This window comes from Rutilus rutilus (genome assembly GCF_951802725.1).
Source record: "Rutilus rutilus genome assembly, chromosome: 4".
In the NCBI taxonomy this organism is placed as follows: domain Eukaryota; kingdom Metazoa; phylum Chordata; class Actinopteri; order Cypriniformes; family Leuciscidae; genus Rutilus; species Rutilus rutilus.
This window is the reverse complement of record NC_140212.1, coordinates 41321590-41392741: the sequence shown is the minus strand read 5'-3', so window position 1 is coordinate 41392741 and position 71152 is coordinate 41321590. Positions and strand designations below refer to the sequence as shown.

Genomic DNA, 71152 nt, shown 5'->3' with positions numbered 1-71152 from the left:
AGCGACAGGAAGAAGCGGGTTTCTCTCTCGAACGGTTGAACTGCAAAGTTTAGAGAGCCGGGCGCGTGTTTTTGAAGGGACCACAACCACGCCTCCCTCCCGTTCCGGAGCCAATCATCTGGAAGGGCGTGTTGCGGCTGCCTCCTAAAAGTTCGCGCCTCTTCCGTCTTGCGCTGAAGGAATAAACTTATCTGGAAACATTTATAGCCTGATATTAATAAAAGACTGCATCCTCCATGATTTTGGATTAAAGATTCAACACCGTTGGGCTGTGTGGCACAAAATGATACCGCGAACGGTGATTCTGTGATCCAATAACAAAGATACACGATGTCTCTGGATTTTACAGGCATATTACATTGGTTATAAAACAATACAGCTTATAGATATAGTAATTTGGGTATTGAGACCCTGAAACACAACCAGAAATACAATTTATATAGTTTATAGGGTATTTGTAAACCACGTGGTCAGGGTTAGTATAGTTTCTTTGTGTTCGTGCGTGTGGAGTCACACAAAGTTCACACCACGCGAACTTTTGGCGGTCCGAGCCGGGAGGGTGAGGGTGTAAATGTGTGTACGTGCGTTTTCCAGTCACATGGCTGGTGGTCGGACACTTGTCTTATTGTTCTAAGGTGTAAATCAGTGTCTGTGTGTTAATCAGTGTCTTAAGAAGTCCCCTAGGGGATTCGTGAAATTGCCGACATTGCGGCGCCTTGTCCTCGTGACTTCCTGTTGAGGAGTAAGCAAAATGATTCAGGGGAAAAAGATGTGTTTTTACATGACAGTCACTTGAGTTACTGAGGTGATAGGCGCCATCTGTTTTTCTGTAGGCAGTCCAGGACGAACAGAGGCTGTTTGTTGATTGGGAAGTCAGTGAGTTAATCATGTAAATTCTTGCTGTCAAGGAGAACAGGGTTTTTGTGTTCTGTGAAGATCCGAGTAAGTTAATTAGATCAAGGAGAGCTGGCATTCTGACCCGTCTTTACGTTACAGGCATATTGCTTCAAAAACAAAACTCAGCCACTGCTTCTTCAACGGCTCGGATTTAGGAACATCCAAATGACTGCTGTGTTCCTTATTACATCTAAGAACAGAACACCACAATCGCGTAGACGCCATTCTACTCCAGCATATCAACAATGGCGGACTACTATGACGACGGCTGTCACAGCTTGCTCAGGGCGGGTCTTGTGTTGAAACACGGCTGTCAAATCACAATAGCGGGAGGGGCGTACGATCTTATGACGTCACAATATCGAACGGCTTGATTTCAGAGATGGTCAAACATATAAGGAGATTAAAACAAAACCACTGGATGGATTTTTATCATGATAGGATGGTTGTGTACAGGCACTGCCAACAGACATTTCAGTGCAATCAACTTGTAAAAGTGCATGTACCATTATATGACCCCTTTAAGATGACTGAAAGGAGGAAAAATCAAAGTGAAGTATGGACTTACTTCACTCAGTTTAGCCACAATGTTTGATTTAACCTGGTTGTCACAGCACCATAGCATAACTAGATGGATATACAGTACATGTGTGTAGGTGCACTACTTTAAGTAGCTAGACAACACCTAATATATTTCATAAAATATTTTTTCTTATAATGTCAGCTAATCATGACATACAGTATGTCCTCCTGTTATACTGTAGGTTAGAGGAGCAGGAGAAGAACAGAGCAGAAATTGAGGCAGAGAATAAAGAACTACGTTCTCTAAACATGCAATTGCAGCAACAATTGCTGAAGACTGTGAAATCCTCATCAACGGCAAAGTGCAGTGGCGAGGACAGCTTTTCCCACCTCATTTCCCCTAACCTCTGAGAATGTCATTAAAACAAAAATGCAATTTGTCATGTTTAATTTCTGACAGGGGCTGATTCTCATGAATTATTATAGCACATACAATATATCTTCTTACTGCCACAACTTTTAATTTTGTAATTTATTGACACTTTTTCTATTTCATAGTTTCACGACTAATGGACAATGTTATAGTTTGTACAAGCTTTGCCCCAAAATATGATTTCATAGGCACAACTATTTTCCTATATATAGTGCAGTGTACTGAATTGTACAGTACCAGTGAAAATTTTGGACACACTTTCCCATTCTCTTGGATGGGATATCATGTGACTTGGATACAATTTTCTGTGCTCATTTTGTCAGTTTGCTAAAACAACTGCTAATATTAATTGTGAATATTGTCTTAAGATGTTGAAAAAGAAAATTAAGTCATATGTTACTCATGCTGTTTTTTTTTTTTAAGTATGTATCTTCCAGGACATGTTGTACTATTAGGGTATATAAAAAAAGGATTATCCACAGTATTGACAATGAGTGGTGTCTCAAGGTAAACTGGGCCCTCTTTACTGGTACCGGGGTGACAGCTGTGGGGTGGGTTGTGGGGGGTCCAGTAGAAATCTCGTTCCAGGACCGGGGCCCATAGGGAAGACCCTAATAGGCCCTCCTGGCCTCTGGGCATACTCCCCCATTCTCAGTCTGTGTACAAATGTACAAGTATTCACATGTAAAACTGATATTATTACGTTTAGTTGACGACATCTTTGCATTTTTAACTAGATATTTTCTTGCAGAGTTTCACACAGCTCATACTATAGTAGTTATATTTAAAATAATATAGGAATACTACAAACATCTAGATACATACTATTACTATTGCAATATTATAGGGCTACTTTACAGTACCAGCCAAAAGTTTGGACACACATACTTTTGACAGGTAGGCCTACTGTAGCTAAAATAGCACTACAATACAAACTATAGTACTACATATATAGTACAGGACTACAATTCTTATTGTATACTATATAGTAATGCTGAATTTTTTATTCTCTGCCGTTTTTCTCTAGCATAATTTATGTTAGAATATTCTAACAAGCAGCAAATGCAAGGTCTCAGCTATAAATAAATATGCTTATGTAGTCACGTTGTGCATTTGTGCTCGCAATTACAAAAATGTTTGCAGATAATGTCTGAATATATAACATAATTAATGAAAACCAACTTATATCCCAGCTATATAGGGCCCCACATTAGCTCACCACCAGATGCTTATGGCCACCCCTGCCAGACAGGACCCCTGGTTCGGGCATCTGATCAGGATGCCTCTTAAGCACCATCTACGGGGTAGATCCAGATCGCGCTAAAGGGATTATAAATCTCATCTGGTCTGGGAATGCCTGGGTATCCCATTTAAACCAGCTAATAAACAAGATTAAAATTAAAGGAATAGCAGCTATGCATATAGCAAATTCAAATATCAGCACACTGCTTTGGGATTGGGGAAGAAAGACTATGGGCCCTATCTTGCACCCAGTGCAATTGACTTTGTACACCGACGCATGTTTCATTCCTATTTTGCACCCGCGCAAAGCGGACTATTCCCTCCACAGATGCACGTCGGTTAACTAAGAAATACACTTGCACTCACGGGGGCGGTTCAGCGCAAAGAGGAGGCGTGTTCTGGCGCAAACGTTCCCTCATGCTATTTTACAGGTTTAGAAAACAATTGCGCCACTGACCGAAAAAAACTAGTTTAAAGTCAGTGGCGCGTTGCGCAACGCATGTTATTCATATGCTATTTTAAGGGCGCATGCTTGGCCTTAATCAATGTAGCGTGTGCACAACGCGCATACACTTTGATTCTCTCATCTACACAGAAGCAGCAGTTCTCATTTTTGCAAATCATACATTATTACGATAGATAGATAGATAGATAGATAGATAGATAGATAGATAGTTTATTATAAAAGCATACATCTAGCTTACACATTTACCCAAATTATCATACGCCTGTTTAATGTTTAACCAAAGTTAATTTGGGTGAGTTTCTCCATCCCCAACGTCCCTGACGAGAACGCCGGTCTCCTCGGCTGTGAACCGCTCCTGGTGTGCGCCTGGCAAATCCGCCATTATAATAGGAATTTAGATGTCGCTCTGATTGGTTTATTTCACGTTACGCCCAAACCACACCTATGAATAATGACGCTACTTCAGACCAACCCATTTTTGATTTGCGCCGGGCGCAAGAGTCATTTATCCCGCCGGGAAAATAGCAACAGCGCCCAAGACCCGCCCACAAAGTTACTTGCGCTTTGCGCTTGACACTTGCGTTTCAGATCGTTAAAATAGGGCCCTATAAGTCTTATTGGAGTGCTTCAGCTGTTATCTTTGAGGGTTAACAAAGTATATTCTTTATTGTCATGTTTTCCATAATCTATCATATTTGTGAAATGTTTGTTCTCTTTCAAACTGTCAAAGATCCTGGACCACCTAGCCCAAAGGAGACCTTACAAAGTAAGTGCAAAAAATATATTACTCACAGATATCTGAAATCTATCATGGTCCATATTTACCAAAGTATAGGCCCTGATGCAAGTGGGTAAATATGTCTATTGAGTATATTTACATTATTTTGTATATAGTTGCAGAGTCTGGCTGTTTGATTGAGGTGGAACCATCTGTATCTTCAAAAGGAGATGAGGTACAGCATTGCCCTCGTCATCTGTGTGCATGGATTAATATAAGAACCAGTACACTTTAAAGTATTTATGAATTTTGTATGCATATGTACAATCTAGTACCTTGATTATTTTTGTTTTTAATGTTGTCAGATTCACTTGGAGGTAGACGTTCGAGTGCGTAGAGAGGCCTGGTCAAGGATCCAAAACAGCACACGGGATTCCTTATTTGTGAAGGAGTTGGCAGTGGCAATCTGGGGTACTAAGACTCTGGCAGAAAGAAGTCTCACAGGGAAGGAATGCCCCACAACCAAAACCACCAGGCAGCCCTTAACCCCCCAGAAACTTAAAGTAACAACATGTAGTTTTTCAACCTTCATAATATATTTCCAAGACCCTTGTGATGGTACATCGACTTACAATAGGTTGAATGAGACGTCTGCCAGAGCCTGACGGGGTCTGTATCGCTTTTACTGGCACTATGTAACTTCGGGGTGCGGGTAGTAACCAGAGCTCAAAAAGAACTACAAAATTCGACTGCTTTACGGCATACGTCACTTCGCCAATCACTTCCTCAAATTCGGCCGTGACAGGCCAACCAGCGCGTTTGTTTTCGTGCGTCTGTTTTCGTCATGGCTGAAGCAGCAGCGAAACGTAAGAAGTCCAAGGTTTTGTCGGAGTAGAGTCGGAAGAGGAAAAGGGAGAGTGATAAACTGAAAGGCAGGACGAGGATCAATATTGGTCGAGCGTTTGCTCGCTGGCGTGAGCTTATCGTCAGACCGATGCTGACTTGGCCGTCGTGCTGTTGAACTAGTAAGTAAATTGCTTGCATACTATCTTTAGTTTTTCTAATCTGTTGTCTGCCTGGCTACGTTACGGAAACTATCTGGTCCTCCATTTATCTTCATGAATCAGTTAGTAGATGAGCGAATTATCAATCTGGTAGCTAGTAAACACTAACATGCTAGTTTTAGATGGTTAGGATGCTATCGCTATCATTCTCGTTCAGATTTGAGCATTGCAATCGACATGCAAATCGCAAATGTTTGAGTTAAAATGTTTAGTCTACTAAACATGTATAAATTATGAAAGGAGGAAGATTAATAATATTATCATTGCCCATATGAAAAAAAACCTGCATGCTTCATATAGCCTACAGTAACAGCCCGTTCTCATCCCAAGTCGTCATATACTGACGCTTTCAAAATTTCTTCAATATCTGACGCACAAAGCACTTTAGCGTCCATATGAGACGCATAACCCTACCACAGACCTAAACCTACCCATAACCGAAGCGTCTCATATTGACGCTAAGGGTGCTTTGTGCGTCGGATATTGAAGAATGTTTGAAAGTGACGATTTGGGGATGAGAATGCGTTGACAGTAACCGTAAATCATTTTACGACAGCGGTAATGGACAATTCCGCTTCCAACCTGTAGGGCAACCGCAGAGGAAAAGTTCCATGTTGTTGCTTTAAGACATTAAAAGGTAGCAGTAGCCACAAGGTCTTTGTGGGATGCCAAGTACTGGGTTATGGAACAATACATTTTTATTTGTTCTTGTGCGACAGAAGCATCACTGTTTATCTGTACATTTCTTTTCAGTCTGCTTCAAGGAGTGGCTTGACAGAAAGAATGTGGAGGAGACAGAGTTGCAGGCCAGATGGGTAAAGGCTGGACGGTTCATCACAGAAAAAAATAATGGGCAAAAAAAAAAAACTTAAATATTTGAGCACTTAATTAAGATAAATTGTTGTTAATTAATGTGTTTTATTGTAATTTGCTTGTTGAGCCAGATGAGTGTTGTTTTTTGTTAAAGGGGGGGGGGGGTGAAATGCTATTTCATGCATACTGAGTTTTTTACACTGTCCATGTTTAGCATGGGAATCCAACTCTTTAACAAAGTTTCAAAAATTAAATTGTACGTTTGAAGGAGTATTTCTGTGCCAAAAATGCTCCTTCCGGTTTGTCACAAGTTTCGAAATGTTTTTTTTTTCGAGTATGGGCCTGTGTGACGTCAGATGGGGCGGAATTTCCTTATATGGGTCCTAAGGGCATTTCTCCCGGAAGGTCGCGGGCGCACCCGTAGACCAGAGAGAGAAGAGAGCCAAAGCAGTTTGCCCATCAAAGCGCTGTGCTCGGCTTTAGGGAAGTCAATGTCACCAAAGAAGTGTGTTTTTGGTTGCCAGGGCAAGACAACCCTGCACAGATTCCCAAAGAACCCGGCGTTAAGGGACCAGTGGATGGACTTTGTTTTTCCAGAGCATCATCAACGGAGTTGTGCAAGACTGTTTGTTCCCTGCATTTCGACGATGATTGTTTTATAAACAAAGCCCAGTTCGACGCCGGATTTGCAGATCGTCTAATGCTTAAGGATGGAGCAGTCGCAACGATAAAGGTTCACGGTCGGTCGTGCGTTGGAACCGCAGGCGGTGAGTAAAACGGCTTGTCTGCTTCAAATGTCTGAGTGTTGTTAGCTATCGGCGCGTAAGCACAGCTTTAGCACCGCCCGCACGGCACGCCTCCAGCTGCTCGGTTTTTTCCGGAAAGACTCGGTACAGCCTATCTTTCTTTTATAAATATAATAAAACTAAAGACTTTTTGGAGATTTGAAGGATGCAATACTACTCTATAGGTACTCAAGACTAACATGAGATTGACTGAAACTGAGTGTTTCACCCCCCCTTTAAATAATTGTTATTATTGTGTTAATGTTTACTTGTTGTTATTGAATAAACTTGTTACCTATATTAATGTAATCTTGTATTTTCATGATTTTCATCATACCAAAATTCAATGTAGTTGTCCCGCATTCCACCCCGGTGAACAGGCTAGCATCCTTAACATCTATTAGACCAGCATAGTTTCCAATGTTTGTAACCAGCATCCAATGCTGGTGCTGGTGCTGGTCTGCTGGTCATCAGCATATCAGCACCAAAACACAACATATGCTGGTCTTGCTGGTATGACCAGCTATGCTGGTCTATGCTGTTTTTTCCAGCAGGGTAGCCTATCTGTATATAATTGAATGATATAATGCTAGTTTAACAAACTATTTGAGCTTTTAAATCTGTTTGCTACTGGAAAAAATGTACTGACATAACAATATAAGGCCACATAATGACTTTGGATTTTGCAACTGATGTGATCAATGATAACATGTAAACACATGTTACTCAAAATAACGCCAGTTTAACACATATGGAACTAAAATAATTATAAACATACTGAATAACATAAACTGCAACATAATAACTGCAATGGGCATAACTGTGAAAACAGAAGAGGCTAAGTGAGCCTTAAATCAAATATAAACAAATGTCATGATTCGCATGGAATTCTGGGAATTACCCTGGTTATTCATACTTTTCAGTAAAAAGCATATTTTCAGTAATATTTTACCATTATAGATGGCGTATTGTCTTGGTAAATGTAGATTTTTATATTTTATCATTCAACTTGTAAAATATTTCTTTGTAAAATTATGTCTTGATTACCATATAGCCTATATGCTAATTTAACTTACCAGTTAACAGGTTTTATTGTAGGTTTTTCACAATATTTACAGTAAAATAACATGTATTGTTTTGCTATGGTAGGATAACGTATAGTTTAATGGAGCATTTTTATTTTTCAAAATGACATTTTTACAATGTACTCTAGATTCGTTAAACTTTATGATTGATGCTAGAAAACAGGAAATAAAATAAATAATTTAGGTCTCTAAAATCAGTTCTCTAATTCTTTAAAATCACGTCTTAATACTTGTTTAATTTTTTTTTTTTTTTACTTTGTTTTATCCAGTAAAGAAATGTTTTATTGACAGTTCCTTCTGTATAATGTTTAAAAAATAATTGAAGAGTTCAGATGCAAAAGCCTCTAAGTGCCGCCTGAAATTTTCTTCTAGAATGATACTTTTTATAAAGCTTGTATATTTAAGTTAAGTAATTTCATTTAAATGACAATAAATAGGTAATTTTCATTGCCATTTAAGTGAAATTATTGAACTTAAATATACAAGCTTGATAAAAACGATCATTCTAGAAGAAAATTTCAGATGGCACTTAGAGGCTTTTGCATCTGAACTCTTCAATTAATAAATACATCTAAGCATGGTTGCTTATTCATAGACACCCTTACCATTTCATAATTTGTCATTGAAAGGCTTTTTTTCAAAAATGTTTCATGAAAAATAAATCAACTTTAAAGCAAAATTATTTATTTTCCCTTTTTCTCTAAAGTGCAACTAACAGTCAAATGTGTGCAATTTTTATTATATTTATTATAAGTTTCTACAATTTACAGTTTGGTCTGTAGACTACATTATAAGGCACGGAAAGTAATAATAATTAAAGCTGCAAGCAGCGATGAAAAGGGCCCTCGCACCCCTGCCGCCGCCACCGGGCGCCTTTAGGAAAGGCCTTAAGATTACACTCACCAAATTTGAAGAGGATCAGATCAAAACTGTAACAGTTTAAGAAGAAGAATATTACTGGGATGTTAAACATTTAAATGTAGGAACTAAGACAGCAACTTACTATTAAAAATGTGGGTATTGATTATATGGTGCTGTACAGTATGAATCAATGTTGTTGATTGCATAAAAAAAAAAAAAAAAACTTGCATGTGATAAAACTAAAGGCATTGTCATAATGAATTTTTATTTATATGCAGATGTGACCGAGGCTGCAACTTAAACAGAGTGTAACGAGATGGAGACCTCTGTGGACAGTAGTGTGGAAATTTCTGATTTGATTTAGTGAAAAAATAAATATTTTAACTGGTATTTTTCTTGTGGTTTCTGAAAGATTGTTAGGTAATTAGTTTATGGGTATGTGTGTAGTTTAGAAAAAAATGGGAGAAACAGAAGGGTTACATTTTTATTGCACAAGTAGTGTAAATAAGAGATAAGCCTACATTTCTTTGCAAAGGAAAAATCATAGACTAATTATTTTTCTTTGTAATACTATTAACAATAATTAATAAATGTAATTGCAACAACTATTATCATAAAGAGTGTCAAAATATTGAGATAAAATAAGAACTGAAGAAACAGTTCATAAGATGAACTTGAAATATGGGTCAAAGGTCAGATTTACCTTACTTGCTTTAGACTAAACATTTGGGTTTTAAATCATTAATGGTTGTTTTAATAATATAATTGTCTTCATGCGTGATTACATAAACGAACTAGTGAATCGTTGAAGCAATTCCTATAAAAACCAGTTAGTGAAAAAAAAAAAAAAAAGGGACTTTCCATTACTTATAGCCTACCACATTAATATGTATGCATATTTAGATAAAGGGCATGTTGTAAGGTGATGTACACAACAGTCTTATTCAGGCGATTAATTGTTTAGTTGTTGTTTTTATGTGTTGTTTTTATGTTTAGTGTTATCACTGTAAAGCTGTTTTGAAACAATCTGTAGCCTATTGAAAAAACGCTATATAAACAAACTTAATTGCATGAAAATTACACTTTTGAAATGTAGTAAATTCGTGGGTTTTCTATCTTTGAAATCGTCCAGTGTTCGCGAACGATCCGGATCCTTTAAGTGAACGGTGAGGATCGGTTCCCATTTGAGAGCCGTTTTGTATTTAAATATTAGACAGAATAATATGATTATCATTTCGGTATACTACAATGTTCTATACATCAATTAGCCTAGCAAGCTGATAATATTTTGATGTGTAAGCACATTATGCTACACATAACATTTATGTACTTTATGCATAGCTGTCAACCCTCCCGTTTTTTCCGGGTTTCTCACGTATTTTAGCTCTTTTCCCGCTGTCTTCCCGTTTTAGTATTTTCCCGTAAAATATCCCGTATTTTTACGTTCTGATTGTGTTAAAGGGATACTCCACTTTTTTCGGAAATATGCTCATTTTACAACTCCCCCAGAGTTAAACAGTTGAGTTTTACAGTTTTAGAATCCATTCAGCCGAACTCTGGGTCTGACGGTACCACTTTTAGCATAGCTTAGCATAGATCATTGACGCAGCGCCTGATAATAGTCCCCAGCTCGGTAGCCTATTATCAGGCGGCAGGCGCTGCGTCATATCATTACGCCTGCTGTACCCATGGTACGGCAGCACAGTTCCTTGATTATTACGCCGGAATCAGAGTATAGTTCCTAGCCATATAGGCTTAGAAAATCGCAACTTTTCATTTTCCGTCGATCTTAGTACACGGTTTAACTACAGAAGAGTCAAGTTTTAAATAGGAAAAATATTGAAACTCGTTGGTCATTTTGAAAGAAATGCTACTGGACTCATCAGAATCAATGATCTATGCTAAGCTATGCTAAAAGTGGTACCGTCAGACCCGGAGTTCGGCTGAATGGATTCTAAAACGGTAAAACTCAACTGTTTAACTCTGGGGGAGATGTAAAATGAGCATATTTCCAAAAAAAGTGGAGTATCCCTTTAACTCAGAACACGCAACTATCTGTGTCTGTGAAGTGGCTTGCACTTGGGTTGCTAGACCTCCAGTAAAGCAGGTGGCAGTATACAGACAGTAGCTTAGGCTATCATCGAAGAAGAAGAAGAAGACAGTTGCAGCAGCTCGCGGGAGGAAGAGGGAAAAAGTAGCGGCCGGGAAGTGAACTTCAAGGAGAGTAGAGTAGATGAGTGTGATTTGCGATAATGGATCAGGACGCCGACAGCCAAAATCACCAAATTAACCACTAACCAAAATCGAGGACATTATGCCGATATTTGAGTAAATGGGAGACACAGGAAGGGTGACAAGGTTGTCTTTACTGTCTCTATCCATTTGTTCAACTGCCTCTTACACACATTCTTTCTGTCTGTCTGTCTGTCTCTTTCTCTCTGTTTCTTTCTCACTCTGTCCCCCAACATTAAGCTAAAACACGTTGTAGCAAATGAAAATGTGTAAGTAATGTTTACTTTGTTCATAAATAAAGCACTTTAAACATATCCATTGGTCTGTCATTCTTTAATTGTGTAGTTATAAACTCTTTAGACCAGGGGTGGGGAACGTTGGTCCTGGAGGGCCACTCTCCTGCAGAGTTTAGTTCCAACCCTAATCAAACACACCTGAACAAGCTAATCAATGTCTTCAGGATCACTAAGGCTACAATCAGGTGAGTTTTTTTCAGGGTTGGAGCTAAACTCTGCAGGACAATGGCCCTCCTGGACCAACGTTCCCCACCCCTGCTTTAGACTGTTAATGATAAATGTTTTTTTTTTTTTTTTTTTTGTGGGTAAGAATCGTGTAAAAAAAAAATCCCTTATTTTGGGAATGGATTCCGGGAAATCTCCCTTATTTTCAATGTTCAATGTTGACAGCTGCTTTATGGAGAGCTTGTGTGGTCGAGCACTGTGGCGAAAAGATCATCCATTACCGGGTCAGAAAACAAGATGAGGAACATGCAAACGATGTAGCATTTGGGTGCATTTTAATAAAATAAACAACAAAGGCCGAACGTAAGGTAAAAAAAAAAAATCACATCGAGCAGGGACGACCTTCAACGTTAAGGGCCTTATTTTAACGATCTAAGCGAGCGCATGGTCTAAAGCGCAGAGCGCGCCCTATTCTCTTAATGAGTAATGTTTTTTGGGGGGGATTTACGTGCGTTAAACCAATTAGAGTCTCATCTCCCATTCCCCTAAATGCCAGTTGTGCTCACCAGGATTCGCTATTTACATGACGGAATTTGATAGCGGAAAGACCGAACGCGTCTCCAGAGCGCAAATATTTGTTATTTCAAGTGTGATTGGCTAAGACATACAGAAAATCGTTTTATAATTTTCAAATTTAAACCGGTATACAACCGCGCTGGAGACGCTTTCGGTCTTTCCACTGTAGGCCTAAATGGCGACTCCACCATGGCGCGAGCGCAACTGGCATTTAAAGGGAATGAGAGATAATACTCTTATCTTTGCAAAGAAATTAATATCTTATTATTATTATTATTATTATGCAATCAACAACATTGATTACTGTAGGCTATAGCACCATGTACAATCATTGCCCACATTTTTAATAGTCAGTTGTTTCTCTGGTGTGACCCAATAGCGTAATTTGTAATTTTAAATATAATTACTTTTAAAATATTTGTTTTTTTAAGTGTGATTGGCTGAGACATACAGAAAATCGTTAGGCCCCCCTATATAAGTTTCAAATTTAAACCTACTTGTCAGATCGGAGATTACATTATCGAGGTAAGCTGTGTTTTTAATTTCGCTAAGATAAGTATTATTTTTGTACATTTATAGATTAAGTATAAGCGTGAATAGTTGACTCGTTTGTATTACATTGATCAAATGTTCTTGCAGAAAAAACTGCAGCACTAAAAAGTCCATCTAAAATGACTTGGGTGAAAGGAGAGGAGTACGTGAAAATTAGAGACCAGTTTCGCTTACTAGCGGTAAGTAGTAACGTTATATGTACTTTGCATGTTGGTAAACAAATCGGTTTAGTTTTTAATGGTGGTGCAAGATTATGTATTTGTAATTTTAAAATAAATGCTGGTTTTGTTTTGTGCAGTATTCAATGTTGGATGAGGCAACGGCAAAGTGTACCACGAGCTGACCGAGTTGGGTGACAAGGTGATGGTGAAACTTGCTGGAATGGATGCAGAAAAAAAACTAAACTAAAAAAAGAGCTGGCAAAAGCTCAGGGAACAATAAAAAAGATGGAAGGGGAGTTGGAAGGGACAAAGGCTGCTCTCGATTTTATAAAAGATGGTACGTACGTAAAGACAGTTTTGTTTATGATGTATAAAACTAAACTTTTTTCTTGTTGGAATATTGAAATGTACAGTTTGGTTTTGCACTGTATATAAGTTTGTCAAATTAACTATTTAAATTACAGATAATTTGGAACTTGGAGCTGCAGAGATCATCGTGATAGGAGAGGAAATGGACATTGTGATGCCAGTGGAAAAGGAGACAGCATATTATTTTTTTATATAAAATATATTGTACAAAAATGTTAAGATGTTGTATGTGTTTTGTGATTTGTAGTATATTCATATATGAATCTAAGTTATTGTGATGAGTCTAGAAATACAAAGCAGGTACAAAAATAGAATAGAATGTGATTTCGCTAATGTTACAGATGGCAGACAGAATTACAAAATAAAAAGCAATCCAACAGCACATTATACAATGTAAACAAAGACACGTTTTCTTGCAGCGGCCATTACAAAATGAGCAGTGGTGAGAGTCTAGTTATGTTATGAACGGAAGTGAAATTGACTGAAGGCTTTTCCGTTTTTGGTTAATCGGCACATATCAGCCTGTAATATGAAGTAGCATGTGCATATAGGTGTTAAGTCATTTACGAATGGATTCTTTGGACGCACTTTTTTTTTTACACTGTTCCAGGGAAGACAGGAGTAAAGATGTGGTCTCGAAGTGTTTACTGCTCAAAATTCAGTCAATTCAGCATCAAAGATTTCTTATAAATAGTGTTAAAATCTCATCTTGTGAGCCGAGTTTCCAGCCACACCCCTATTTATTAAACATGGCTAGGAAAACTAGACTATGGCCATGTATGATGAGACGCTCCAGTTCACGTGCAATGCAAGTGACCGCGCGGGCGCCTCTTTGTCTGCTATATTTGCTTCTTATTTATGGAGAGTTTAAATAAAGTAAATTTATTTAAAACTTAACGAAGTGGTCAAAATACGTCCCCGTTTGCTTTCAGCAAATACAGAGAGACACACCTGGAGATACTTTTGCAAGTATTTAACCCTCTGGGCTTCTTCGTAAAATAGTCACACTTAGCTTCCTCCCGCCCGAAAACGGGCGAAGCCTTAAAATTTTACTTTCCTTTTTCCCAGGATAACCAATCAAATATATTTTTGTTCTATAATGTTTTCTGATTATTTTGAATTTTTGGAATTTATGATACTTTGCATTAATTATATAATTTTTATGAGCTATTTTTCCATTAGAATTAATATATATATTTTTATTTTATTTATTTTATTTTTCAATAAATGCAACATTTCACATCAAAATAGAGTGCAGGCCTAAAAAAAAAAAAAAACAAAAAATTTTAAGTGAGAAGAGCGCCTTCTAGTGGCTTCAAAATGTATTAATTTGTGTCATGTCCTATAACCGCCTATAGGCGGCGTATAGCTTTTTTATTTATTTATTTGATTTATTCCCATTCGGAAAGAATTTTTTTTATTACTAAGCAACCACTGAATGGAACAACACAAATTATATATCATTTTAAAGCTTAGGATCTGAGCTTTTTAATGCATCTAATTACATTTATTAAGTCCTAACGAGTGCTGAGTAATCCCTCTAAAACCGAGTGTACCGCCAGCAGGCGCCACCTAGCTGCGAAAATATTCTTTACCATATTTTTCAAAAATCTTGCCTTGATTAACACAAAGTTGATGTCATTTGAAAGCTTAGAGTCTGAACTTTACAGTGAATGTATCCACTTTGAAAAACTTGTAAGTATTGCTGAGTTATTTACTGATAAATAGAATTTCTTTTTTTTTCCATAATCTATAAAATAATGTACTGCAATGTGTCAAAAACATCATACAGCTATTCAATTATTCTCAGATAATTGAAAATGGCACTTCATTTTTTACAGCATATTATTACAATTAAAATGAGCCCAAAATTAACAATCTATTGCTTTTATGACAAGATATTCTTCATGGAGAAACAATTGCCCATGAGACTGTACAAAAAGGCTGTCTCTTTTCCAAATGCTGTAACTTTTGATTCCTTTATCCAAAAATTATATTTTTTTATCCAGATGCAGCTAACATGTAGGGGGACTTCACTAAAAAATTATTTTCCTCCTACCTTATTTCCTTCCTGAGTTATTCCATGACAAATAAGAAAGATATGCAAAATCATAATAAAATTATATATTTATATTGTTTTAATCAGCTGTTTCTTGGCAGGACAATGTCCAAATGTAATGTAATTTATATTTTCAAAAAAAATTAAAAAGTTCTTTCAAACGATACCTACCTTTTGACTCTCCTTGCTATAGTTTTGGAGTTATGATTATATAATTTTTATATAGTTTGGGGCAAAATTTGCTGTTTCAGTCTTACCAGTTCATTTCTCTCTGTGTACGTGTGTGTGTGTGTGTGTGGGGGGGGGGGTGTCTTATTTGCACTCCTGATGTTTTAGAGTGTCACCCTTTCATTGCTGTACACTTTTTTTCAGCACAGTGGCTGATCTGTAGCTTGTACCACCAAAAGTTTCTCCGAGTTTTCCTATTTTTTCGTATTTCCCATTCATTTCCTATGTCGCCCGTTTTCGGGCGGGAGGAAGCTAAGTATATATATAAGTATACATATCAGAATCATCTCCTTGATTTTTTTGTGTGTTCATATAGCTAGGTAATAAAACAAAAGTCACCAAGTTTCTAGGGGTGTGAACCTACACTGGTCTCACGGTTCGGTTCGATTACGATTATCATGTCATCGATTCAGTTCAATTCGATATCACAATGCATCGCGATGCACCGCATCCTCAATTTTAAATTTCTCTTCAAAAGTGATGTGTGCGCACGTGTGTGTGTGCTTGGGAAGTCGCAGTGACAGAAACAGTGACATTCCAGTTAAAGTTTCAAGGGAGTAAAGCTTGTTTATGCCATTAAGAAAAGGAAAATCTGTCAAATCAATTTTGTTTTACAAAAATGTTCATTTAAAAGCAGCGCTCATTAATCAGTGTAGGCTATTATGTTACCATTAAAGATCCGCGCATCAACCGTCGCCGAGTCCGCTGTTGAAGGTGACGATCATCCATTTATAATCACGCGTAACACAGAATAATTGTAATTTGACCATCGGGTGCGGATACTTAAATCAGAGAATATTACTGGGGCGGGTGGACTGTTTATTTTTGGCTGCGGATTCGGCGTTGGAGCTCATCCGCGCATCTCTCTGACTCTGCCAGGCGTTAACAGCTTGGGGTGAAAACGGCTAACGTGGTTTATGAAGTTATTGGTATTAGCCTACCTCCTGCATATTCTATTTGTGTGTGACATGAGCGCACAGTACAGCGCGTGTCTTCTGCAGGTCGTGCTTACCAGGTTGTTCCTAAAAGCCGAAACGTGCCCAGATGTCGGCTTTTAAAGTAGTTGGAGCATTTTTAATATTCTCGCACTCGCCTCCCTCTGCCATTGTATGCTTCCGCCACAATGCACGTACGCGACAAATGACGTCAGAAAAGTCCGTACATTATAATCGTTATGGTCTATTACTGAACCGATACCGAATCGTCCTCGTCTGCATCGCGATGCATCGTAGAAACGATTCATTTTGACACCCCTACAAGTTTCACCCCCATCCGATGAAGCAAAAAAATTAAACAATTCGAAACGTTCAAGTTTTTGCCCGTTTTCGGGCGAAGAAGCCCAGAGGGTTAAGGAACACAACAAGAACAACAACGACAACAATTTGAACATGAAACTCGAACTGCAACATTTGGGAAAGCAAGCGCAGAACATAGAAATGCAAGAAATGCAAGAGAGCACAAAGTACAGAGTAATAAAACCAAGGAAAACATAGGAAAACATTTCCTACTTTTTAAGAAAGCATGACCATAAGTTTAAGTTTTGTGCAAAATAACTTTTAATGCGTTTAAAGTTTTTATTCATGTTATTTCTTGATTCACGCGTCTCCAGAGCGCAAACGGATCTGCTCGCACGCGCTTGAGCAGACCATCTACGGGACAAGCCGGATTCCACAATATATTTATGTACACAATAATAATCTTTTACATTGTAATCCTTTTATTTTAAACATTTGGCATGTGTAAGATATGGCCTTAAGTGTGATTTGATTGGTTTTATTTCGGATTTCAATATAAATTAAATGTTCAATAGGCTACACGTGTAGGCTAATAGTGTTATATGGTTTTGCATCATTTTTTTAACTTGTAAATAATTATTAAATGAATATAATTTGTAGCTTATAATTCAAGTGAAATATGTGCATAAATATCAACTACAGGCCAAACATTCTGATATTTCAAGCCTTATTCTGATATTTCAAGACAACAAGAGGAACAACGACAACAATTTGAAGACATTACACACGGTGAGTTACGATGATTAAATGATATTTTTATCGACACTGAGTAGGGTTGGGCGGTATTACGGTAATATCGGATACCGCGGGATCTTAAAATAGCACCGGTATCAGTTTCAATTTCAATACCGTCATTACCGGCACTTATATAGCCTATAATATATATAATTTATTTATTGCCTAAAAAATGCTTGTGTGGTTGCAGTTTGGCAATATTTCTGGTTCCAACCGAATGAGAAGGGAGAGGCGATAAATACTGACGAGGCAATTTGTAAATTGTGCAATAAAAAGGTGACCGCGAGAGATGTAAACACCTCTAACGTCGCATCTCCGAAACAACCGCCCACTCACTACTGCCAGGATACATAAGCGCATTAAGTTTTGTATTTGTTAAAATATTATAAATGTTATTTTTTCCATCTTTGTTGATTATGAAAAGTGAACAGCACAAATAAGATGGGATGCATCGGGAGTCAGACGATTTGACCACTTCAATAAATTTAGTTTTGTAAAAGGCCTCTTTAAAACGAATTTCGTTTTGTATAAATTGTATCTAAATTTTTATAAAATTTTCATCAACCAATTGCCTGGATTTAATATAATCATGACATGATGGGCATGCCGCTGTCACTTGCATTGAAATCTCATAAAAAAGGCTATGCCTCACAGACATGACAAATAAATAAAGCTTGAAATTTCTTTAAACGAAACAATTAAAAACGAAAGAAATAGGCAACTCACTGATTAGGCTAAGTAATCCATGATGTGCATTTCTCTCGTTCATACAGAGATGCGATCGTCAATTTCATTAAACGAAACAATTCAAAACGAAAAGAAATATAGTCTGATTAATCAATGGTGTGCATTTCTCTCTATAGCGTTCACTACAGAGATGGCGATCGTCAATTTCTTTAAACGAAACAATTCAAAACGAAAGAAATAGGCTACTCACTGATTAGGCTAAGTAATCCACGATGTGCATTTCTCTCTAGGCGCGTTCATACGGAGATGCAATCGTCAATTTCAGTAAACGAAACCATTCAAAACGAAAATAAATAGACTAGCCTACTCTCTAATCCATGATGTGCATGTCTCTCTATAGCGTTCAGATGCCGATCGTCAATTTCTTTAAACAAAACAATTCAAAACGAAAAGAAAAAGGCCACTCTCTGATTGTGTAATGATGTGCATTTCTCTCTATAGGCGCGTTCACTACAGAGATGGCGATCGTCAACTTCCATCTTTGCAGAAGTTTTATTAATAAAAATCAATGAACATGCGTCACCGGATTACAAAGGCACTTCTTGCTTGTTGCACGCACACAGATATTATGTTGAATAATGGTGGGCTCCGGCTCATAATAACAGTTAATGCCGTCGGCCGGACTCAGACACAACGTGCAGGGGTTGGGCTTGATTTTTTTGTTGTCGTTTTTTTGCCCGATCTGGCATTCCGTTTCTGAACGGTGTAGGCACAAGCCAACAGTTTGGTGACGCCGTCTGAGCCCATTATGTCATAATTTTTAATTAGTCACGGTAATACCGTATACCCCGTTAAAATAGGGAGGCGGTTTGACGGTTTCAAAATTCGAATACCGCCCAAGCCTAACACTGAGGTTTAATTGTTTTAATGTGATTTTCTCTTTGACAAATCCACTGTTAGTTTAACAACATTGGTCCTTATTTAATTTCAGCATTTTAACCCTTTAAAAGTGAGTTTGTTTTCTTCACACGTTTTTTATTTGGTGAAAAACAAATCAATTATTTTCCTTATACAAATATTAATGCATAGGCAGAATTTTGTTGGGTTTACAGCTTGTGTTAAGTCATTAGAAACAGCTTTAATTTTGAAGTGTTGTTTTTATTTGTAAAATGACAGATTTTTCCTTAAACTACCATTCACAGACGCTCACATTTCTTAAGAACTTACATCCCTCAATCATAATTATATCCATAATATACCCACACAATTATAATTGCATAACTTTAATAAAATAAAATGCTTTTCATGTATTAATGGAGTATTGCAAATTGATTCTCCACTGTATAGCTGTTTTGAAACAATATGTATTGTACAACCTGCTTTATAAATAAATAAACGTGAATGCATTATGAGAGATAATCATCACTCATCTTGAATTGGTAACAAATTTCAAGAGTTTTAATAGGATAACAGCAAAATTTGTCTTGCATTTATTGAAAAAGTCAATATTCAAGAATTCATAAGCAAAAAATAAATTTAAATTAAATTAAAAGTTAAATAACACTCCCTGAAAATAAGTGTGAACATAAATCTTATTCTATTTATTTGTTTACATTTTTTTAATTTTTAAAAAATAAATTTTTGTTGAGAGAACAATGTTAGAAATCAAACTACCCTTTCATCACATTGCATTAGTTATAATTTGTTCCCTGTATTTATAAGCAGTCTACAGCAGCGGCGGAGTTATATTTGGTTACCTAGGAAACCGAGAGAGCCGGTGTGGTGAATAATACGGTTACTCGGTGTGTTGAGTCCGGGCGTAGGACCTCATTAGTATGCCAGTAGTATGCCTGATCTAAATCTATTCTCGCGATAACTTGTAGCTAACGTGAGCTGTTTTAGTGTTATTATGTGGTAGCTTTATGTAGAATGCTAAATCCCGCTGCTATATGCAAGGTAAGATTAAATTAAATGTTATATTGTATATGTAAATTGTGTATATTCTATAGCTAATATTTAAAACCTCAAGTTGCGTCAATAGCAGGAGAAAGACCGCGAAATTTAAAAATACTACTGTTAATGTGTCACGAAATGTAGTTTTAAGAGTTTTTCAATCGATAATGTAGTTGTTTCAATCTCAAATATGTTGTTTGTTTATACATATAGCGCCTATTTAAAAATTTGATCAGACGTTTTCGGAGATGTGAGATCCAAAGGAATCAACGGGCGCTCAAAGCTCATGTATCCCGCCTGGCAGAGCGTTACCACGGCCAGAGCTGCTGAAGTTTGCCGCTTAGTCTAGTGGAGTGGTTAAACATGAGATATAATTCGTCTTGTGTAGGCTATGTCTAACGGACGATCTGTGATATCATTAATCTATAATTTGTTCCCTGGCAAATCGTTTTGGCTGCGGGCAAAGTTTATTTTTATAACTTTATATAACGTTAAAGTATTTAGGCTATTTATCTTTAACGTTGTAGCCTGCTGACTTATGTTTGACTGAATCGTTTAATTACTTTATTTCTTGAATTGTATGGCTACTTATACTTTCATAGTTGCTATTATTGATCAATAAAACTGAAATTTAACAAAAAGAGACAGGGTTGTGTCATTTTATTTTATATAGCCTATGTAAGAATATTTTAAATATAATATTTTATATATAATTATGATATCACCAACACAGCATGTATTTTATTTTCATGTATGGGATGGGAAGTATTTCAGAGTATGTTGTCCTGAAAGAAATCAAGCATCACTGACAAAGGCTCAAAAGAGACCATGACTTTCTAAAAGATCTTTTAAATGCAGATTGTTTGTCTTGCAAGAAAAGGCCACCAGTCTTACAGTCACACAGAGTCACACAGAGTGTGACAGTGAAGGGAGGGCATCCTTTCTCCTTTATAGTCTTGACTCCCAGAATGTAATCTTTCTAGGCAAATGATGGTATTTCAACCATATGGGGAACATTCTTAGAAGTATCCATCATATTGTATCCTTGAGTGGAGGCCCTCCTGTCACGACCAACACTCTTTACCATTCCAATACAATTCGAATTCCATATAAGAATATGGTTTGTGTGTGCTCTTTTACTGTCATATGTTGGTCACACACATCTTACTGTAAGTAAATTTATTTAAAAAAAAAAAAAAAAAAAAAAAAAAAAAAAAAATTGTGTGTGTGTTTTCTGTGTATGAATAAAAATGTGCCAATGTATCCACTGGTTGTGTCTTTTGTGTTCATCATGTGGAAAGGTTTGTGATGGGGGAACCACAAGCAACATAACTTATCAGTTTTGGAAATGTTGTTTTGAATTTATTGCACCAGTTTGTTAGACTATGTTGTATGTAGTGTGTGTGATTTTGAGGGCTTGTGTGTCCTGTCTGAGGGCAAAGTTTGGTTTTTCAGCAAGAGTGAATGGTTTTGAGTGTAGAGCTTCATTTTGACCTGAAAATAGGATGTTTGGGGAATTGGGTGAGACGTTATGGATTTGTGTTTATAGTTTTGAGAATACGAGGCATAGTTTCAAGAAATGTATTTAAACAATCGAGAAAAACTGTAATACTTTGATTATAATTTTTCTTGTTGTATTTGTATTTCTTTTATGCACCTGTTCTATATATTCTAATGCAAAGATGTGTACATTACAAAAAAAAAAAACTATTAGAGATAACGTTTCTTTACCATCTACAATATTTTTGCACACATCGAAAGGACACTATATATATATATATATATATATATATATATATATATATATATATATATATATATATATATATATATGTGTTACACAGGTTTTTAAAAACAATTTAACGCGACTCATCAATAAAATAGTCATTTTTAAAGACACTTGAAACTGACCAATGAGAATGCCTTATCACTTTTTTTTTTTTTTAAATGCGGGACTATATATACGATTTTCATGTTTCACAGGTCCCTTTCGTCAGAAATTCTACCAAGTATCTCTGCGAAAATTTCATCTTTGTACTTCTGAGCATCTCTCTGGACAGTTTCATCTCTGTGACCAAACATTTCTGGACAATTTCATCTCTGCGACCAATACACTTACCTTACTTATTTCAAAAATACAATTTAATTATCAATTTAACTTCATATTAATTATTGTTTTTTTCCCCCCTCATCATCCAACATCTCAGTAAGTATATCCATCACCCTGTGTATTTTAATAATGTTTAATTGTAGTTATATTTTAATATTAGCACAATTATCGGCCTGTAATAATTTTTTTACCGTTATAGATACTTAAAACTAAGTTCATAATTCATGCATGAGCATGCTTTTCTTTCGGAAAAACTATTTGCAATGTTATAGGCCTCATACAATTTGGACGAAAGTCTTTGTTTCCGAATGAAGAATTAAAAATTAAAGGCCTCAGCTCGTGTAACGTTAACGTTATAGCACTTGTATAAATACATCAAAACGAGATTGAGCACTCGCGCACAGTTGCATTGAATATATTAATATATTTATATTTTAATAACTCGTGCTATCCAAGTTTTTTTTTTTTTTTTTGTCTTCCTTTAACTAGCGTTGCATTGATCATGCTATTAAAGCAAATGGTTTTAAAACATTCGAGCGCGAAAAGACACACACGTGTCCTGACAGACGCGCACCTTTGGTGCGCACTGCGCAGCAGTTGGCACTCGGCAGTCGGCAACGCAGGTCTTAAAGGGACAGCACCCAATATAGCTGTCTCACTCGAGGTCAATCAAATAACAATGGGAACAGAGAAAATTACTCACTGCTCCTAACTAAAGAACCTTTGTAGCTTTAAAAAGGATTCATTTATATATAATTTATAAATTATGCAGTGCAGCGTGTTTGATCGCTTTATTCAATTTCTTTGTATTTCCCATATTTATCAAGACATCAGTAGCTGTATTAGTACCAGTGATACTGGCCTTCATTTATATGAAAAAATGTCATTAAACAAGTATTTAACGTATAATGTCTTTATTTAGTTATTTTATGTTCTTTCTACATTAATCTGGAGATTAAATGTGAAGTTATTAAATGATAAAATATAGTAAAAACGAATAGAAACTTGGGCAACATTGTATAATAACGTTCAGTTGTAAGTCATTAATAAGTGGTTAGTTAATGATGAACTAATAATTTACAAAACATTCATAAATTATTAGCAAGTGATATACTAACATTTTATGTATGTTTTGTAAATTTCGTTACAAGCCATTTACAAGTGATTAGTAAATGATTAACGAATTATTTATGAAACATTCATAAATGATTAATAAGTGATATGTTCATTATTTATGTATGTTGTGTAGATTCAGTAATAAGTCATTTACAATTGATTAGTTAATGATTAACTAATCATTTACAAAACATGAATATGCGTTTCATAAATGTTCATTGTTACATTTATTTTGCTCACATCAGGTGAACAGTGGTTAAAGACTCCATATGTTTCAGAGAAGACAGCTGTCTATACCCTCACCAGTCAGCACTTACACTGCAGTACACACTACACTCTACTACACACTACAAAAGACAGCTGTCTATACCCTCACCAGTCAGCACTTACACTGCAGTACACACTACACACTACAAAAGACAGCTGTCTATACCCTCACCAGTCAGCACTTACACTGCAGTACACACTACACTACACTACAAAAGACAGCTGTCTATACCCTCACCAGTCAGCACTTACACTGCAGTACACACTACACTACACACTACAAAAGATAACTGTCTATACCCTCACCAGTCAGCACTTACACTGCAGTACACACTACACACTACAAAAGACAGCTGTCTATACCCTCACCAGTCAGCACTTACACTGCAGTACACACTACACTACACACTACAAAAGACAGCTGTCTATACCCTCACCAGTCAGCACTTACACAGCAGTACACACTACACTACACACTACAAAAGACAGCTGTCTATACCCTCACCAGTCAGCACTTACACTGCAGTACACACTACACTACACACTACAAAAGACAGCTGTGTTACACTTACCTGTTACAAATGATCTGTATGTGTATTCAAGGCATTTACAACACTTTCTGCACCCTCTAATTGCTACATACAAAAAAATAACATTATTTATTGATCATGTATGAAAACGCATATTCATGTTTTGTAAATGATTAGTTAATCATTTACTAATCACTTATAAATGACTTACAACTGAACGTTATTATAAAGTGTTACTGAAACTTGAGTGTTTATGATTGCGATCAATCGCAATTAATCAGAACAAAAGTGTAATTAATCTAGTTAATTTTTTAGATCGATTGACTGCACAATTAATACGTTTAATCAACCTAATATCATTACTTTTGCTTTGCGTTAAAGTTATGTTACAGTTTGCGTTGCATGCTGAGGTGAAGGAGTACCTGGAGCGTGGAGTTTACCAAGGGAACGCCGACACCGGACGGAAGAGAATTGTCAGGCGTTCTGCTAAGAAGTTCATTGTGCAGGGGAAGTAGAAAAATATCATTGCCTTTTAATGTGTTATGTATTCTGTAGGGCTGTACCAGAATATTCGAGTATTCGAATATTCGTTCGGTGGGTTGGTACTCGATTTTCAAATTTGACATTCGAATATTCGTTTTAATTTTTTTACATTTTTTTTTCACACCTGGCATCCCCCTAGAAACTGTTCCCATTCGCGCTTGAATGGGGCTGTCATGCATTTTCTCAGATCGGATAGTTCTCTCTGATTTATCAATATGAACAATGAACACATAAATCTGTTTTTGCAAAACGGATATGAATCCGAACTTCAAATCCCGCGCTATAGGCAGATGTGATGGAGTGCACATAACTAGCAACAGATAAGCTGCATTTTACTGATCGTCAGCTAAAATTTCTAAATCAAAGACCGCAATATGAGAGCGGCAACAGCCCTGGTAAGATCATTTCGATTCTTTACTTTTAATGAAGTTGATTGTGTGTTAAAGCATCTGCGACCCACTTTCACTTTGATTTGCGATAGTTTGCACGTTGGCTTTATGAATAGATGCTGATCTGCGGTGACGCGTGCTGTAGGCTAAGTAAGCATCGTCATATCTGGCTATAACATGATATAGCCTAAAACACCCTCTCACACGGTTATTGTTTTAGTATTTTTGGGCGAAATACAATACTCTTATTTTAGAGCGCAGAACAGCGGAGTTTGTATGGGCAAAAGTGCATGCCTGAGCTTGTAACGTTAGTCTATAAGCTGCGTTGCTTTGACATTGTGGAAATAGAATAGAAACAATATATTAGCCTACCCTTTACTGTGTCAGTAATTACTGTGCTGCTGATTTCTGATTTGAGAGTTATTTGTTACTCAGAAAAATATTAGGCTGTGTTTTGTATCAAGTGCAGTGTTGCGCGTGAGGCGCGCGCGCGCTTCCCGCTCGCGCTGTTCTGTATTAAAAGTTTATTAATTCTGAACGTGTCACGTCTCGCGTGTCTATATTGCACCAAATGTGACACTGCACTCGTGAAGTCGATTGGATGAACGGTTCTAAATGCAAGATAAATAATCTAAATGCAAACAGACAGACGCATAGAGATTCCTGCCTTTATTAGAGAGAAGAATATGTTCAGCCCCCTCCCTCCGAAGCTTCGAATATTCGATGTTAATTCCTGTCGAAGCTTCGAAGCTCAAAAAATGGTATTCAGACCAGCCCTAGTATTCTGTGATCTACAGTATCCGCTACGTTTGCTTATGATAAAAAAACTAATTTTACATAATATTTTCTTCAATAAATAACATGATTTATATACTGTGTGTTGCGTTCCCTCACATTACCTCTTTATGTCTCTAACACAGGTGGACATCTTTATTACAAGACTGCAGACGGATCAAACCGTCTAGTTGTCATGGATGAGCAACAGAAGGAACGAGTCCTTCGGGACTGCCATGACAGCCCAGCTACAGGTGGACATCAGGGGAGAACAAGGACATGCAATAAGATTGCAAGCGCATACTATTGGCAAGGCATCTTTTCGGACGTCATGAATTGGGTAAGATAATTGTAGACTCAAATTCCCGAACCACAAGATAGTTTCATACAGCCACTCAAGTGTAAATAATTAACTTATTGGTATGTTATGTAGAGGCCACGACATATTATATTGAGGCCACAAGATCATATTATAATAAATACTTAATGGTGTTAAGTCGTGTCCTCAAGATCCTATGTTGAGTTTGAGACCCCTGATGTAGTTGTACAAAGTAATGTGTTTCTGTTGTTTGTAATGTTACAAACACCTACAAATTTTTTTTTTGATTGCCCAATGTCCACAGTGTCAGCGTACTGATACTATTAAAACAGTGGCCCCAGTGTTGCACCCTATCAAGGTCACTAAAGCCTGGACTGTAATAGGAATGGATTTGATGGGACCATTTCCAACCAGTCCTCAGGGGAACATTTATGTCCTCACAATGACTGACCTCTTCACCAAATGGGTTTTCGCCAAATCCCTGAAGTGTAAGACCGCAGTTGAGGTGGCTACAGGGGTCTTACAAGCATTTAATGCATATGGAATAGTTGAAAGAATAATCACAGACCAGGGGAGGGAGTTTGTGAACCAGGTTATTATTATTTAGTTAAGAAGATTTTATTATTACATTTTTAGGCTATATGTTATAAGAATCTACCATGTCTTGCATACCTTTTTGATAACAGCTAAATGAGGACACATTTAAGGAATTGGGTGTGAAGCAGTGTGTCACATCAGCTTACCACCCTCAGTCAAATGGACAGGATGAGAGGACAAATCAGACTATAAAGAGGTCATTGTCAAAGTACTGCAATGACATGCAGAATGACTGGGACGAAAAACTTGAGGATGTGGTGCATGCCATCAACACCTCAAAGCAGGTGATTGGAACTGCTTAAAAAATAAATGATTATATGCAATTGATTATGTAAATGTAATTTGTTGAAACACTTTTTTTTAGGGCTCTACAAAGTATACACCATTCTTTTTGATGTTTCACCGGCACCCAGTCACGCCAGAGCTTCTAAACACAAAGGTAGTATCTGAGACAGATTGCTTTGTAGCAGAGGATCCGAATATTGTAATGCCCACACGGATAGTAGAGGTGACAGCAGTACAGGAAAAGGTGATTGTCTGTAGTATGAACTATAATTAAGTAATAATTCACATTATTTAAGGTATTCTATTAAGTCTGTTTAATATACATTATTTTCATAAGGTGCGGGGTCACATTGAAAAAGCACAGGGGAAGCAAAAGGCGGAGTACGAGTTCCGGAAAAGAAAAAATGTGAAATCATTTCACATCCACGAAGGAGAGGAGGTACTCAAAGCAAACAAAAGAAAAGAGGGACGCAAAGGTGGACGTTTAGAGGGGAACTGGACAGGCCCTTTTGTAGTCAAAGACATTACTGAAAAAGGGGTTGCTACACTTGCAGACAAATCAGGCAACATTCTCCGCCAGAAAACCAATGTGTCCCAACTCAAACCATTCCTGCGGCGTGACATTAACCTGAATGGTGAGTAAGGCAGTACATTACAGTAGATGGTCCACTTTTTGAAGTTAATGTTTATGGCAAATTTAAAATATTACATATACAACCTTTTTCAGTGAATATTCATGATGACCATGATTCTTACTGCCTGAAGACAGACATGGCAGGAGGTGATGCATCACGCCCAGGTATGCTTCATTTGATTTGCTTTTAAAAAAGTCGAATAAGTAACTTTGACAAAGATTTGTGACTGATCCAAAAGTGTTTACAGAAATTGAAAAAAAAAAAAAATCAGTTTTCAGTGGATCGCTTTCACATCTTGGAGCTAGAAGAGGTAAGATGTCAAATAAATGGAAGTCTGTTATATATTATATAATATTATATATGTAAGACAATTACAAAGCATTTTTTTTTCTAGGAAATGTATATGAGAATTTTGAGTGAGGAAACAGACAGAAAGCGGCCACTCATTCAGTTTCCGAGATGCCAGGCCACAGTTGAAGATTTCGAGACACTGTGTCCACAGAAGAAAAGTTTCCCATGGCTGAATGACGACGTTAGAATTTTAATTTGATTTCACTGTATGCGAGTCTCTATTTGCCCCAATGGAATAAATGCTTTGTGGAATCTCCATATCTCAGCTCTGGAAGGCTCTAGAGCCTCCAATCATGCACTCCTGTCTGCGCCTCAGCACCCTCTATCCGAATCCAGAGTTTCAAGAAGATCAGATAAACTTTATTTTTCGACCCAAAATATCTATAAGGGTATAATCTATAAACCTTAGTTTTTTTGGGTCGAAAAATAAAGTTTCTCGGATATTCTCGAAACTGCGGATTCTGTTAGAGGGTGCTGAGACAGACATGAATGCATGATTGGAGAAATTTTGGGACTCAAGCGAGCCCTCCATATGCGTCCAATGGCAGCTTATTTGTATGGTCGTTTGTACTAGAGCCCGACCGATATATCGGCAGGCCGATATTATCGGCCGATAATAGGCACTTTCCAATCTATCGGTATCGGCATTTATAACGGCCGATTTAAAAAAAAAAAAAAAAAAACGAAACGGCCTTCAACCATGGCATGAGTGTTTGCGTTATATAGTTTGTCGACCAGAGGGCGCTCTACAACATCCTAGTTGACAACATTCGTGTATATCGCGCCACATATCCTGCAGCCTCCTGATCCAGCCAAAGTCAGGCAGAGAGAACAACGGTTAAGTGAGTTCATGGTAGGGTGACCAGAAGTCCCGAAAAATTCGGGACAGTCCCGAAATCTGAGCTGTTGTCCCGAATCCGGCCTTAATTGTCCCGAAAATTACACTTAAGCAAAATATTGAGTAGATATTGTCTGATAAAATATTAAAAACTGTCCGTGGAGATTGAGTCGTCCTGCAGCCAGCCCCCGCCGGCTGCTCATTGGCTGCGGCATCTTTTTTGTTTCTTTTTTCAAAGATACAGAAAGGCGCGAATTTAGATATGCATTGATAAGCTAATTTTAGAGAGCGCAAGTTGCAGCCGCCGCGAGGACAGTGAATGTGCAGGCAGTCATAAAGGAGTGAGGAAACAGAATTGGTCGCGGCACTGTGTGCAAAAAATACTTCGGCCTAATGTCTGATGTCGGGTTACACAAAGCAAATCATCTACACAATTATTTAGTTTTCTTATTTAATGACGACAATTTAGTTGTAGGCTAATAATAATGTTGGCATAAGGCTTATTTGCGTTCGCTATAGCCTGAAAGGTCTGATTTACGCACTGTAACAACAGTGATTTTTTTTTTTTTATTACAATTTGAGACGCAGAGCGAGCGAGAGAGAGAGGTGCGCGCGCGAGACGCAGAGAGAGAGAGAGAGAGAGAGAGAGAGAGAGGTGCGCGCGCGAGACGCAGAGAGAGAGAAAGAGAGAGAGAGAGAGAGAGAGAGAGAGAGGTGCGCGCGAGACGCAGAACGAGCGAGAGAGAGAGGGGTGCACGCGCGAGACGCAGAGAGAGAGAGAGAGAGAGAGATTGTTGTTGTTATTTATCAGAACTTAACAGAATTTGTCTCCAGTCCTATTCAAAGTTATATTTACGAACCAAGTCTTTTAAAACTGGTAACTTTGATTTGGTTGTTGTTGTTGTTTTTTTGTTCAAAGGACTTTACGTTTATAGGAAATGGGTCTAATATCCAGTTTATTTTCAAAATCTAAATATCGGCTTATAAATCGGCTCTTTTCGAGTTAATATCGGCATCGGCCCCCAAAAATCCATATCGGTCGGGCTCTAGTTTGTACACGAACCTCCTATATGTATACTTCTTATATTATTCAACAACATTTTATTGAAATCTACTATTTCTTTTAGATTCTTGACACAAGGATTGCACAGCTCTGTAAAGCACATGGTGGAACTGCTTTACAGGTGCACACGTTCGTGCTCTGGTGGCGATCCTTCACTATCAAGAAACATGTGGATGACAGTCACATTTCTTGTCTGAAGGTAAATCAAAATCTATTAATTAAATTTCAGTGGCAGGGGACACATTTACTTACTTATTTACTTATAAATATTTTAAAGGACCTTGATGAGAATGACACAGTCCTTATTCCAAGAATTGTTGGTGGACAGACCCCCGAAAAGGGAAATCACTTCATTTTGTGGGTATGTGTGGATTAAAAAATAAATTTTTACTCAACAGTTGTTACTCTGGTTAAAGCGGTTTCTGTTTATGTTGTAAAGGTCTTGGATGGTTTGCTGAATCGTATTCGAGTTTACGACCCCAGTGGCAACTACAAGTCAATTTCTGCGATGGACCTGGCTATACTTTGGTATTATGTGCTTTGTAAATGTTAAAATTGTGATCTTTATTTACTTATGTACATTTATTAATTTCTTTTTTCTTTTGCACAAAAGCAATGCCTTCCGAAATACTTGGGACTTGGGAAAATGGACTGTTGAGTACCCAGAACAGTGGAGGCTGGCTGACTCTAACAACTGTGGGGTTTTGGTTTGTACAGTAAGTTAAATAAATGCTTTTATTTATTTATTTTATTTTTATCTACATTACTTTAACAACTGTGTTTATTGCATTAGATGGCAGAAATGGAGGTGAGGGACAAATGGACCTCTATGAAAAACGAGGTGATACAGGGAGACGATCTGTGGCATCTGAGAAGATATCACGCATCATCAATGGCAGCATATGCTGTTCAGCATATGACGTATAAAAGGTATGTGTAAAATGTGTGTCCTCATTCATATAAATCAACTTAAAAGTTTAATAAATCAAGTAGATCGATGATTTTGAAAATATAGGACAGTCGAGGAGGTGGAAAAAAAAGGAATTTGTTCTCTTGTCAGTGATACTGAAATTCAGGTACATATAAGACTTTACAGAATTTAAAATGGCTAGATATTGTTTGCTATACTAAATATTTTTTTCAGGAGTTGTTTCAAGGAATTGTGAAAGGCTCACTGAAACCCACGTGGAACAAATGGTGGCAAATGAAGACTGGGAAAATGGCAAAACCTAAGAGCTTTCATCCAGCCTTGTCAGCACATGTTGAGGAACTTCTAGGACACATCGACAACATTGTGTTTGAGCAAAAGAAGGACAAAAAGCTTGAACATATCGACCTTGTAATGTGTGAACTGATTCCTGAGGTAAGCATTGATGAGAAACTGATGGCTGATTTTTATATGTTTTGGTGAACTAACTCATTAAAGGTGCATTGCGCGAGAGTCTGAGTTTTCGCAGAACTACGCCCCCTCTGGCGGCAAGCGAAACTGCAACCAGAGGTGTGCACGCTCACGGACCACACGCACGCTTGCACGAGCTCGAGCTGGTCATAACCCAAGGAGCATCAGCCGCACAAATCTTTTGTTTACAATCATAATGTCTTCAGAGGTAATAAAGTTTTAAATCTGCAAGTAATTTAAAATATGTGAAAGGAAAGGCAATTGAGTAAATAACACACTTATGTGTGAGGGAAAAAATGGGGGTAGTAGAAAACTTAGTTTTTTATTCCCATCTATCTCCATGTTGAACTGTGTTATGTGTTTACTGTATCCACTTATGACTATTATTATGGAAACACGTTCATGAACAATATAAGTTATAACTTTGTAAAAGCTCAAAATTGTAATCATGATACCATACCATACACAGTCGGTCAACAAAGTACACCCAAATGTCTCAAGGTAATAAACAATCAAGTGGCACTATGACGTTACCATAAAAGCCAAACAGGCTAATCCGCCGAAGATTTGCGGGGGTTTAGCCTGTTTTATTGATCAGCTAAGTAGCATATTCCAATAGCAATACATCGTAATTAAGCAGTAATTTGCTCAAAATTTGTGTCTAAGTATCTAACTTATATATCAGCATTTTATATCACAATCATTCTGAACCTGATCACTGACAATGGTAAGTTAGTAAAACCTATTCCGATTGTACATTTATCTAACTTACGCTAAAGCATTACACATTTTATGGATCGTCATTTATTGTCATTATTGGCCGTATCAGACATTAGAGAATGGGATATATCTTACCTTTTTATCAAGAAAAAAAGCCAACTGAGGATCCCGTTTGAGCCCTAGAGCAGACCGGAGATCTCTCCATTTGTTGAAAGCCTTCCCTATGTTTACTCTCGTCTTACCCCGACGCCTGTCTGACTCCAATTTGGACCTTTTGGTTGCACTAGACAAAAGTTCTCTTTTTTTTTTAATCTTACGTGGAGTTTGCGTTGGTGTTTGAAATGAACTACAAGCCGGTCTCTTAGAATCCATTTTCTACGGAGAATGGCGGCGTCGGCGCATACACAAACCTGCCAGACATATGAGCGTGCCGTGAACGCGCATGACGTCACGCCCAGTCTCAGATTCCGACCCGAATCCCTCTTATTTATTTTACTGTACAGGATTATAGAGGCAATCGCAGTGATCAGAGAAGAGCTCAGTCAGCCCATCAGGCAATTGTTTAAGCATGTATGGGTTAGAAAACGGGTATTTTTAACATGAAAAGTTGCGCAATGCACCTTTAAGTAATTTTTTTTTTTTTATCTTTTGTTGTACAGATCAGCCTTATAATACTGAGACGAACGGAAGGTTTCAGTCACTTTTGGGCTGATTCATCTTATCTTGTGGAGTGTGTCATTAAAATAGCCTTTTAATGTCACAACATCCCTGGTTCAACGAGCTAACTACGTTCTGCTGCGTTGCACCTTTGGGCTTGCATATCAAAGTAAAAACAGTGAGTGATGTTCCATAGCACTAAAGACTTTGCAAGTGTACAGTTGCACATGACGTGTTGCAGCATGTTTGTGTGTTTTTGCAGAGTTCCCTCAAGCCAGTCCATCTATGACCCCCAGGTTCAACGAGCTAACTACGTTCTGCTGCGTTGCACCTTTGGGCTTGCATATCAAAGTAAAAACAGTGAGTGATGTTCCATAGCACTAAAGACTCAAGTCAGTCCATGACACCTAGTCCAGCCTCCTCACCTACCAGGTCACAACCCAACCATCTAAAGGGGAACTTGACTGACTGCATCATCTAGGCCTTAGGATGGTTCCACAAAGAATTGACTGCACATACAACATGAATTTACTTCGTTCAAACCAAAGATTTGACTTTTCATACAGCAAAAGACACTGCATCTATTTGTGTCTCATTAGCTCTCAAAAAACTTTAACCTTACAGTTCATTAAATATTTTACACAGCTAACTCAACATTAATTGTTTTTAAATCTTCACAATGTATAGCCAGAGGACTATCACAAAAGTATTTAGAAAAGTAAAGACATAGCATGTCTGTTTAAAGCTGCTTTGTATTGTGTATTTTAAAAAGCTCTATAAATGTCCTAAAACGATGTGCATTTTGCTTGTAGTTTTGTGTTAATAAAAATGTAATATATTACATCTAATAATTCAGTTGAATTCATTATGTATTGTATTGTGTAATTTAATTAAATCTTTATATAAGTTTTGGTTCTCTAATTTTATTACATTAAATGTTATTGTGTTGTATGATGTTCTGTATTAAGAATTAATTATGACATAAATCATATGCATTAGTACACAAATTACATGCTTGTAATAAAAAAAAGCATATTATGCCTATTGCTTGATAACAAATAACTGCGTCACAAAACACTTATAAATGTTATTTCTTTAAAATAAAAGATTATTATATGAATTAAGGGGTTTGATTAATTACATTAAGATTGTGATTCCATAATTGTACAGTGTTCTTTAGTCAAGGCTAGACAACCAATTAATATTTATACCCACAAAACATAGCTAGCATTTTGTGATTTATTTAAATGTCTAAACTGTTAATAAGAAAAACAGTAATATACACAAATAAACATCTTATGGCTCTTTTAATAAATAAAAGTGTACCTGTAACATATTGCGCTGATTATTGCGATAAAAAATAATGACATAATTATAATTGCATTACGAATGGCTGTGAATACGGTAAGGCAGTATCAGTGCAGTATAAGCTCACAGCACGATCATCGGATAACGTTAGCTGTATGCTATGCTACTATCTAGCTAACTAAAAAACACACTAACAACGAGAAATGTTTAATTTCACAATCTAAAGCTTCGGTTAAATACTAGTATATGAAACGTATAATTTAAAATACATTAATGACTCGTTATAACGTAGTACAAACGTCTTCTATAATAAAATGATTTTTGTATGATTTGTAACCAGGCACTAGAGCGATTACCCATAAAACGGCCTTTGCGCCAATCAGATTGCTTGGGTCCTACGCCCGGACTATTCACACCGGAGTAACCGTAATATTCACCACACCGGTCCACATTAAAAAAAAAAATCACGTAAGTGTATTTACCTGCCACCAGTGCCGTCGCAGGTGGGGTGCGAGGCCCTGTGCGAACTTGAAATGCGAGGCCCTGCTCATTGATGTGGATGCTCAATTGCGCATGAATAACAGTCAAACGGACGTAGCTGTTTTAACGTTAGTTCTATTGCAAGCATAATCTCGCTGCAATACGTTTTTATCAAGTAGAATAATACAGCATAATTATGCATAGTCTCAGCTATGACTTTTTGCTATTTATTTCAGAGGGAAAAAAATCCGGCTATTTAATTGATGTGTATCTGAATGGTCCAGAGGTAGAACTTTCGTCTAGCGTGCCAGAGATTTTAGGTTCGAATCCGCACTCATATAGTTTTTTTTTTTTTTCATCAAAACCGATTATGTTCATTAGTGGTTGTATATCAAGCATGGACACGTTTGTGTGCATTATGTTTTGAGTATCCGGAACTGATTGAAGCGCGCGTCCTAGTGAAGACAGTGTGCGCGAGCGGCAACGACCACTTTGATCCCTTGATTTAAAAAACACATGTCAGCGCTAGATCGTCTCTTATTTAAAAAAACGAACGAAATGAATACTCTGCCAGTTAACTGGAGATGTTTTATTTATTTGTAGAATTGGTACATTCGTGCCGCGAGATGTTTTAAAAAGTGGTGGGGACAAAAAAAACAAAAACAAATTTTTTTCCAAAAAAAAAAAAAAAATCAGCAGGATTGCGAGGCCCCCTAGTGGCGCGAGGCCCTGTGCGGTTGCACAGTTCGCACAGCCTATGCGACGGCTCTGCCTGCCACAGTCACTCATCAAACAGTACTTTGATTTCTAACATTATTCTCTCAATAGACATTTACATCGAGAGTCTGGCGTTATTATTTATTTGCTTTTGGTGTACTGTGGAGTGGGTAAAACTGTTTTTAATGGCAGGCTAACGTGCTCTGTTGACTCGCGCTAGCCTAGCATAGGCAAACTATCCAAAAGTAAGGACTGGATTATTTTTTTTGAAAACTGTCTCCACTGATGAATAACAACCAGGCTCACTTGAAAATGAGGTCCGATGTCGAAAATCCTGAACCACCCCTTTAACACAATATGGAATGTAAAACACAATAAAAGTGAAATACCTGTGGATCAACATCAATAAAGTTGATAAATGGCGTGTGAGCATCTCATTATTGCATCCCCTGTATCATGATACAACACTAACAGTTAGTTAGCTGCTAGTTGATTAATGACTCAAAACCTCACTAATATCATACAGCCCACACGATATATCTTCAAATTATTGATCCACTCGCACATAGGCCTATAACATTCAACAAAACACACTATACATCTCCGTACTGTTTACAAGGGGTTATTAAATCAATTTACATACTTTGCAAACTTAATTTGCTCATAAATTGAAGAGCTCTGAAAAACGCTTACCTCTCCCCAGCATGTGCAATGGGAACTGGAGAGAGGCGCGCGCGCACACACTAAAAAATGGCACCAGGACAGCGGCAGAAAAATATGTCAAAATAAAAGTCTCTAGAGAGTGAATCACAGAATCAACATATATTGCTCAAAGAAAACCAGAAATAAATCAGTAATAAAATAATAAGGATTTTAGTGAAAAAACAACAATACATTAAGCTTGGATTGTACTTATTATAACTCATTACACTTGCATGATATTGCAAAAAAACTGATATTGCAATATATATATATTTTATTATATATTTATATTCAGATCATTTTTCTGATATTGTGAAAAAATATAATTACAGTTACAATACAAGTCAACTCCTATTTTCACTGTAGGAACATTTTAATGTAAAGCGATTTCAGACACCCCTATTGTGGACCGTACCATTTTTACCCACCGTGGCTAACAGCCTAGTGTCTAATTATTTTAATTGAATATATTTATCAAAGATGGAGCATACATTTAATAAAATTAGGGGAAAATGTCCTTTATAAAGGTACAAAAAATTATTCTGAGTGTTTTCAAACAGTGATGTTAATGAAACATTGACAATTTAAAGATGAACTGAACTGAAAAAATCAACATTGATAACGTGTTGTTTATGACAATTAAAAGTAAATTACACAAAAAAAAATTTTTTTAAATATCAATATAGCTTTTTTTTAAGCAACACAAAAATTGCGTTTGTTAGTATTAGAACGCTGGCAATTCTGATGACATCACTGGCATGGTAGAACCTGCGAAGGTATATAGGCAGCTGCAACTGCAGGTCCTATACACACGAAAATGAGTCATTTTGGTGATGCTGGGTACACACCAAAAGATTTTTGACATCTTATAAGATTTTCAAAATGTGACAGACCACAAACATGAGGACAAAAAATCCTAGATTTAAGCGTTTTGCTCCTATAGTGTGTGGTGTGCCATGATGTGACAAAGACAGCACACCACACACAAACAGATTTTCAACCAGGGTCTCGACTATGAACACAGGAAATCTCGCAAAATATCGTGAGACTTCAGAATAAGCATGACGGACAACATGCAGGAAGAAATTGCGATAGTGTTTGGAATGATTTTCACAGAAAATTCACGTGAAAAAACCATTGTACCTACCATTGTATATAACCTTTTATCCAGATTTATTGTCTCTTTAGAAAAAGTTATTTAATCCCTCTATAGAACCTCACTGATCCCTTAACACTCAGCTTCTTCTTTTTTTTATTTCTTTTTTTTATCTTTTTTTTATTGATTTTAAGAATTACAATTACAGTCAGGGGGGTACAAAGAGTAAAGCCGATAAACAAACATAAAAAGACATATACATAAACAGTGACAAACTTAAAAGTTAAACAAAAATTTGAAAATGTTTACAGATTGAAACGCACTTTGCAGCTTTCTTATTTTTCAAACCCAATTGTGTTTAGGTATTGTAAAATTTCTGCACTTAAAATAAAAAAACAAAGGCTTGTTTCCTCGAAATTTACACTTATGAATACTAAATCTTAACATTAAGCTTCCTGCAAGTGTGTGTGTGTGTGAGAGAGAGAGAATGACCGTGTCTTCCATCATCTCGCTTTCTGATTGGATATTGTTTTGTTTCACGTGATAATCTCCAGAGCGTGCGCGCGTTTGTCCTCGGGGTTCCCCCCACACATCAGGATTTCTGATCGTAAATATTAAACATGTTTAATATTTACGATTCGCGACCGGAGCGGCTCCGACGTTCTTCCGAGCAGGTTCGGACACTCTTAACACACCTCACACCAAGGGAAAATCTGATAAAATAATCTGTTAAACCATCAAGATAATCGGGACATAGCTAGGATTGTCGGAAGGGGGGAAATCGGCCCAAAATCAGCCCGATTATCTTTTGGTGTGTACCCGGCATTACGCGTTTGAGCCTGTGAGGGACAGGCCAGTAGTACCTGACTACCACCACAAGGAGGACGATCAGTTTCAGGCTCCACCTACAGTACAGGATCGTTTGGGGGGAAGTGACTGGTGTGGGTGTGGGTGCGGGCGGACAGCATGGACAGTGCACCGGAATCAATCTGTTGCAGAGAGGACAACCTGGAACATTTATTTTTGAAATGCGATATGGAATTAGACCATATTGCATAAATCGATATAGTTCAAATTTGTGATCATTGCTCCCCGCGCCCCCGCTCCTCCTTTTCCACTCTGCGTGCGTGTTTAGAGCATGTTATGTTATGAGAGGCGAATCATGACTACTTCAGAAAACCCAGCACAATAGGAACTACCAGGCAGTGACATAAGTGTATGCTGAAATAAAGTCTTTCACCTCAGAAAACGGACTTTCTTGTCCTGTCAGCCGTTATCCTGTTCTCGTAGCGCAATTGCACGCGCAAATGCAGCGGCGCGCGCTGTATCGCCTCACTGATCAAGTGCAAAAGAAACTACGAGCATGCAACGCCGTTACGTTGTAAATTACCCGAAATAAAAGTAATGCAGGTATGATACAGATTTGCAATGTATAGTCAATTATTAATGGAGCAATAGTGGTTCAGGGTGTTAGGTAAATGTGGTGGGAGGTTGGAGGGCTGTATAGCCTGTCTCTCATTTATTGTTTACAAGCACATTATGCATTTTAGTAAATAGAGACTGCATGTCGTGTGCATTTAGAGAAAAATACTAAAACATGTTTGAGGTACTGTGCGGAAAGTCGAGGACGATAAATGGCAAATGTGATTGGACGAATTCATCCAATGGGATCGTTTGTTAAGTTACCCAGACAGCAGACGACTCCGAGCCGGATCCGTCTCTAAACCGGCAAATCCGCGTTACAGTCACGTCCGTTTCACTGCTGTAATACGGATCCAGCCCGGGCCCTAGTTTTAGTGCGCGGGAACAACAGTCGCGAAACAGATTCGGGCCACATCCGTGATACGAGCGCGCGATTTTTCTTTCTGCAGCAGAGCGAAGGAGGCAGCCAGATCGGTAACTCGGTATCCTACCTCCAAAACTTCACCAAGGTAAGTTCCATAGTGTGCTCAAACTGCTATTAATGAATTAATTTCTTGATTATGTTGTGTATTCGTTAACTTAAAATGTTTTTTTTTGCTCCTTTGATCGGTTTTGAATAGTATTAACGTTAGCTGACTCTAATGTTATCAAAGGGAGAGCATGCTAACACGAAGATGGTCCAGAAGACTGTAATTAACGAATATATAATTGACGAATTTAACTGCTTCTATTTATTATTATGAACCATTATAAATGTCTATTTTTTTTAAAAGTGCTGCGTGGTTATGTCATTGATAGCTTGCGTTAACGTTACGTTATGTCAACCCTTAAGCTAACTTAGCTAAGGTCTCCCGCAGACCCTCATTTTAAAAGAGATTTTATATTAACGTTACCTGCCAAAAGTTTAAAAACGTTTTTGAAATACCGGTAAGTATAGTCTGCTCTCCAAGACTGCATTTAATTACAACTGCAGTGACTGTGCAGTCCGTCATTTTTTTTTCGTAACATTTTTTTGTGTTTTTGTGTTCAAAATGTACAAAATGTGCATAATGAGCGAATACATCATGAATCCATTTTCCAAATCGTGTTTTTCTCTTTCCCTGAATATCTATGTTACACCTGTAATAAGTGTTTATATTGGGACTATTTTAGACTGGTTCGTGTCTCAGGACCTGCGTGTCTAGTCCATCATAGAGAGAAGTAGCTCCGGCTACAATGTTCTTCCGCAAAATGCATGCAGTTCTTTTTATTAACCACTAGAGGACTGCAGCTTTAAAGGGTTAGTTCACCCAAAAATGAAAGTTCTGTCAGTAATTACTCTCCCTCATGTTGTTCTAACCGCGTAAGACCTTCGTTCATCTTCGGAACACAAATTAAAATATTTTTGATGAAATCTGAGTGCTGGGTCACTTCCATAGGCTGCTAGGTGGCCCAAACTTGCTGGCCCAGGAAAGTTATTGAAGAGATCGTTAATATAGTCCAAGTGACTACAGTGGCTCAATCTTATATATATATATATATATATACACATACACATATCTACATAGATACAGACACATTGTGTATCTCCCCATCCAGAATGTATACTACATGTTTTAAAGACAATAACAGTTTAATTACTTTTCTGTTTGCCACAATTACTCTTTTTAGAAACAATGAAAAGAAGGGAACCACCTTTAACAAGCTCTGGAGTCAGACGGAGGGCTCGTATTTCCCTTGAGAAACGACTTCATGACATTGCAGAAGACTGTCTATTAGAATCAGAACCAACTCAAACTCACACAGATTCCATCACAAATGATACACAAAGCAGTAATGACTCTAGACTCCCTCACACAGATGACCATTTAGATTCTGTTTGCACAGATGACATTGGAGAAGTGACAGAGAGACAACATGTTTCAGAGCCTGACTCTGAATCAGAATCTGAGTTTGCAGATGAGCCAGTCAGCCTTGTTGAAAGTTTAGCCAATTGGTCTGTACAGTTTGGTGTTTCTTTAGTAGCCCTCACAGCCCTTCTTAGTTTGTTGAGATTGTACCACCCAGAACTGCCCAAGGATGCTCGAACCATCCTTAAAACAAAAACTGAATACAAAATCCAGCAGAAATGTGGTGGTTTGTATTACTATAGAGGAATCCTGACAGCTATGCATAACACCATAAGCCAACTAATTGGAAAGATTGCAGATGGCTTTACTTTTAGATTGCAGATAAATATTGATGGCTTGCCCTTATTTAAGAGCTCTAATTTACAGTTATGGCCCATTTTAGGACTTTTCTTGGGTTTCAAACTGAAAGAACCAGTTGTCATTGGGCTTTTTAGTGGTACAAAAAAACCAAATGCCCCTGATGAATTTTTGAGAGACTTTACCGATGAGTTAAAGCAGCTGCATGAAGGCTTCTTTTTTAGAGGAAAAAAGGTTTTCATTGAACTGGATTCTGTTATATGTGATACCCCTGCTAGATCTTTTGTAAAAAACACAAAAGCTCACAATGGATACCATGGTTGTGATAAGTGTCGCCAGCCAGGTGTTTATGTTAACAACAGAATGACATACCCCAGAAATGACTTTGTGTTACGGACTGATTTATCATTTTCAGACAGAGTTGACGAGGAGCATCATCATCATGGACCACATGGATTTTCTGGTCTAGATGTGGGCATGGTGACTAGATTCCCTTTAGATTACATGCATCTTGTGTGTTTAGGTGTCACACGGAGATTGTTAAATATTTGGCTCAGGGGTCCTTTGAAGTTTCGCTTGTCCTCCAGTCTTGTTGATCAGATTTCTCAAAGTCTAATTCAGATGCGTGCATACATACCAGTTGAGTTTGCAAGGAAGCCGAGGTCTCTGAGAGAGCTAGACCGTTGGAAAGCTACTGAACTAAGACAATTTCTGTTGTATACTGGCTCTGTTGCTCTGGCACCATATTTAGATTGTGATGTATATAATAACTTTATGTTATTGTATACTGGTATTTGCATCCTTGTCAGTCCTCAGCTGTGTTCTTTGTTTAACAATTATGCAAACACGCTACTTACAACATTTGTAAATCATTTTGGGGAGCTTTATGGAAAAGATGCCTTAGTGTATAATGTGCATGGCTTGGTCCATCTGTCAGCTGATGCCCAACTGCATGGTTCTTTAGACTCTATCTCAGCTTTTCCATATGAAAATTACCTCCATAAACTGAAAAGGTTTGTGAGAAAGCCAGAATTTCCTCTTGCACAGGTAATAAGAAGGTTATCAGAGGTTGAAGACATCAAGACTGTCGAGCTGCCCTGTAAAGCTTTAAGAATGCAACATTATGTTGGACCTGTTCCTGACGGCCTTCAAGCTACAGCACAGTACAGGCAGCTGCAGACTGAACAGTGGTCAATGAAAGTTTCCACCGGCGATAATGTTTTTGCTGTAGACAAAGACATTTGTGTTATCTATAACATTGTTCAGTCTGTCGATGGCATATATATAGTGTTTAAAGTTTTAACACAGATGGAAAATTTCTACAACTATCCAATGAGCTCGGATTTTCTCAGAGTATTCATTGTTTCTCAGCCTACAGGACCGTTTAGGGTAGCCAAAATATCCCAGATCTCTCACAAGTGTGTGCTCCTTCCTTACAAAGATAAATTTGTTGTCATGCCCTTCTTGCACAGCCAAAGTTATAGTGCACAGATGGATTAGTTCTAGGACATAGCAACATTGTGACGGCCCAGATCCGGCCCACATCTGGCACATATGGAATGATGATGTTAACAGGCATATTAAGGCTGAGATGAGAACAGATTTTGTGGCTCAGATAAAGTCCAGGTCTGGTTTATTTATTTTCTCTTGGCTGACATGTGGCATTGCTATGGCCTGCTTGTCATCCAGATCTGGCAAACAGGAGTGGACCACCCAAGGGTCGTCATTCAACACCACATGTGGACTAGATCATCATTCCTTGTGGGCCGGATCTGGGCAGTCACAATGTTGCTATGTGGGTAGGTGGGGCTGTAAAAGGTGAGGGTTAAAGAGCAGAGTAGTAGGAGACAAAACAAAATTTATGCTGACTAAAGACTGACTTAACACTCAGAATTGACGAAAAGCTGACGAAGAGCTGCTGTACTCCACAAAGGTTTTCTGGAAACTTTTGGATTTTGACAATGTAGGGTTTTTGGATGAATCCTAAAGGCAACAGTTTTGAGATTTGGTGAGTGTGATATTCGTGCTTTTTTTTTCTATATTAGATTTTTTTGGTGCATACTACTGTGGATGAGAAGAGTTTTACCTTGTGATGCATATTAGATCTAGCAGACCAATCACAGCGCTTGCGTCCGCGTAGAGTTGACACGTTGTTACATTTTTGGAGAGGTGCATGTCAGGGTATGCGCGCTACACACAGCCTACGACGTAGCTACGGCGTGAGTTCGACGCTAACTGTTAATCTAGTAATATGGATTCATAAAAAAATGCTAATATATTTATTGAAGGAAATTGTCAAAAGAAGTGTTGTCTTATGGACAATCTTTTCAAATATGTAATTTCTTTTTTTAGATGTTTCTTCTCATCGAATTTATGGAAACAAAGACAGTCAACATCATATCTGAGTCATGGTTCAAGGATGGTGTCACTTGGTGGCCAAATTATAGAAGTGACGAACGTGTAAATAGAGCCATCCAAAAATGTGAAGAGCCAGGAGCAGACTGGAAAAAGTTTGATGTCCGAGTCCTTTCCAGATCTGGTAAGGATCTGCTTTAGAAACAAAATTATGTTATGAAATACACCAACTTTGTAAACCAACTTAACAGATTTTTTTTTTCTTTTCTTTTTTGTTAATCCTGATCAGGTGATTACCTTAAAGCAAGAGACAAACTGAGGGCCTCACTAACCTGTAATACCTCAGAGTTACAAACAGATGAAGAAGAGGAAGAAGTCATTAGGAAAAGAAAAATTAAGCCAAGGTTTCATATTCCGAGACTGACACATGCATAATTTAGAAATATATTTGTTAATAATAGAGTAGTGTTGTTATAAGTACAGACTTTTGATACCAAGTCGATATTGAAATTTTAAAGAATCTGATCAACAACCCTCAAAATGCTAGGGAAAGACTGTTATCGTCACATTTTTTTATTTTCAGTACCGACTTGGTACCAAAGTCGGAACTTGTTTTGACAACAGTACTATAGAGCTCACATATTAGGTTGTGCAAACATATTTTTTGCTATGGTGTAATTAGCTTTAATTATCAAAGAAAGCAATGTATTCTTTGTAGAGTGAATATTGTTTCTTACAGTACTACAGAGCTCAGGTGAAACAAAGATTCGTAGTACAGACTTAGTAGGCTAATTTAATATTTAGTGTGCCTAGTTGAGTATACACAGTTATTAAAGTTTTCAATAAATTTGTTGATGTTTGTAACCATGCCCAAAATAATCAATATGGTCTGTTGTAATTTGTTTGTTAGGCAAATCTTTGGTGATACCGATTCCGACAGTGAGCCAGAGGCTGCAAAGAGGAGATACCACAATCTTTCAACTTGTCTACTGCCACTTATTCCTCCACCTACTCCTGACATACCATCAAGTGAATCTTCTTCTTCCACTGGTATATTCCTGTATTTCCGTTGAATCATTTTGTAACCAATGTTTCTGTTAATATCTAGCTGTTTAGTTGTCACATTAAAGGTGCCCTTGCATGGATTATTTTATTATTTTAGAATGTTCCTGGGGTGCCCTTATAATGTTAGTAGGTTTTTTAGATCAAAATTTGTTATAATTTAGAAATAAAAGGCATTATTCCTAGCCTGATTTTAGCCTCTGATTTAAACACTCTGTTTGAAGGGGCGTGTCTGCTGTGAGACTTCAGTGTAAACGCCCACTGCTGTGATTGGCTGCTGTGAGACTTCAGTGTAAACGCCCACTGCTGTAATTGGCTGCTGTGAGACTTCAGTGTAAACGCCCACTGCTGTGATTGGCTGCTGTGAGACTTCAGTGTAAACGCCCACTGCTGTGATTGACTGCTGTGAGACTTCAGTGTAAACGCCCACTGCTGTGATTGGCTGCTGTGAGACTTCAGTGTAAACGCCCACTGCTGTGATTGGCTGCTGTGAGACTTCAGTGTAAACGCCCACTGCTGTGATTGGCTGCTGTGAGACTTCAGTGTAAACGCCCACTGCTCTGATTGGCTGCTGTGAGACTTCAGTGGAAACGCCCACTGCTGTGATTGACTGCTGTGAGACTTCAGTGGAAACGCCCACTGCTGTGATTAGGCTTGTTCGACTTGAACCGGTGCTGCACAGACCGATCGGTGAATGACATCAAAGTACCGCGAGAGCGAATAGAAAGTAGATGGCTCCTATATGCTTTTGAATTGCTCTCGCGGTACTTTGATGTCATAAACCGATCGGTCTGTGCAGCGCCGGTTCAAGTCGAACAAGCCTATAGACTGCTGTGAGACTTCAGTGTAAACGCCCACTGCTGTGATTGGCTGCTGTGAGACTTCAGTGTAAACGCCCACTGCTGTGATTGGCTGCTGTGAGACTTCAGTGTAAACGCCCACTGCTGTGATTGGCTGCTGTGAGACTTCAGTGTAAACACCCACTGCTGTGATTGGCTGCTGTGAGACTTCAGTGTAAGCCTGTTGATCACGTGAATGAAGATCTTATCATTGCAACGCAGTTTCTGCACTCTCACTAATGATTTCACCAACGCAAACATGAGGTAAGTACAGTAAGAGCTTCGTTGTGCAGTGTAACAGCGTCATTGATTTCAACAGGTTTTAGGTGTTCATACTTGAAGGATTTATTAGTATGATACTGAATGCTTAAAAAAACGAATTACTGTCATTTCCATGTTTCACAGCAGCAGCACCACCACCCTTTAATACAGCTGCAATGCCTTCCAGTCCTCTGCGCCACTGCTCTGTTGGATATGACCCAGATCTGATGCATCCTGAAGATGGATATTATACAGGTAAACTTTTTTTGCTTGCAAGCTTTGCTCATCAAAATGATAACTTATGGGCAAAAACAATGAGTTAATCTTGCCTCTCCCTGGTCTCAGTGCCTCCAGTTGCTATGCCTACCTCTCAACTGCCATCACGCTCTATGGGCCACATCTCTGCCACGCCTCAAACGTCAAACGAGCATTCCTTCAGGCCCACGTTTAGACTGGGGAAGACGGGCACTGGACCTATTCCTTGCTCTGGTAAAATCCTTTAAATTTAAAACATTCTGTGAGTATGATTTTTCCAATTATATAGATTAAGAAAACTTTTTGGTCTTTAAATGCTTCCTTAACTCTTTTTTGTAGCTGCTCAGCTGCACATTCTAACATTGTTAGAAAATGTTAAGGAACAGCAAACGCAGCTTGCCTTTGCTGTCAATAATCTTGCTGCACGACTGGGGACAGAAACTCCTGTGGCTGAAATGCCTCACGGTATTAGTGTTCCACTGGCCACTATGCCTGAAGTTGAGCAGTTGGAGGAGTGGCTGAAAGATTCAAAAAACGCACGGGCTAAACAAAACATGGTGTGTTTATTTTTATTATCTAAAGCAGGGGTGTCAAACTCAGTTCCTGGAGGGCCACAGCCCTGCAGAGTTTAGCTTCAACCCTAATTAAACACACCTGATCAGCTAATCAAGTCCTTCAGGCTTATTTTAACTGCAGGTGTGTGTGTGTGTTGAAGCAGGGTTGGAACAAAACTCTGTAGGGCTGTGGCCCTCCAGGAACTGAGTTTGACACCTGTGATCTAAAGTGTCACGATTTGGTGTTTAATTTTGTTTCAATAAACTGCATTTGGGTTCTAAGTGCTTGCCTCCAGTGGACCCTAATTACATAAAGCTACTTCACGATTGCTGTGCAAATTCACTCTGTGCCTATAATAGTATTCACTGCTCTCATCTATATTTTCAGATCATTAATCAAAACAGAAAATAGAATTACACAGTTTTATATCATGTATTTTTGTCTTTTCAGATATCTGCTCTGGGTGCTGTGGGAGGACAAAACGTCAAAAACATCACATGGAACATACTGCACAGGCTGTTCTCAGACTCCGTAGCTAAACAAATAAACTGGAAAGGAGTCAATGGGAAGAAGTCTTTTAAAGAAATGCACACAAGAAGTTTGTTGATCAGTAAGTATGATATAATACCTTTAAGTAATAATAATAATAATAATAATAATAATTCATTACATTTATATAGCACTTTTCTAGGCACTCAAAGCGCTCTACATAGAATGGGGAATCTCCTCAAACACCATCAATGTGCAGCATCCACTTGGATGTGACGGCAGCCATATTGCGCCAGAACGCCCACCACACACCAGCTTACTGGTGGAGAGGAGACAGTGATGAAGCCAATCAGTATATGAGGATGATTAGGAGGTCATGTTGGACAAAGACCAAGGGGCAGATTTGGGATTTTTAATGACCACAGAGAGTCAAGACCTCGATTTAACGTCTCATCTGAAGGACGGTGCTCTTTGACAGTATAGTGTCCCAGTCACTATACTGGGGCGTTAGGACCCACACAGATCACAGGGTGAGCGCCCCCTGCTGGCCTCACTAACACCACTTCCAGCAGCAACCTGGTTGTCTCAGGAGGTCTCCCATCCAGGTACTAACCAGACTCAGCTCTGCTTAGCTTCAGTGGGCAACCAGTCTCGGGCTACAGGGTGATATGGCTGTAGTAAACCATCTCCACAAATAATATTTATGGCTAAGATATAACTATTTCTTAAATTTATTTATTACTTTAATTTCTTACTTTAGTAATTCAGTCCCATCAAACTACTTTTGTGATATCTGATTCTGATCAATTTAAGGGGATAGTTCACCCAATTTTTTTAAACTCACTCTCAGTCCATTCAAGATGTAGGTGTCTTTTTTGTTCTTCTTCAGCTGACCAGTAAAGATGTTTAGCTGAAACCATAGTCCTCTGTGATTCTTATAATGGAAGTCAATGCTATCATCACTTTGAGAGTCATAAAAACATACTGTAGGCCTATACCAGCAAAACAGTAAAACCTCAATGTATTGTCAGGTGCCACAGGTATTGAGTTTATTTTGCAGGTGTATGTTTCCCTTTAAATTAATATTTAAATCATTGAAATACCTGTTTATCCCTTAAATGATCTACATTACTGAAGAACTATCAATTTGGAGCTTATTAGTCTGGGGAAGTTGGAGATGTTTATTGCACTTTTTTGTTTTGTTCTCAACAGGAGCTGTAAGGAGTAACCAGTCCTCTACCGCTGCAGCAGACACTGATATTGATTCTTATGCCATCCGTTGGTTCAATCTTGCCTCTGACCGTGGCGGCGGCCGGAAAGACCGTGCAAGAGCCAAAGAGGCATTAACTGAGGTAAATTTAAGATAGAAGCAGCATGGGGGGGGGGGTTCACATTTTACAAGCCATCAGGGTGGTTCCCCAAGAACTAATGGAAAGATTTCTCAGTCTAATTCAGATGCGTGCAGAACGTTAATCTATAATCCCTTAGGAACGTTTTCCTGGTTGCATTTGCATGAGAAATCTGACTGCTGAGGGGCTCAACATGTCTCTGATTGGCCATTGTGTCCACGGCTCAAAATATATAATGTCTGTGATTGGCTACAATGATCAACGTTTCAAAAACATGTCTTCATCCAGGACTTACACAGCGTTTCAAATCTGGCGTCTATCAGCGGATCCATCTATCGGTGATAAGCGGTCGGTGAAAACAACATGTTTTTGAAACATTGATCATTGTAGCCAATCACAGCCATTATATACTGTATGTTGAGCACATGGTACCAATGGCCAATCAGAGACATGTTGAGCCCCTCAGGAGTCCGATTTCTCATTTAATGGTAATTACATCTACTGTTTTCGTTAAAGTCCCTGAAAAGGCAATTCTATAAAAAATTTATAAACACATCATAAATGCTAGAAATGCATTGCTAAAACATATTACAAAGACTGAGAGCTGTGAAGTACTGAATTGTGGAGTTAGACCGTTAAACAGTTTTTCACCATTGCTGTGATCTGGATTTTTTGGGCGGGGCTAAAACGGGGGCTCGATTATGCACTGAAGCCACCGAGCTCTTGGACACGCCCCTACTTGATGACGCACTAGAGTCCCTGAGCCTATCGCAGCTCAGTCGCGAGTTACTATCAGCCTACAGTTTACTAGCTACTATGCCCACGGCTCTGGCTATGCCTTCGTCACATAAATGCATATAACCTGAATGCGATCACTTCCAAAACAGATCGGTGTCCTTATTTAAATTTCCAAAAAATTATCATATCAAGAAGAGGTGGATTAATCTTGTGAAGAGCTAACGTTACCTTGATGGAGAGCTGATGATCACCACCAACACCCGCCTCTGTAGAGATCAGGAGTTAGTCAACGTAGTTAGCAACGATGGTTTTGGGAAACGCACCCCAGTTTATAAACTTTCGTCGGAGACAACAGGAATTCAATGATAATCCATTGTTACTGGTGGTGAATGGGGCCGAACCGACTATCTCCCGCCTCGGCCTTCATCCTCCCTTCGCGCCGACAACTGGTGCCATCATTGGCAGCGCGTGCCCGCGAGACTGCGCGAGTCATTTTTCCCGCGAGTGGGCGTGGTTTCAGCGCAGCCAGCGGACACGCCCCCAGCATTTGAGAGCTGAGAATACGGCTCATTCTTTCGAGATTTTGATAGCTTATTTTATTTACTTGGCGGCTTTTTTAATCATTCAAATTGGGCTGGGTGGCTAATAACACATATTTTTGTGGTATGACAAACTTATACTTAATTTTGACTTTACAGGGACTTTAAAGACTAGTTTACAAATAAAAAAACAGCAGTGTCATAATATTATATTATTAGCCCAAATACAGACAATACAACTCAACTTAAAATAGGTCCATTTATAGTCAATCAATAGTCTGTCTCTGAACTCTGCTTTAATAGATCTCAACAAAACTAATGGCTTTTTTCTTTGTCTTTTGTTTGCAGATGCCTCATGGGAATTAAACGGCAGTTCTGAAGGGGTTTGTAGTTCCATGGCTTTCCTACCCGTTCTGTTTGGTTCTTGTTGTATGATGAACATTTTTGCATTTTGTTTATTCAAATAAATGGAAGATGGATCAAAATAAAAGCCCTTGAATGTCAAATTTGTTTATTTCCGAATGCATGATTATTGTGAAATAGTGGGCAGCTGTGAATTAGTGCTAACACAGGTGGTATTTTAGTGTAAAGTGTAAAATTTCATGTAAACTTCTAAAGCCTACTTTCAACTTTTTGTTGCCTAAGCATTTTATGTTAAAACCTAACAGAAAACATATCAGTGGTATAAGACTATAAGATATTAGATCATGTGAGAAGATTCTTGAAATTCTAGATATGTATACCTCTTATACTTTTTAGAGAGAGAGCGAGTGTGTGTGTACAGTCTACAAAATGAGCTGGCCCTTGAATATTCTAATTTACTCTGTCCAAATTTTTTTGAATGCATGATTATTGTAAAGTTGTGGCTATGAGTTAGTGCTAACTAGTTTATCAAGTGATATTTTAGTGTACAAAAGTGTTCAATACATTAATTGTCTTTACATCTAAATCAGTACTTTCAAGCATTTCATGTTAAAATCTAACAGAAAAAAATATCAGTGGCATAAGACCATAAGATATTATATAATGTATATAAGAAGATTCTTGAAAATTCTAGATATGTATATTACTAGAGTGTGTGTGTACGGTCTACAAAATGAGCTGGCCCTGATCCGGCCCTTATCCGGCGTGGATCTGGAACAGATTCAAAACAGAGCTGGACCAGATCTGGCCCACATCTGGGCCAAATCGCCATAAAGGAATCCGGAGCTGGCCCAGTTCTGGTCCGGTTGAGGAAAAAACGGATCCGTGCCGGTATTGGCCCGTTGTGCCAAAAGACACCGGCCCGGGTCCGTTGCGCGGATCTGGCCCAGAACTTACGAAGTGTCTGGGCCAGATCTGGGCCAGATGATTTTTGCTATCTGGGTAGCTGCACGCAAAATGTTAAAATCAAAATACTGCACGGCCGGTTACTGCACAGATACCTCTTACTATGGACCTAGCAGCTAACGTTAGTTCTGCGAGTTGAACTCCCTGCATCAACAATGTTTCCTGACATGATGAACATCAGCTAGCTTCAGGGTGAGTAGAGAGGGACATTGGATTCCGTTTACAGACCTGCTGCGGTTTAGTTAGCTGCTAGCATATTATCGATCTGTGATATCGTCGGAGTCATGATTTATTTATACAGTTTATATGGTCGGAGTGGTGTCTAGCTTGTGGAGTTTGACAAAAGTGCTTCCAACGTGTTTAGCTGCTAGCCCTTTATTTAGGTTGGATCGTTTGGTATCTAGCTTGGTTTTGTGACTCAATTTCAATGAATGCCGAGTGTGTCAGTCTCAGTTTTGTTGAACGCTATAAAGCCTGGTTTCCTTGTCAAAGGTAGCCTGTGAAAATGTATCGCAACCCCAGCTGCCTTAGCCCTATACCATTCATTACTACAGCCAGGGGCAATACAGTATGAACCCCCCCCAGACTATGTACATGCTATGGCTGCTCTGCTTGTGTTGGTTAGCAACAGAGTAGCTTACCATGCCAGTGACGTAGTGGAATGCTGAAATCCAACATGGCGGCGCCCTTGTAACAACAACAACATTTTCAACATACCATTTTATCCCTTTTAACAAATTCTGCCATTTTAATAATTGTACCAATGAGAATAAATAAAATACATCTGTTATATCACCTTTACTCAAATTTTCAGTTCAGTTCATCTTTAACTCTTTCACCGCCAGCCTTTTAAAAAAAAGTTGCCAGCCAGCGCCAGGGTTTTTGACGATTTTCGCTAAATTTTAATGGCCCACAAAAATTTTTCTCCTATGAATATATGAACATGCTACATATCGAAATGAAGATCTAAGACTCTGCTTTTAAACAAAAAAAACGATTTTATTCTATCTTCATTTGTTCCTTTTTTATTGCCACTTGAACATGGGTAGGTTTTGTCAAAAACACCACATTCTGGACAAAAAGCTGAGAAAAAAGCATTTTAATAAAACAAGTGCATCTTCAAACAGAACACATTGAGATTTCATTTCCATTGCATATAAAACCTTCCAAAATAAATTAAAATTATAAATAAATGTAAAATTACTCAAATTTAGGCCATGTAGCTTGCTTTTGAGTGGTAAATTGAGTAGCATTTTCCAGGATGCAAGGGAACACCACAACTCTTGCAGTAGAAGGAGGTCTCCTTCCGCAACCCGTTACGCACACAAACTCTGCATCCTCTGGTTGGGTTTTGCTTTTTTGGAGTGGGCAGGATTCGAACTAGTTCATGAACCGCAAAACTGACATTCAGCCTGTTTGTTGGGTCAGTTTTGTATGGTGCTCTTGGAGTGTTTTCAGTAGCTGTTGGAGTATTTTCAGTAGCTGTTGGAGTGTTTTCAGTAGCACTTTTCTCCCCACCACTAGCATACTCTTGGCTGGTCCATGATTTTATAACACTCTGGATGAATGAGAGAAGAGTTGTACAATTACTCTGTGGGTTTTTCTCTTTGAAAATGACAAAAGCGTTGAACAAACTGATCTGAAACAGATACATGACAAATTTCTTTGTCCACTTTTGTGACTTCCTGATAAAAGGGTAGTACGCAATGTTTTGGTCTAGTCTGTCAACGCCATTCATTTCATGATTGTATTCCACAATGCATGCTGGTTTATGCTTTGTAACTTTTTCTTGGTGGCCTCTCTGCCATACCTCAGTGCGTTCCATGTTGTTCTGATGGAATGTTGTAACCATTTTCACAGTTTGTTTGTCTCTCCATGCCAAGACCATCACATTTCCGTTGTGACGCATGATTGTTTCCCCAATCCTAGGTCAGCATTTCGGACATCTCGAATGACCGGCGGTTCACCTCTGTTTTTCCTAATTGTACCACATGCATGGGTTTTCACATCAAGTAGGCGCTCACACAGTCGTACAGAGTTGTATAGGTTGTCCATAAACAATCTGTAGCCATGACCTGCTAGGCGATCAAGAAGAGAGACAACTGTGTCTCCCAGGGTAGCGCTTTCCCCACAATAGGGCTTCATGTTAAAACAGTAGCCGGTTTCAGAATCGCACAAGATGTAGGATTTTACTCCATATTTGATGGGTTTCTGGGGATTGTACACCCTGAAAGCTAGGCGTCCACGCCACAGAAACATACCCTCATCAATGCAAATGTTAGATTTGGGCTGATACATTTCGCGGAATTTGGACACAAGGTGATCCAAGACAGGACGGATTTTGTACAGCTTGTCAGTACAATTGTCTGGCCTTGTTGTATTATCATTGAAGTGAAGAAATGTCCATATGATTTCAAACCTGTTGCGAGGCATGACCTTGTTGAAGTAGGGGGTAGCTAACATGTCATCTGTAGACCAGGGGCCCGTTCTTCGTACGTCGCTAACTCAGTTAGCTGGATTTGATTGTTGGGGATTTGGCATGATCTTGGATTGTTTGGTTCTTCGACGCTCATCCTGGACTTGCTGTCATAGCAACAGGTGCGCAATCTTAAACCTGCTCGGGAGTAGGCTTATTTCATGTTAACAGGATTAGACTGCGGCTTTATAAGCGGAGCTGATACGGGAAGTCCAGCGCAGCGCGATAGTGCACTTTCTGAGATATATATTTTTTCTCGTGACTCGTGAGATTGTCGTTTACATTATTAATTTGTTGGAAACGCACATTTATTTTCGACTTGTCGGAGTCGGGCTTTAACTAGGCTACAGCACAAACTGTTTGCATTGCCCTAAGATTATTTGCGAGTGGCTCTTTCCTTTACACTATTGGAGATGCGGAGAACTTGATGGAAAGTGCTGTCTGTCGTGTCATTCGGAGTTTACCTGGCGCTTTTAGGTTTAAAAAACAGTTTTAGTTTTTTTTGTGGCATTTCCAAGCCACTTAAGACCCAATGTTGTAAAGCATTTTTTTAAAGCCTTTTTTCTTTTTCTTTTTCTTTTTTTTAGGCTATCATAATTTTTTATGAAGATCATGTAATCATGACCATGCCGATTACACTATATGTCACTCAGGCTTCACTAACGTGATTGATAGGCTATAGAGTGCCATCAAGGCCTCAATGAAGGGGATTATGTGAACAGAAAGAGGGTTCACAATGTAAATGTGCAGCCCAGTTACTATTGTGATTCTTAATATTCCAGATTAGTAATATTATTAAAAAAAAAAAAAAAAAAAAGGCAATTGACTAAAATCTTCCATATCACAAATGTGAAAGCAAAATGGCCAGGATCTGTGCATGACTTAAGCATTTTCAGAGATTCACATTTATGCACATTATTTGAAAGTGGTAAGAAAAGTTCCACAATTAAATATCAAGCTCACTGTATTACATACACTTATGCTGATCCTAACAGAACTGCATTTTTTCATAGGTGATTATGACATGTTCCTGCAGACAGGTGTTTTATGACCCCATTCCCTGACCCAAACCAGTTACAATGCAGCTCTAGCCAGGACAAGGGCACATAATGAAATGAACTTTGGCTAACTAAAGGGAAGATGTCAGTGTCTGAAAACTCTTGAGGGTTGCACACCTGACAGGGCCTGTGACATTATTGCATGTGCCATATTACACAACATTGCCAAAAAAAAAAACACTTTTCATTAAATGTTTAATAAAATACAAATATGCTTAGTTCCTTGAGTTTTATTTCAGTTGTTCTTTGTAAAGAAAAGCCAGTGGTCAGTGCCTGCAACAAGAGATATTAGACACATGCCACATGCAACAAATAAAAAGGAAAAGTTGGCTATACACTGGCCACCTGTAGGCCTATGTCTCCTCTGTCTGTGCAGAGCAGACTCTTCTATAGGCCTTTCTGTAGATGTGGAATCCTGCAACTTATATTGCAGCCATAAAGCATACAAGAATAAATTAAGTAAAGTTATTTATGCACTTGCAGGTAGGCTAGTTCCTCCATATGACAGTTATCTGAGAGGGTTTATTCACTGTCCAGTGCAATGGAAACAAATGGACATTACAAAGTCTTATACTTTATTTATTTTGGAAAGTTAGAAAATGTCCACTTACTGCACATATTTCAGCCACCACTTTCTTGGGAACCGATACAAGTGTTAATATTTTTACATTAACATAAGTTTATCAGTTTTCACTTTCACAAGTCAAAGCAATTCATCACTCAAGATTTAACAGTTGAAATGACACTACGGCCTTAATTTAATGCAGCAAAAATTATTTTACAGTGTAGGCTACTAAGATCTTTTCTTTTCTTTTCTCAGCCTTTTTCTTGGTTGCTTTTATAATCAGACAACCATTTATTTAACAGTGCCTTTTATAAAAGAGACTATATAACAAAAAATTACCATTATGTAGAATATTTTTGTACTTCACTTTTATTTGTTCCCATGTTCTAGTGTGGTGACTGACATTACAATGAACAAAGTAATTATGCAATTATTAAAATACAAAAATTTAGGCTAATAAGTGATAAAAACATCTAACATGGCCACTTCTAACGGATTTAAATTGTCTGCTACTTTTTGCCAGCCCTCTCTCCTGGCTTTTGCAGACTTTGAGGTGTTCCCTGGCGTTTTAATTAAACATTAAAATTCCGAATAAACTTTGACTATTTGTTCTTGCTCTGCTAAGGAGAAAAACTGAGCGCGCTCTTTGGCCACGCCCACGCTGAGCAGCCAATAGCAGCGTTGCTGATCAATGTTTCTACTATCGATACATATCCCCTTTTAACCAGCGCATGAACGCGCAATTATCTCAGATGACTCAATCCAGCTATACTAATCATATCCGGCAAGTGTGTTCGAAGAACCGAGTTAGCCAGATCATGATTAGCACAATGATATCATCTTGGATGTCTCATTTGATCTCGGATGTTTTAAGCAACGTACGAAGAACGGGCCCCAGTACATTTCAAGTTTAGGCTTACGAATGATACCAGTGAGAAAAAGGAGCCCCATGAAGGTTTTCATTTCTGAAACTGTGACAGGCTTCCATGCATGACATCTAGCATGTTGAGAAGTGTCACCCATAGCCTGAATGCACTGATCTGCATACAGGTTGGTCTGTTCAACAATGTTCTGAATCAGTTCATCAGAAAGGAACAACTCAGTAAAGTCTACAGGTTGTTCTGACTCAAGAGCAGCAGCATCACGTGATTCTCAGTGAAGGGAATGTTTTTTGGCTGCCAGTTCATTTCTTGCCACTCAGGATCATCAGGTTCAGCATCTTCAGCTGGATGGCTCACAGTGGCCCTTGTTTGGTTACCAGCAGCATCATGTTGATGTAGACGCATCCGGCCTCTGCCTCTGCCTCGCTGTGTTCTACCTGTAAATAATTATATGAATAATTGGAATTACTTTTAATAAAAAGACAGATACACACATACATATATATACAGGTGAAACTCTTGCAAAAGAAAAAAAGGTGAAACTAATAATATATTGACTCATATAACTTGTTCAAACTTTTATTTTGGCTTACAGCTTATGAAAACCTTTTCACAATATTCTAATTTAGAATTTGGGGTTTATATAAGATGTAAGCCATAATAAACATTATAACAAAGGCTTGAAATATCTCACTTTGCATGTAATGAGTCAAATTGATATATTAGTTTCACCTTTTTGAAAAAAAAAAAATTGTGAATTGCACTCATATTTATGCACACAGCCACACATAAATACATGCACACTCACACATAAACATTATAGTGTATATATATATATATATATAATCCAACATTGTGCATTACATGTGCATAAAGATATAACACGTTCTCATATATTTTCTCATCTTGTCTTACCTCTACGCGTTCTTCCACCTGGGAACGACGAACGAGATCTTGAATGCGTCCACTAACTGTCTGAAGTAACGCTGTCTGTCTCTGAACTGTCACTGTCCACTCTTCGACTCACAGACACAGGTGAACCGTGTCTTCGTCCAGAACGACGTGTGAACAATCTATCACGACTAGAACTTGTGTCTGCATCTCTCTCATTGACTGCTTCATCCCGATCAGATGCAAAATTATCAAATAAGGAGTGATCGGACTCCGAATCCATCAGCACCTCCAGTACTTGATCAGCCGTATATGATCTCTTCATTTTGTCTCAGATATTTTGACATACTCCAAATGTTTGAGCCGATCGCAGCTGATTGCAATCAAATTCTTTGATCAAAAGGTTCCATACTCATTCAGAGCATGCGCAAGGGTCTTCTTTACCGTATACCACCGAAAACACGGAAACCCGGAAAATTCCGTGTTTGGCGGCGAAGCGTTTTTTTCTAAAACCCGGAAAATTCCGTGTTTGGTGGCGAAAGAGTTAAGCTTGAAGGGAGTAAAGCCTCTGTTTAGGCTATTAAGGAAATGTAATTTTGCCAAAAGAAGAGCTTTTATTTTAAATAAATGTTCATTTTAAATCAGCCTACTTCAGTGTGATATGTTACCATATTATCATGCTTAACACTGATAATTTGAATAATTGTAATGTGATGATCAGATGCAGATATCTAAATCAAAATCAATATAGGTGGTTTGCGGGTGGATTATTTATTTTTAATAGTGGATTCGGGTGACTCAAAGTGCACCAGATTAATGAATTTAACCATTTCAAAGCCGCGATGTACAGAAAATCACACAAAGATATAGAAGAAAATGTATAAAAACATTTTGGATCAATAAAACTAAGAAATAACATAAATAACCCCAGAAAGGCCACACTGCAGACAGGATATATATTTCACATGCAAATCAAATTAAATCGGCTAAATTACCTGTGAAGAAATAAACAATTAATTTACAAAATTAAATTAGAACAGAATATACCTTTCTAATAAATAAAAATAGCCTACAAAATGAAATAAATCAGAATCAAGTCACAAGATGAGGAGCAAATGTGTGCAAAAAGCCTAAAGTGCAGGGGAACATATATTCAAAACACAAGCCACAAATAGTTAGATTAGATAACCCTGACAGATCAATAAATAAAATAATAATAAAGAAATTATTAAAATAACGATAGTAGCCAGAATTTTCAACTTTATAAATGCTAAACTGGAGTGGCAGTCTTTTTAGCTAAAATGTTCACAGCATCCAAAGATCAAATTAGAACCGGCTGAAAAGTTTTGAAATCCCTTGTACCCTACACTGAAAAAAAAGGAAAGCAGCTTTATTGAGAATACTAAAATAATACACTTACAATCTACTTAATACATTTATGTTTGAGATGCAAACATAGTTACATTGCATAAACTCCAAATGAAATTCAACACAGTCATCAAAAAGTGATATGATCATGTTGCAATAATATGTTCAAATCAATTAAGACTCAATTTACCATCAAACAGATGGTGTTCACTCAAAATGATTTTACTGCTGTTCCATTTACTTAATTAAAATGAGCTAATACAACACAATTGTGTTGTATTTTGGCACTTAATTTCATCATGTATAATTAACCTAATTCAGTTGTTGCAACATGTAAATATTGCATCAGTGTATTTCTGAAACTGCATTAAAAAAAGAGAGGTACATGTTTGTTTCAGCTTATTCTATTTTAATTTTTATATGATGCAAACAAGACGATTTGGCTTCCATGCGTTCTCAATCTGAATATTTAACAAATGCGGGTTTCTGGGGCCCGTTCTTCGTACGTTGCTTATTACATCCGAGATCAAATGACACATCCAAGATGATATCATCGTGCAAATCATGATCCGGCTAACTCGGTTCTTCGAACACACTTGCCGTATATGATTAGTATCGCTGGATTGAGTTATCTGAGATAACTGCGCGTTCATGCGCTGGTTTAAAAGGGGATATGTATCGATAGTAGAAACATTGATCAGCAACGCTGCTATTGGCTGCTCAGCGTGGCCAAAGAGCACGCTCAGTTTTTCTCCTCAGCAGAGCAAGAACTAATAGTCGAAGTTTATTCGGAATTTTAATGTTTAATCAAAACGCCAGGGAACACCTCAAAGTCTGTGAAAGCCAAAAGAGAGGGCTGGCAAAAAGTAGCAGACAATTTAAATCCGTTAGAAGTGGCCATGTTAGATGTTTTTATCAGCCTATATTTATATAATATATTTATCCTATAATATATTTATTAGCCTATATTTTTGTATTTTAATAATTGCATAATTACTTTGTTCATTGTAATGCCAGAGTCACCACACTAGAACATGGGAACTAATAAAAGTGAAGTACAAAAATATTCTACATAATGGTGATTTTTTGTTATATTATAGTCTCTTTTATAAAAGGCACTGTTAAATAAATGGTTGTCTGTTTATAAGAGCAACCAAGAAAAAGGCTGAAAAAAAAAAAAGATCTTAGTAGCCTACACTGTAAAATAATTTTTGCTGCATTAAATTAAGGCCGTATAGTCATTTCAACTGTTAAATATTGAGTAATGAAGAATTGCTTTGACTTGTGAAAGTGAAAACTGATAAACTTATGTTAATGTAAAAATATTTTGCCATGAGTTATTGATCACATTTTTCCCCAGTGTAGTTCATTGTAATGACATTGTGTTTTCCTCTTTTGTGCACTTTTACATAATACACCAACACTTGTATCTGTTCCCAAGAAAGTGGTGGCTGAAATATGTGCAGTAAGTGGACATTTTCTAACTTTCCAAAGGAAAGAAAGTATAAGACTTTGTAATGTCCATTTGTTTCCATTGCACTGGACAGTGAATAAACCCTCTCAGATAACTGTCATATGGAGGAACTAGCCTACCTGCAAGTGCATAAATAACTTTACCTAATCTATACTTGTATGCTTTATGGCTGCAATATAAGTTGCAGGATTCCACATCTACAGAAAGGCCTACAGAAGAGTCTGCACAGACAGAGGAGACATAGGCCTACAGGTGGGCAGTGGATAGCCAACTTTTCCTTTTTATTTGTTGCATGAGGCATGTGTCTAATATCTCTTGTTTTCTTCTTGTTCTCTTGTCTTTTCTTTACAAAGAACAATTAAAATAAAACTCAAGGAACTAAGCATATGTGTCTTTTATTAAACATTTAATGAAAAGTGTTTTTTTTTGGGGGGGGGGGGGGGGGGGGGGGGGCAATGTTGTGTAATATGGCACATGCAACAATGTCACAGGCCCTGTCAGGTGTGCAACCCTCAGACTTTTCAGACACTGACATCTTCCCTTTAGTTAGCCAAAGTTCATTTCAATGTGTGCCCTTGTCCTGGCTAGAGCTGCATTGTAACTGGTTTGGGTCAATGGGGTCATAAAACACCTGTCTGCAGGAACATGTCATAATCACCTATGAAAAAATGCAGTTCTGTTAGGATCAGCATAAGTGTATGTAATACAGTGAGCTTGATATTTAATTGTGGAACTTTTCTTACTACTTTCAAATAATGTGCATAAATGTGAATCTCTGAAAATGCTTAAGTCATGCACAGATCCTGGCCATTTTGCTTTCACATTTGTGATATGGAAGATTTTAGTCAACTGCCTTTTTTTATTTGATATAATATTACTAATCTGGAATATTAAGATTCACAATAGTAACTGGGCTGCACATTTACATTGTGAACCCCCTTTCTGTTCACATAATCCCCTTCATTGAGGCCTTGGTGGCAGTCTATGGTAGCCTATATGGTACCAATCAGTTAGTGAAGCCTGAGTGACATATCTGTAATTCGGCATGGTCATGATTGTATGATCTTCATAAAAAAAATATGATAGCCAAAAAAAAAAAAAAAAACTGCTTTAGCCTACAACATTGGGTCTTAAGTGGCTTGGAAATGCCACAAAAAAACACTAAAACTGTTTTTTAAACATAAAAGCGACAAAAAACGACAATCTCACGAATCACGAGAAAAAATATATATCTCAGAAAGAAAGTGCACTATCGTGCTGCGCTGGACTTCCCGTATCAGCTCTGCTTATGAAGCCGGGATCTAATCCTGTTAACATGAAATAAGCCTGCTCCCGAGCAGGTTTAAGTTTGCGCACATGTTGCTATGACAGCAAGTCCAGGATGAGCGAACAATCAAATCCAGCTAAGTGAGTTAGCGACGTACGAAGAACGGACCCCTGGTATGTCATTTCAGTGCTGGGTAAAAAACAAACATATTTTTAGACTTATGTTGAAATGTTGCCCACAAAGTCAATTTGGCTTTTATTGAAGAAAGGAAGAAAAAAAAAATTCCCCGCAAATTTTTTTTTGTTTGATCTGTCTTTTTTGAGGTTTTTATTATTTTTAAATCTTCGTGTGCGCGGGAGTATTTGGACGAGAGCGACCGCGCACGCGCAATACACGACAGGGCCGTTGGTCTGGAGCTATTTTTTACAGTCTATGGTCTGGAGAAGGACATCTGAGGGGATTGACTTTATGAGGTAAGAATATCATTACAAATTTAATATTATATTCTGAAAATATCTGTCCATCTAACTTTAAATACAATAAATAGTTTAAGATAATCCCACACTTTTTAAATCATGTCGGCTGTTTATTTCGTCGAGTGTTGTAACGTTAGCCGCTTGGTCAGGGTTTGTCCTGCATAGAAAACTACGAGGTTTTCCGCCTGACCGACTCCATAAAAGTTCGTCCCACTATATTCAAAGTTATCGAAAGCCATTCTATAGATTAATGTGAGGGACAGAAGAATATTTACATCCTAAAATTAAAGTTCACGGAAACTTGTCTTCCGTCTGCTGTGGCTGTCAATCATTCTCCGTTCAGCTGCAGCATTCCAGCGTGCCTCCCCACACAGCAAAAGGACTCCGCAGCGGATCGGCCGCGGAGGTATCGCGGCTTCCGGAACGGACCAGTGGCGGCGCCAGGGGGGAGCTAGGTGGTGCTGTAGCTCCCCCTATAATAGCCATAGCACCTGCCCAGCACCCCCAAGAAATATATGTTTTTTTTATATATTTATTAGGGATCGACTGATATGGATTTTTTAGTGCCGATGCCGATTTTTTTTCATCAGCCTTAGCCGATGACCGATACGGGTTGCCGATTTTCTTGGGCCGATATTTGGAGCCGATACTGCTTTTGCTCACTCAGTTTACATCATAAAAATGACACGTATATAATATATAATGATAACAACTGTTACAAGTCTCAATTGAGAAAGGAACATTTATTGAACTTAAAAAAAAAAACAATATTTGACAAACGTGAGGTAGAACAGAAAAAAAGTTCAGTGCTGAAAATACTGAAAATAAATATTTAAGCATAATAAAATAATTTGACTGGAACATGTTATTCTGTGTAGTTGCCTGATCTATGTAATCGTGATCTCCATTTTAAACAAAACAAAAACGATTTTAAACCAAATAGATTCTAAGTTTATTATGAATTAGGGATCGCGTCTAAAACGTGTGGAAAGCACGGCCGCGCCGCTTCTACAAGCGCTTGCGTCTGTTGTTGCTATGCAAACATGAACTGCTCTCTCCATGATGACGAGGAAGTAAGGCTTAATTTATTTCTAGCCCTTTACGACTACATATATTTATCATGGAGATGAGAAATAAAAACCCGCCCTGTCCAGCTATGATCCGCTGTTCGGCCGAGCTTTCGATGTTGTCATGGAAAGGTCAGTTGTTTTTTGTCACATGACCTGCGTGCGCTTGCGGCATTCTGAAAAGTTTAGATGTTTTCATCTCACGGCATAGGAGCGCCTCGACAAACCGTTTATACTGTCTATGGGACAAACCGTTTATATACTGTCTATGGAACAAACGAGCACGCTGCATCGCGTGCGTGTCACAACCGCGTCGCTTCTTTTACGAGCACACGTCCAAACGTCAGATATACGTCCAAACGTAAAACTCCCACAAATATCACGGAATCACCTAACAACGTCGGCATTATTTAATCCTATGACCAGTGTTTGTAACAGCTGCCATATGCATATGGATAGCCTCAAACTTACCTATTTGCAGCTCCCTAAATACAATGACAAGCAGTTTTATAGATGAGGCATTCGCGTTTTCCATTTGGACCCACAAACTTGCTTAGCTATAGTTGCACGCACATATAGAGCAACGTGTTTCCACTTTCAAAGTGTATTTCAGCTAAGTCAAACTTTAAAACTAATTAACCTTTGTCTAGAAGAGGTTTCCAGCACTCTGCTAGTGTGGGAGGGGCAGTGCATGGGCTGCACGTGAACTGCAGTGTCTCCAGCAACACAGAGCTGCCTGCAGATGCCTGTCTGTAATTAATGCCGGGAAAAAAACTATCAGCGAACGCAGCAGCCGCGTATCGGCCGATGCCGATACACGTCAAACCCGCAAATATCGGCCCGATTTATCGGCCGACCGATATATCGGTCGATCACTAATATTTATATTTTAATGTCATGTTTGAATAGTCTTTTTCATGATGTTAAAAATAGGAATTAGATCAAAATGTAAAAATCGCGAGCGGCCGCGGGCATGCAGGAACGACCCAGCGGGCAATTGATGTCAAATAGACATCAAATTGACGTCAAACATAGTCATCAAAGAATTGGTCAAAAATGCAAATCAAATCGATGTCAAAACTTGACATTAAATTGACGTCAAGTTTTGACATTCATTTGATTTGCTTTTTTTTTGTTGATTTTTTTAACACATTGATGTCCTATTCTAGACCACAAGAATAATGACAAAACAGTATTAAATGCAAGACGTGTTTTATTAAATCCACTGGTTTATATCAGAATTTTATATATACATTTTAATCTGATATAAATCTTAATTGATGAACAATTGCATTACATTTTGTCATCACGACAACATTTTACATATTACAGGTTTTTACATCAAAGCTCTCAAGACCTTTAAAAACAAAGAGCAAGTTAAATTAAAATAAAACCAGTTTTGTCATTTGTTTCGTAGATAAACAAATTAATGAACAGAAACATTGTAGATAAACAATAGGTGCATTCTACTTATTCAGAGTCCGAACAGACCTCAATGGCCGATTTCCCCTTTTGCCGTCCCATACCCCCATATCTATCAGGAGCAGACCGGAGATAGCTGCCCATGTATTTCTTTATTTTGGCCTCTGACGCAGAAGGTTTCGATTGCTGTACAGCACCTTAATGAATATAAAGCCACAATTAGCACTCATTTTAAGACATTAAAATACAGCATACATTTTTCAGCAAGCATCACTTGTACATGTACTGTAAATCCACGAAGTAATTAACTTTTTAAATAAGCATGGATAACCATCTAGTGGCTCAGTGATCCTCCTCACCATTCTTTTCAAGTGAGCTGCAACAGCAGAAAAACTGAATCCAATTTTTCAACGTCCAACTTTTCGTTTTTCGTATGAAAAATTAAACTGATGATAAGTGCTACCCATCTTAACTAAAGGTGGCATAGGTATAACACAATTCACACATTTAAAACCTGTGCTTTTAATATTGTCTGAAAATTTGTAGATAAACAACTGCATATTTTGAGTGTATGCATGAGAGCGCCCTCTGGCTTTTGGATGTGGCAGCATTTGACCGTAATTTATTGAGGAACTGAGCATAATAATTGCACAATTAATTGTTACACCCCTACAGTATTGCCACTGTGCATCTGTGATGGCTAAAAGTTTGCCGCACAATGGGTAACACTGGATAGATACAACAGTACATCATCTAATCATAAAAAAAAGTAATGTAGTACCTATTATAACACGGCATAGCCGAGTTTTTCCAAAGGCCTTCTTCACCCCTGAGCCGTCCATGTTTATTGTTGCCATTAATCTGTTGGTAAGAACTCTGACAAAAGAAAAAAGACAACCAAGTAATATCAGTAATCATTAATTGTTAAGATTATTGAAGCCCGTGAAGAGACGACTCGACGCCCGTGACGAGACGACTCGACGCCCGTGAAGAGACGACTCGACGCCCGTGACGAGACGACTCGACGCCCGTGAAGAGACGACTCGACGCCCGTGACGAGACGACTCGACGCCCGTGAAGAGACGACTCGACGCCCGTGAAGAGACGACTCGACGCCCGTAAAGAGACGACTCGACGCCCGTGAAGAGACGACTCGACGCCCGTGAAGAGACGACTCGACGCCCGTGAAGAGACGACTCGACGCCCGTAAAGAGACGACTCGACGCCCGTGAAGAGACGACTCGACGCTGGCGATATGTTTATGCCCTAAATCAATACATGATTAACTAACTGTATTTCTCTATGTACATTTCTGAAATGCACTTTCTGTAAAGCTGCTTTGAAACAATATGTATTGTGAAAAGCGCTATACAAATACATTTGAATTGAATTGAATTGAATTATTGAACAATACAACTAAGTGACCAGAACAGCTGAGCCTTCAAGCAGAAAAGGAATGTCTTACAGTTTTTCACCATCACTTGGTGCATTTCCTGAATCATCATCAACATTTCTACAACAATAGTGCACTGCTCAGATTAGTATTATCTACGGACTTCGTCTGATTTACAAATTATACCCCCACATCTGATTTTTTTGTGTGGTGCATTCGCACAAAATTTTGAATTATAATGGGTTCTAATGAGTTTACATTTATATTTACATTTAGTCATTTAGCAAATGCTTTTATCCAAAACACAAAGAGTTCAGGAAGCAATAAGCGATATGTCATACAGGAGAAATAATACAGTAGGTGCTAATACAAAGTTACTGGTTTTAACAAAAGCTAGACCACTACATGTTGAGAGAAAGAGAAAGGGTTAGTGTGTTTTGCTGTCAAGTATTCATTTTGAATGTTGTGAGAGATGTGGTTGACCGGACAGAAGAATGTTCCACCATGGAAGGAGTTATCGCTTTGTATTTTATTGCAATAGATTTGTGAACTATCAATATGTATCTTGCATTAAAGGTCCCGTTCTATGTGATCCCATGTTTCAAACTTTAGTTAGTGTGTAATGTTGTTGTTAGAGTATAAATAATATCTGTAAAATTATAAAGCTCAAAGTTCAATGCCAAGCGAGATATTTTATTTAACAGAAGTTGACTACAAAAAACGGCTGGATTGGACTACACCCCTCTACATCCTGCTTTAATGATGTCACTAGAACCGTAACCTCCGCCCACAGGAACACAGGCGTATTGATGGCGAAATGTCAACAGACGTGGTTGATGTTTATCTATAATCGGATACCGCAAAAGTTTAATTCGAAGTTGTTAGTTTGCTCTGTCCATTTCACCACGGACTGTTTTTCTAACCTGGAATAATATCAAGCAGGCTTCTCTCAGCGTTTCATACTGACGAAGGGGGCAATTTCAACTATATTCCAGCAAGCGGTAAGTAGTGATTTAATATGGAAGTAGCGATCACTCTTTACATCGTTTCTCTTAGTAGGATGAAAATAATCTTACTTAAACTGTGATTAATATACAGAAAGCGATCAAAGAACAATCCCTTTCCAATCGCCCAAGCTGTCAATCACACAGCGCGAGTTTATCTGGACACTTGCCAAAACTCGTTATGAAATCAATGACGCTGTTACACTGCACAACGAAGCTCTTACTGTATTTATATGCCTCATGTTTGCATTGGTGAAATCATTAGTGATAGTGCAGAAACTGCGTTGCAATGATAAGATCTTTCACGCGATCAACAGACTGTCATCTGCTCAGTGCTCATCACTGCAACCTTTTATGTGATGGTAATAGATCTAAATACTTAAAAAACTTCTCATGATTCGTTAATCCAGATAGCTGTAATAGTAAAAACGTATAATAGCTGTAATAGTAAAAGTTTTCCAGATAGTTCCACATGTAATGCCAGATATTTCATATGCAAGCATGTCAGCCAATCACAGCAGAGGGCGTTTACACTGAAGTCTCACAGCAGACACGCCCCTTCAAACAGAGTGTTCAAACCAGGGAATGAAATCAGGCTAGGAAATATGCCTTTTATTTCTAAATTATAACAATTTTTGATCTAAAAAACATACTAACATTATAAGGGCACCCCTGGAAACATTATAAAATAATAAAAATAATCCATGGAATGGGACCTTTAAACACTTTGATGGAATATAATTGTAAATAGTTTGCAGAAAATAACTGGTGTTACGCCGCCTTCACACTGGCAGTTGAAATCAGCTCCGTAAAACGCAATACACCCCCGGCGGATGTCGTACTACACCGTTGAAAAGCGTCGGAAGCGAGTAGAACAAAAATGTCGGAGAGATTAGAACGCTTTACTGCCAGTGTGAAGGCGGCGTTAGGGATTTAAATACATTTGTAAAGAATGTTTACATAATTATAAATAAATGTTGATAATTTCCATGTCTAAAGACGTTTCCATTTTAAACGCCAAATATAGGCAAATCCACGGACAACTAACAGGCATTAGGACGAACGTAAAGAGGCCGCTTGAAACGCGCACAAGTCAGCAAAATTTCTGATGATTTATTGGCATGAAGTTTCGTGCACAATGACAAACAGGAGTGCAACATTCTCCAAAAACAATAAGCAGAGTGGATTGCCATAACATCAATGAGAAACATCACTGCAGGCTTCAACATGGCTGTGTTTACCATTAGAAATGTCAAACAAATTTCGCCTATGTAGGCGACTGTAGACCGTAGCCCGAATCTGTATCTGTATGCATGAGACTGAATACTGGCAGAATTTACATTTTTGTAGTAAAAAGAGACACATTATGCAGAAGTATAATTTACTGTTATGTGTGTTTGTCAGAGCATGATGAAAAATTAGGTATAAGATTTAGAATTATAATAAGAAATTGTTACCGTAAAATAAATTTTTACCGTAAAATAAAATTACAAAAATTTATAGATTTTTTGTCATTTCCGCCCACCCTGAGGCTGAAAGCGATCTATTGGTGCTCTTCCACTGCATTGTACGGCTCGGTTCGCTTTAGCTCGGTTGCTTTTCCACTGCACTAGTCACAGGATTTGAAGAAATAAACAATGTCACCAAAGAAGAGTGTTTTTGGTTGCCAGGGCAAGACAACCCTGCACAGATTTCCAAAGAACCCAGCATTAAGGGACCAGTGGATGGAGTTTGTTTTCCCAGAGCTTCAACGGAGTTGTGCAAGTGTTCTTGTTTATTCCCTGCATTTCGACGATGATTATTTTATAAACAGTTCGACGCCGGATTTGCAAATCGTCTAGCAGTTAAAGCTGCATTCAGTAACTTCGGGATTTCTTCGCTGTATCTCTCGCTTCTTGCTCGCAGGTTTCTCTCTAGAGCTCCCCCCACAGCTTCAGAATAGATATTTGACAACACGCGAGCGGCCGCGAGCATGCAGGAACGAGTAACATTAGTGAGTGGTCGTCAAAAAAGATGGATAACGCAAAAAAGCTGTCGGGGACTAAAAATAGAAAAAGAAAGAGGGAAAATGAGATGGCATGTCAATTAATGTGACAGCAGCTAAATAAGTGGATGGTGAAAGGCAACAGGTAGGATTTAAAGTGTGACGTCCAGGAGTGTAGGCTACTGGCCATCGGGACTACCGGGAGATTCCCGGTGGGCTGAGACGTGCTTTTTGAGCCGATACATCTCATACTTTTTTTTTTTTGTCTTAACGGCCCATAAAACTCATACATCAGCGGCCCATTAGTTTTGTTTTGCTTAATTGGCGGCGCATGGGTTAGTGCCGGTGTAATGCATTGGTCAAAAAAGTCAGCGTTCGTTTTTTTCTTCTGACAGACCAGCCCATGAAACACGTAGATCAGCGGCTGATTGGTTCTTTTCTTGATTGACACTGGGCTGGCCCAATCACATCTTTAATGTGAAGTATAGAAATATACTCTTTCAAGTATAGAAATTAGTACAAAACTAATTATGAAAGTTTCCTTTATTTTTCAGTGCATTTGTTTTACAATATCTGGCTATTACTATCATGGGATTAATATTATAACTATTATTATGTAGTAGTGTAATGTAGACTGACACTGTAACTAAAAGAGGTTTGAATTTTTCGGTTTAATTTGCACACTGAATATGGGTTGGTGCTTTTAATTTAGCTCTCAAAGTGCACCAGATTGATGATTGCCAAAAATTGTTGCTGCATACCCCCTCCTTTCATTAAATACATTTACATATATATACTGTACAGTATGCTTATAGTCGTGGAACGAGTATAGTTAATGCGGGCGTGTACGCATGTGTAGCCTATTCCAAGGGTAGTCCGATGCGACCTTCTCTGGAGCCGCCACTGGAACGGACCAGTAAAACGGACCCGTATCGGCGTCCACTTGCGCGCAGTGACGGATCCGCAACGAAGGCGGATTGCGGACCCGCCGTGGCTCCGCGCTGCATCCGCGATTAAAACCTTGCATCCGCGGCGGGTCCGTTTGGGACCCGCAAATTGATACATTCATCTGCCACGGACCCGCAACGGACTCATAAAAATTCTGGCTCATTTGGCCCGGGTCCGTTTTGGACCCGTTTATCTCATTTTCAAAATCCCTTCTGTTCTTGCTGTAGGATAAACTAAACAATAGGATAAAACCAAAACTATCACTAGGTCTAGCCTAGGCTACTACAGCAATATAGACCAAAGCTTAAATCTGCATTGCCTTGTATTTTTAATCTAACAATACTGTAAATAGGCCTAACTGAAAAGTTTCAATACAAGAACAAGACATCAATTTACTGTACAAAAATAATCACTACTCAATGGAAATATAAAATTGACATTTACATTTATGGAAAGTTATAGGTTTTAGCCTATTCTGTTTTTGTTAAGTAGCCTATGTTGGCTAGGCTAATCTATATAAATTTTGTGGTCAAAACCTAATTTAGTGCTTTATAGGCCTAGGTCGGTGCAAACATAAAATATTTTATCTATTAGGCTACAACTTCAATGAAATGCTGCACTATGCACAGCTAAACTATCAGAAAGTGAGTGAACAACAAGAGGTTCAATAAAAATGTTTTATTGTTTAATCACTTCTATCACTCATTTTGTGTGGATGGAGGCGTCTCCTCGTTGCCCGATCTGCCGCCAGGTTGCACCACCTGATGGCGTGCTTTGTGACCTCCGCATCCGTGGCTGACCGCGTCACGGTGTTTTTCCTCACAGCACCTGTAATAAAACAGACAGATATGTTTATGTTTATCGATGTATATGTGGAATATTAAACTAAATATAGTAACACATAGCTTTGGTGCGCGTGCTGATAAGAGAAAAACGCCCCGTGGATTGAGCACGCAGCGGGACAGACGGGCGAACTGGTCGAGCGCATCCTTGCGCGCGCGCTCTCTTGTCAGTTAACGTTAATAACGTTAATAATAAGCTACATGCCTCGTTTTATTTTCTTTGCCATTGACATCCGACTGAAACAACAAACTTTCCACTGATGTCTGTTTAAAGGCATGTGGCTTTATCAGCTCGTGCGTCTGTGCCGCTGCGCGCACCTGAAGCGCGTTTCGTCTCAAATTTGCTGGTTTGAATGAGCCGAAAGCCAGCGCGCAAAGGGAGCGCGTGCAGCGCGTTAAAAGCTGTATCGTCCCAGTTTCTACACATCTAACGTTAGCTCCTTTTATCAAAATGGAACAAATGGCCATTACTTGTAAATAGACAAGTCATGACATTTTGTTCGTGGTAAATGACGTGATTTCACTCATGGTTATTATATTTGACAGATAATATCTTATCCAGTCATTTTACCTCTTGAAATGCCTTTAAATTGCAAATTAGGCCAGTAAACGTAGTTTTACACTTGCCAAAAAGTGATTTAAAGCCTCCACTTATTGAGTGAACTGTTATTTCTGCCTAAATATTAGCCTACTTGATTTTATTCATGAGGGTTATATTTGACAGCTCATTCAGTAATTTTTACCTGTTGAAAAGGGTCAATTACACTTTTTGGCAGTAACTACTGTCTAATTTCCCATTTTAATACATCTCAAGAGGTAAAATGGCTGGATCTGTCAAATATAATAACCATAAATAAAATGCCTTTATTTACTATGGACAGAATGTCATGACTCATGTCTATTTGCAGGTTATGGCCATTTGTTTCTTATACTATATCTATATACACACGTCCTGTGTGAAAGTATGTAGCAATTAGAGGGTGCAGAAAGTGTTGTAAATGCTTTGTATACACGTACAGATAATTTGTAACAGGTAAGTAACAGTTTTCAACACGATGTGTAAACGCATGAATAAATGATGTACAACACTTTCTGCATTCCCCAATCTAAAGTGTAAACTTTTCATCACTTGTTAATGTTACACATCATTCGTAGATAACATTCATAGCTCGTATGCCTTATTGATTCTTGAAGTGGTCATCTACAAATGATGTGTAAAACATTTACAAGTGATGAATAGTTCACACTTTAGATTAGGGGATGCAGAAAGTGTTGTAAATTATTTATGCATTTACACATCATCTATAACATACAAAAAATGTAACATCATATATTAAACATTTATGAAACGCAAAGTCATGTTTTGTAAAGGATTAGTTAATCAATTGTAAATGACTTATAACTGAATCTACAAAACATTCATACAATAAGTATGACAGCAAGGTAAACATTTCTAAGCTCAAGTTGAATTTAAAGGTGCATTTAAAATATTTGTGTTCCTTTTGAAAGCATCCAGAAATGTAGAAAAAGATAGAAAACTTCTATGTTTCTACTTTTTTCTCTAAAG

General features: G+C 38.1%; 3 protein-coding genes and 2 long non-coding RNA genes across 10 annotated transcripts in view; 4 read left to right on the top strand and 1 right to left on the bottom strand.

Annotated features, from left to right (window-relative positions):
• The first annotated feature begins 26998 nt into the window (after positions 1-26998).
• LOC311290003 lies at positions 26999-28073 on the top strand. Of its 2 annotated transcripts, none has more exons than XR_014627275.1 (4): positions 26999-27123; positions 27253-27759; positions 27852-27923; positions 28007-28073. It is a non-coding gene; the product is annotated as an uncharacterized lncRNA (long non-coding RNA). The 2 variants fall into 2 exon arrangements; XR_014627276.1 differs by having other exon boundaries at positions 27204-27759.
• A 1961-nt stretch (positions 28074-30034) lies between these two features.
• LOC311290072 (uncharacterized protein) lies at positions 30035-31711 on the top strand. 2 transcript variants are annotated; one of them, XM_084408367.1, is made up of 7 exons: positions 30035-30210; positions 30289-30372; positions 30451-30539; positions 30625-30727; positions 30805-30941; positions 31027-31087; positions 31156-31711. In XM_084408367.1, the coding sequence occupies exons 3-7, from the start codon at positions 30520-30522 to the stop codon at positions 31420-31422; spliced, it is 588 nt and encodes a 195-aa protein (XP_084264493.1). In that variant the 5' UTR covers positions 30035-30210; positions 30289-30372; positions 30451-30519; the 3' UTR covers positions 31423-31711. The 2 variants fall into 2 exon arrangements, 1 of the variants encoding a protein (XP_084264493.1); XR_014627304.1 differs by lacking the exon at positions 31027-31087 and having other exon boundaries at positions 30036-30210.
• A 7076-nt stretch (positions 31712-38787) lies between these two features.
• LOC311290002 lies at positions 38788-44554 on the top strand. The gene is made up of 5 exons (XR_014627274.1): positions 38788-39021; positions 43051-43237; positions 43343-43457; positions 43964-44103; positions 44340-44554. It is a non-coding gene; the product is annotated as an uncharacterized lncRNA (long non-coding RNA).
• Positions 44555-45365: 811 nt separating this feature from the next.
• On the top strand, positions 45366-49627 carry LOC311289637 (uncharacterized protein). Of its 4 annotated transcripts, none has more exons than XR_014627183.1 (6): positions 45366-45470; positions 45561-45704; positions 45810-46027; positions 46476-46635; positions 46717-47119; positions 47727-47848. XR_014627183.1 is itself a non-coding variant. In XM_084407764.1 (6 exons), the coding sequence occupies exons 1-6, from the start codon at positions 45392-45394 to the stop codon at positions 49504-49506; spliced, it is 759 nt and encodes a 252-aa protein (XP_084263890.1). In that variant the 5' UTR covers positions 45366-45391; the 3' UTR covers positions 49507-49627. The 4 variants fall into 4 exon arrangements, 1 of the variants encoding a protein (XP_084263890.1); XR_014627184.1 differs by having other exon boundaries at positions 46706-47119; XM_084407764.1 differs by lacking the exon at positions 46717-47119 and adding an exon at positions 49489-49627 and having other exon boundaries at positions 47727-47866.
• Positions 49628-69441: 19814 nt separating this feature from the next.
• LOC311289835 (uncharacterized protein) overlaps positions 69442-71152 on the bottom strand; it is a gene marked incomplete at its 3' end in the record, with an annotated part of 14585 nt that continues 12874 nt past the window's right edge. The window contains exon 8 of the mRNA XM_084408081.1: positions 69442-69571. Within this exon, the coding sequence (XP_084264207.1) occupies positions 69442-69571 (130 nt within the window). The remainder of the gene's footprint in view (positions 69572-71152) is intronic.

Excerpts from the sequence above, each read along its gene's own strand:
- LOC311289637 (XM_084407764.1), top strand. The coding sequence starts at position 45,392 with ATGCCTTCCAGTCCTCTGCGCCACTGCTCTGTTGGATATGACCCAGAT. Across the intron at positions 45,471-45,560 it reads TGAAGATGGATATTATACAG|TGCCTCCAGTTGCTATGCCT; the intron begins GTAAACTTTTTT and ends CCCTGGTCTCAG. Across the intron at positions 46,636-47,726 it reads CACAAGAAGTTTGTTGATCA|GAGCTGTAAGGAGTAACCAG; the intron begins GTAAGTATGATA and ends TGTTCTCAACAG.
- LOC311290072 (XM_084408367.1), top strand. The coding sequence starts at position 30,520 with ATGGACCTGGCTATACTTTG. Across the intron at positions 30,540-30,624 it reads ATGGACCTGGCTATACTTTG|CAATGCCTTCCGAAATACTT; the intron begins GTATTATGTGCT and ends TTTGCACAAAAG. Across the intron at positions 30,942-31,026 it reads CAGCATATGACGTATAAAAG|GACAGTCGAGGAGGTGGAAA; the intron begins GTATGTGTAAAA and ends TTGAAAATATAG.